General features: G+C 35.5%; 9 protein-coding genes, 1 long non-coding RNA gene and 1 pseudogene across 30 annotated transcripts in view; 8 read left to right on the top strand and 3 right to left on the bottom strand.

Moving 5' to 3' along the window:
• The first annotated feature begins 4043 nt into the window (after positions 1–4043).
• On the top strand, positions 4044–5897 carry LOC7474539 (protein RGF1 INDUCIBLE TRANSCRIPTION FACTOR 1). Its single transcript, XM_002301854.4, has 5 exons — positions 4044–4214; positions 4313–4397; positions 4505–4705; positions 4805–5020; positions 5156–5897. Exons 2-5 carry the CDS (start codon positions 4395–4397, stop codon positions 5450–5452), a joined length of 717 nt encoding a protein of 238 aa, XP_002301890.1. The 5' UTR covers positions 4044–4214; positions 4313–4394; the 3' UTR covers positions 5453–5897.
• Positions 5898–11189: 5292 nt separating this feature from the next.
• LOC7474538 (uncharacterized) lies at positions 11190–12137 on the top strand. Its single transcript, XM_002301853.4, has one exon. The coding sequence runs from the start codon at positions 11387–11389 to the stop codon at positions 12029–12031; it is 645 nt and encodes a 214-aa protein (XP_002301889.1). The 5' UTR covers positions 11190–11386; the 3' UTR covers positions 12032–12137.
• A 10998-nt stretch (positions 12138–23135) lies between these two features.
• On the top strand, positions 23136–24440 carry LOC7474537 (protein MIZU-KUSSEI 1). The gene has a single exon (XM_052450164.1). The coding sequence runs from the start codon at positions 23472–23474 to the stop codon at positions 24189–24191; it is 720 nt and encodes a 239-aa protein (XP_052306124.1). The 5' UTR covers positions 23136–23471; the 3' UTR covers positions 24192–24440.
• Positions 24441–35383: 10943 nt separating this feature from the next.
• LOC7474536 (uncharacterized) lies at positions 35384–40990 on the top strand. Of its 8 annotated transcripts, none has more exons than XM_024595907.2 (11): positions 35384–35462; positions 36600–36681; positions 36768–36837; positions 37227–37343; positions 37639–37941; positions 38074–38462; positions 38737–38836; positions 39299–39352; positions 39446–39532; positions 40186–40314; positions 40438–40990. In XM_024595907.2, exons 2-11 carry the CDS (start codon positions 36614–36616, stop codon positions 40753–40755), a joined length of 1635 nt encoding a protein of 544 aa, XP_024451675.1. In that variant the 5' UTR covers positions 35384–35462; positions 36600–36613; the 3' UTR covers positions 40756–40990. The 8 variants fall into 8 exon arrangements, with proteins under 8 accessions (XP_024451675.1, XP_024451677.1, XP_024451678.1 ...); XM_024595909.2 differs by having other exon boundaries at positions 35406–35462; positions 36605–36681; XM_024595910.2 differs by lacking the exon at positions 35384–35462 and adding an exon at positions 35756–36041.
• Positions 40991–41218: 228 nt separating this feature from the next.
• LOC7471734 (AP-1 complex subunit sigma-1) lies at positions 41219–43146 on the top strand. Of its 4 annotated transcripts, none has more exons than XM_024595913.2 (7): positions 41221–41364; positions 41595–41681; positions 41775–41917; positions 42000–42108; positions 42245–42280; positions 42697–42771; positions 42867–43146. In XM_024595913.2, the coding sequence occupies exons 1-7, from the start codon at positions 41362–41364 to the stop codon at positions 42936–42938; spliced, it is 525 nt and encodes a 174-aa protein (XP_024451681.1). In that variant the 5' UTR covers positions 41221–41361; the 3' UTR covers positions 42939–43146. The 4 variants fall into 4 exon arrangements, with proteins under 4 accessions (XP_052306123.1, XP_024451681.1, XP_024451680.1 ...); XM_024595912.2 differs by having other exon boundaries at positions 41224–41364; positions 42697–42783; XM_002301850.4 differs by having other exon boundaries at positions 41226–41364; positions 41826–41917; positions 42697–42783.
• Positions 43147–44108: 962 nt separating this feature from the next.
• On the top strand, positions 44109–53235 carry LOC7474535 (tetratricopeptide repeat protein SKI3). The gene is made up of 20 exons (XM_002301849.4): positions 44109–44278; positions 44375–44488; positions 44570–44971; positions 45067–45117; positions 45237–45329; positions 45662–45802; positions 45896–45976; positions 46518–46765; positions 46849–47020; positions 47341–47456; positions 47544–47601; positions 47758–47823; positions 47936–48148; positions 48298–48349; positions 48677–49050; positions 49170–49264; positions 50002–50244; positions 50792–51435; positions 51813–52016; positions 52676–53235. Exons 1-20 carry the CDS (start codon positions 44267–44269, stop codon positions 52855–52857), a joined length of 3561 nt encoding a protein of 1186 aa, XP_002301885.2. The 5' UTR covers positions 44109–44266; the 3' UTR covers positions 52858–53235.
• A 69-nt stretch (positions 53236–53304) lies between these two features.
• Positions 53305–56123, bottom strand: LOC7471733 (proline-rich receptor-like protein kinase PERK1; annotated as a pseudogene).
• Positions 56124–57412: 1289 nt separating this feature from the next.
• Positions 57413–59520, top strand: LOC7474534 (uncharacterized). Of its 2 annotated transcripts, none has more exons than XM_006386057.3 (7): positions 57413–57740; positions 57962–58022; positions 58102–58196; positions 58295–58328; positions 58518–58572; positions 58646–58705; positions 59260–59520. In XM_006386057.3, exons 1-7 carry the CDS (start codon positions 57543–57545, stop codon positions 59366–59368), a joined length of 612 nt encoding a protein of 203 aa, XP_006386119.1. In that variant the 5' UTR covers positions 57413–57542; the 3' UTR covers positions 59369–59520. The 2 variants fall into 2 exon arrangements, with proteins under 2 accessions (XP_006386119.1, XP_002301884.2); XM_002301848.4 differs by having other exon boundaries at positions 57416–57740; positions 58663–58705.
• Positions 59521–60199: 679 nt separating this feature from the next.
• Positions 60200–61178, bottom strand: LOC7474533 (calcium-binding protein CML37). Its single transcript, XM_002300573.4, has one exon. The coding sequence runs from the start codon at positions 61003–61005 to the stop codon at positions 60427–60429; it is 579 nt and encodes a 192-aa protein (XP_002300609.1). The 5' UTR covers positions 61006–61178; the 3' UTR covers positions 60200–60426.
• Positions 61179–64861: 3683 nt separating this feature from the next.
• Positions 64862–68690, top strand: LOC18096062 (uncharacterized). 5 transcript variants are annotated; one of them, XR_008058363.1, is made up of 5 exons: positions 64862–64876; positions 64975–65284; positions 65751–66406; positions 67879–68267; positions 68427–68690. It is a non-coding gene; the product is annotated as an uncharacterized LOC18096062 (long non-coding RNA). The 5 variants fall into 5 exon arrangements; XR_002980059.2 differs by lacking the exon at positions 64862–64876 and having other exon boundaries at positions 64967–65284; positions 67879–68341; XR_002980061.2 differs by lacking the exon at positions 64862–64876 and having other exon boundaries at positions 64970–65284.
• An 853-nt stretch (positions 68691–69543) lies between these two features.
• Positions 69544–69717, bottom strand: part of LOC7471730 (uncharacterized protein At1g76660) — a 4106-nt gene continuing 3932 nt past the window's right edge. For all 6 annotated transcript variants that reach the window (XM_024594336.2, XM_024594338.2, XM_052450161.1 and 3 more), the window contains one exon: positions 69544–69717. This exon is cut by the window's right edge. The gene's annotated coding sequence lies outside the window, so the exon portion shown is untranslated.

Raw genomic sequence — 69717 nt, 5'->3', positions numbered from 1 at the left:
GATAACTCCCACACCAATCTCTCAACGGCTTAAGAGTGTTACCGAGAGTATGCCGGCAGGCTGAGATTGTTACAAAAAGAGTTTTTCAATTTGTATTCACTCTCTTGATCTTTTGAGTTTACAATGCTCCTATATATATACACAGAGGAGGTGTTCTTGAAAGCTACGGATTCCTGCCACAGACAGGACTTATACAGCTGTGGAATAAATCAATTACTAAACTTCCTCCTACAAACTCTCAACTAAATCAATGTACAGCTAATGCCAACACTCCCCCTAAGTTGGTGCAAAGATGTCTTCGATGCCCAACTTGTCAAGAGAGCTCTGAAAGTTTTTGCTGGAGACGGCTTTTGTAAGGATATCCGTGAGCTGATTCTCTGATCTGACAAATGGAAAATTAATCACTCTTTCGTCAAGATTTTGTTTAATAAAATGTCTGTCTATCTCAATATGTTTCGTGCGGTCATGTTGAACTGGGTTATGAGATATTGCAATGGCAGCTTTATTATCACAATACAGGTTCATTCTTGATTCGGGACCAAAACCGATTTCTGACAATAATCTTCTGAGCCAAAGCAGTTCACATAGTCCCTTTGCCATCCCTCGAAACTCAGCCTCTGCGCTTGACAAGGCAACTACCTTTTGTTTCTTGCTCCTCCATGTGACCAAGTTGCCACCAATAAACGTGAAGTATCCAGACGTAGATTTTCTATCAGATATGCTTCCTGCTCAGTCAGCATTTGTGTACCCTTCAACCTCTAGATGACCGTTCTTGGAGAATAGAAGCCCTCTTCCAGGAGCTGATTTCAAGTAACGAAGTATTCTTACTACAGCATCCATATGTTCTTCACTTGGACAATGCATGAATTGGCTGACTATACTGACAGCATAGCAAATATCTGGACAAGTATGTGATAGATAAATCAATTTGCCCACCAGTCGTTGATACCTTTCCTTATTGGTTGGAACTTGCTCTGAAAAATCCCCAAGTTTCTGATTCTGAATCATTGTGGTGTCGGCTGGCTTGCAATCAAGCATCCCTACTTCGGTTAGTAGGTCTAGCACATACTTTCTCTGTGAAAGAAATATGCCTCGTTTTGACCTAGCCACTTCAATCCCTAAGAAATACTTCAGTCCTCCTAAACTCTTCATCTCAAACTCAGTAGCCAAATGTTTCTGCAACTTATATATTTTTTCTGTATCGTCTCCAGTAATGATCATGTCATCCACATAAATTATCAAGACAGTTACCTTTTTCTGTCGTTGTTTTAGGAACAAAGTGTGATCAGAGTTGCTTTGTTGAAAACCATATTTTTTCATAGCCATACTAAACCTGCCAAACCAAGCATGTGGTGATTGTTTCAGCCCGTATAAAGCCTTTTGTAATCTGCAAACAATTCCAGCGGTAGGGGATGAGGTATACCCCGGTGGGATGTCCATATACACTTCCTCCTCAAGGTCTCCATGAAGGAAGGCATTCTTGACATCAAATTGGTGTAGTGGCCAATCTAAATTTACTGCCAAAGATAATAACACTCTAACAGTATTTAGTTTTGCTACTGGAGAGAACGTCTCCTGATAGTCCACTCCATACGTTTGTGTGTATCCCTTGGCTACCAATCTTGCTTTGTATCGCTCAATTGTTCCATCTGCTTTGTGCTTAATGGAGAAAATCCATCTACACCCAACTGTCTTCTTCCCTTCTGGCAGCGGAATAAGTTCCCATGTTCTGTTCTTTTCTAGAGATATACATCTCGACGATTTGGGACCATAGAGCGTAGTTCGTTCCATTAAGTTTGATAATAATCGGTGTAGCAGTATCATATGTCACTGCAGAGGTCGGGGTCTGGTTTTGTGTCAAAACCTGAGTCATTCTTGTGGTTAAATCTTCAAGGATAGCAGCGGTTCCTTGTTGATTTTGTTCCACTAAGTCAGTAGGGGTTGCCATCGTCTTTTGTGTTTATTGCTATTGTTACAATAACAGTTTTTAATAATTTAAAAGAAAAAAAAATAGTTTTTACAGCTATGAAATAAATCAATTACTAAACTTTCTCCTACAAATTCTCAACTAAATCAATGTACAGCTAATGCCAACATAGATTGCCTAGAGACTTCATTAGCTTGTTGATACTCGCAACATAGAGCTTCCTCTAGCCATCTCTGACCTACCATGCACCATAACCCACGGCTCACACATATAGATCATCGCCATATTAATCACACCTTCCGGGAAGATAATTAATTGATTCGGGTTCTCCTCCACGGCGGTAGCATCTCCCTTCAATGATCACCCCCCTCTGGCCAAGTTGTCCTTAATTTGTTGGTATGGTACCACGTCCAAGTCTTCATAACAAGTGTTTCACTCTTGGTGATCATGGTTTCAACTTTCAATTTCTATTCCAACATATGCCTCTGTATTCTCAACAATCTCTGCTCGGAATTTCTTACCATAAACTTTATAGTACCCACTTTGAACTGAGTATATTCCAGCTATCCCCCCTCCAAGCAAGCTGGTCCTCCGGTCTTCTACCACTGAGAGGTAGACATAAGATGTTATTCACATCACAAGGCATAAATAAAGAGTTAATCAAAGAAAATTCCTAGTACCAGTTGACTTTGGTCCCCTTTCTCCCTCCATGTTCTTACTGGTTTTAGTTTTTGGAAACTGAGGGGTAGAGGGTGGTCTAGATTTTGAGTATGGATTTGCATGTTCATAATTCTGAGCCTTTATGAGCATTATTTTCAGTACTTTGGTCCCAGGATTTGCTGCTTCTTTTTTTCTTTCCAATTTCATCAACTCTTTCTAAAATTTATTCCATACATTGAGAATCTACTTTTATTACTAAAAAAAAAAGGAAAATAAAAAACACTATCATTGCTTTCATTGTCGATCACAGATCGGTTAATTTCACACTCAGAAAAGAAATAAAAGTTCAATTAGCATGGACAGGGTTTTAATAGCAAAATCTAGGAAGTTTTCCTTTTCTCTTTGTCTGAGGATATCATTAAAAACAACAAGATTATATATCGAGGAAAATCTTGCTAAGATAATTATATATTATTCAACAATATGATATCATATCAACACGATATGGCAACTCGTTTTATTACTTATTAAATGTATTTGCTCTATTTTTTAAACATTTTTGTATGTATGTATATAGTTTTACTTTTTTTTTAAATAGTAATAGCTACTAAACTAAATATTAAAAGATAAAAAAAAACATAGAAATATATATAAAATGTAAAAAAAATAATATTATTGTGAATAATGTTTTATGAGATGATGCATGGTAAAAAAAACCGGTTCTTTTAATTTTTTATTATTTATAAAATTCGATATCATGAGTGAGATGGGTAAATTAAATTAAGTTAATCTATTTCAATTAAAATAAATTGTTTAAAAAATAAAAATTTAATAAAAGAAAATTAATTTTTAACAAGTGGATTGGATAAGGAGCTGAGTCATAAGTATCAAATGAATTTTATTCAAGTCTTAAAACAAGTGAATTGGATGAGAAGCTAAGTCATCAAGTATCGAATGAGTGACCGATTTTTATCAAGGCACCATCCGGGTTTAATTTTATGCTGGCTCCACGTGTCCATGGTTTGACTCGTAAATACATATGCTTATCATCACACGTGAGATCTGGTAAAAGTATTACTTAAAAGGTGCCGTCAACTCGTGTGTTTGTAATCATAATCATGGAAAACACACTTAAATCAGAAGGCTGGGCTTGGAGATCACAGGTTGATCGAGGGGTGCCTTGAATTTAATTAGAAAAGAAAAGGAAAGTGATCGGACGTGTATGAATAAAGCAAATGGGAATCTGGGTGTTGCTGTCCCTCTTCAAGTCCGTCGATATATACCACTGCTAGAAAATGTGGGCACGTTTCCATGCTCCCATTTTCACTTTCCTTTCTTTCTCACTGTTTTTTTTTTTTTTTTTGTTAATGCATATTAGTAAAATAAAAATATGAATAAATAAAAATATGCGCTGTTTTTGTGACGGCCTTATAATATTAATATCATATATGTATTCATTTCCATCACCGAGTATCTTTCTTCTTCCAGTGCTTCTCTCGAAGGCACATGCACCCTCCTATATATATATATATATATAAAAATTATCACTCAGCATCCCTTCTCTTAATCAATAATCCTTGCTTTCTTCGATCGGCGTGGCGGTTTCTTTCTACCCCAACTTGTCGAGGTTTGTGTCCCAGCCAGATGAATCAGTGTCTCTCTTACATAATCTTTTCCATGTAGTATGTGTTGCTGATGACTTTTCTGGTGGTTTTTTTTTGGCAGCTGTTTATTATCTATATAGTCATCAGGAGCAGAGGTTGTAGAAGATTGAATCTTTATCGATACCAGTAGTGATTACAAAGTCATGGTATTTTCATTTTGGCATCTCTCTGTCTCTACTACTCTGTTTCTTCTTCATTCTTGTTACCGTGTTCTTGGGGTTTACTCATTCGAGTCTGTGATAATTGATGGCAGGTGAGTCCATTTGGGCAAATGAGGAACCACGACACGGGTCCACCATGGTTAATACCCATGCTTAGAGCAAGCTATTTCATTCCCTGTGCAGTTCATGGTGAATCCAATAAGAGTGAATGTAATATGTTCTGCTTAGATTGTATGGGAAATGCTTTCTGTTCTTATTGTCTTATTTATCACAGAGATCACCGTGTTGTTCAGGTTTGTCGACTCTGTCTCCATATTATCTTCGAATTTTTCGATTGATTAATTGATTTATTGATTGAATGACAACCTGGTTGAATGCTTGGGTTGCTGCAGATAAGGCGATCTTCATACCATAATGTGGTGAGAGTAAATGAGATACAGAAGTACATAGACATATCATGCGTACAGACTTACATCATCAATAGCGCCAAGATTGTGTTCCTCAATGAGCGCCCTCAGCCAAGGCCTGGAAAGGGGGTCACCAACACTTGTGAAATTTGTTGTCGAAGTCTCCTTGATTCATTCAGATTCTGTTCACTTGGATGCAAGGTAGGTTAATTGTGATGGTTTCCCTTCTCAATTATTAATCGGTTCTCTGCTCTGCTCTCTTCTACTGCTCTGTTTTGATAGTTTAATACAATATTCATTTTTTGTTCGAGTAAAGTGCTGTTTGCGTTTTGTTAGCTGGGAGGCATGAAGCGGGGTGACCCAGACCTTACGTTTGCGCTAAAATTGAAGCAAAATAGGGATCCGTTCTTTGGTGGGTCGGAATCAGATGAGTCCTCAACCCCAAAGAAGATTCGCAGAACACATGCTTTCAATCGTTTGATGGACGGGCTCTCAATCTATTCCTCCAACAATGATGGTGCGGAGAGCTCTGGTGATGATGCAGCTACCAACATTTCTCCGGCTACTCCTCCCCTTTTCAATCATCGTAATGCAAGGAGAAGAAAGGGTATACCTCATCGTGCCCCATTTTAAGACTCCATAACCCTCCCCACCAAAAACATTAAAAGAATTGGCAAAACATTTAGCATTTACCAGCAGTAAAACGAAAAGAAATTCTAAAAATGACGGCAAGGAGGAAGTGGGATGTGGGGGAATTTAGGGACATCTCAAGTTTCTTGTGTAAATACTAATAGGATGGTAGGTGGTGTGTTTTTAGTAGCTAGCTTTGGAGTAAGGGAGTGGTCCCTTCCTATAGACATTTAGCAATTACTGCTGGAATTGAGTTTCTGGGTCAGGAATTTTACCATATCCATGCATGTACATATCATAACATATAAATATATAAATGTGGGGTTTTGGATTTGTTGGAAAGGGAGCAATAAAGGAGTGGGCATTATGATAGCATGGAATGTATACAGAACACCGTGGTTTGTCCTTGTGGATAGTGATATTTAAAGTTATACCTTGTGTTCCGGCATCTCCTCTGTGATCTTTTATTTCATATTTATATATGTGCAATCTGAGACACCTTTCGTCTATGCATACAGGGGAGTGGGGTTATTTGCATGGAAAAATGAGCTGGCAGCTTCTTATTTTGGTCATTAATGGGTCCATTGTGAATTGTAGAGCTGTGTCTGTGTGTGTTTTCTCTTATACATGCATGATTTTGTAATGAATATGATGGAGTAGCTAGGAAAGTACAGCCATCCTGGTCAAGTTTTAGATAAAGATTCTCGAGATGTAAAGCAGACCACATACGTCTTTTTCGTTTTTTTTTTTTTTTTTTGATGGGGGAGAGAGAGAGCAATAAAACACCATTCCTGTTATAAAAAAAAAATAAGATACCATCCCTGAAGATGAAAAAGATGGTCTAATGGTTCTTGATTGATTTTACGCTTAATTTTCTTCCGTTTTCCTCACCCAAAATAGGAGGAGGGTACATAAAGTATAATTCTCTTTTTAACATTTTCAAATTTCTCTGTGCTAAATGTTAGGTTCGCTTTCACGTAGGAATTGGGCTTGATGCGAAGGTGGGTTCTGTTTTATGGGCAGCACAAACCTCAACTATCTCTTTCAATCCCCCTAACAAAATGGGCACATCATCGATTGTATTTTCATTGAGTCGCCGTTTCCAGTTAACACAGTTAGATTTTTTTCTCACTTTGTTGTTAACTAGATGTTTGTCTGCGAGGCTAATCGTGTTTTGAACGGTAATTGATCGTAAAAAGGCATATTTTTCATGCTATTTGCACGGCCAACCTCTTGAAACGCTGTTGCCGCATAAGATTAGCAGGCCCTTAAATCTTTTGGTAGATGATATTCCCAAAGGGAGTGATTATATGCTGTCAAGCCAATTTGCCAGGTAATAGTGTATTGTGAGGTGTACGTTTCGAGCCTGAAAATTAAGAGGGGTTTGAAGGGAGTTAAAGATATTGCAAGTTGCTTAGAACGGTAAAAACAAAAATCAAAAGCGGATGAATTAGTAGTCTAAAATCTTGAGATGGGATGGTGTTCAAATCAGAGAAAAGCTTAGGAGACACGAAATGCTCGGAGGGACAAGGACAGCCATCTCCAGATGCTCCTAAGATCCCAATCTTTCACCATCATCCTTCACTGTTCTCTATTAATTAAATAAAAAAATAAGTGGATGAGAGCCTTGAGGAATCTGAAAGGCTGCGTTGAGCGCACTCTCCTTCGCCCACCTCCCCACTCATCAATTTGTGCCTTTCCCCTTCTTATCCCTCCACTTAATATTTTTAGCTTAACAGGAGTCGTAGGAGTAGCAGTATCCCTTTCGTAATATATAATAATCTTCCATGAAAAATCGAAGTAGAGACTCCCTAAATTGATTGTTTAATGGATTATTGGGGGCCAAAAAGACGGTTGCAACTCGTCTTATTGAGGTTTAGGACGAAGCTAAGTAATGGTGACGTTTCCAAGGTTCAACTTTCCAAGGAAATCAGCTCAAACTTGGTGGCAAAGGCCAGAGTTTACGAGGCTGCTTTGTCTGTTTGTGCGGTGCCTAGTCATTAGACGTCTAAGGGAGTGCCACGTTTTGTTCACTACATGGTTAGGGTGGACACATGCCCCGTCCCTTTGGGCCATGGGGCCATATTCAGCCACTTGTGCGACGAGGAAGAGGAGACGGAGGAGGTAGAAAGGATCGGTACTAATGTCATCGCTTCAGTTTCGGTTCTCCTTGTCTGTCAAGAAACTAAGGTCGTTTATTTGCTAAAAAAAAATAGTTTTTTTTTAAAAGTAAATTTCAGAAAAATAAATTATTTTTTAATGTTTGGTAGTGTAATGAAAAATAAATTGAAAAATATTTTCTAGTATTTGGTTATGTTATGAAAAATAAGCTGGAAAATAACTTATTAATGTTTTATTTTTCTCAAGTTTATTAAAATAATAAGAAAGAAATCTTACAAATTAAAAAGTTGAATGAGAATGAAATTGAAAAAAAATATAATTTCATAAATTATCTCAAATAAAATAAATAATAATCAAAATAATAGAGATCAAATCTAAAAAAAAGATGAAGAAATTAAAATAATAATAATTAACATTTCATAAATTATTTCAAATAAAATAAGTAACAATCAAAAGAATGATGATCAAATTTGATAGATAAAAAATTTCAATAAAAAAATAATAAGGAAAAAATAAATAACAATTATAAAAATAAGGACCAAAATTAATATAAAAATTAAATTTTAAGAGATGAAATTGAAAAATTAATATTCAAAACAAAATATATATATATATATAGCAATCAAAAGTTTGAAAACCAAATTTGATATAATCAGCAAATAATATGATATTTATAAATTTTTCATAATTCTCGGAAAATGTTTTCCGTCCAAATTTTACAGGAAAACATTTTCCTGAAAACCAAGTTAAATTTTTCTTTGACTGAAAAGTATTTTGTGTTGACCAACTTTTCTAATAACAAATAAATATAAAAAAATTTGAAAAATAATTTTTCAAAAACTGTTTTTCAAAAACAAACCTATCCTGACTAAAAAGATAGCATGCATGATGTCCCGCAAGTTGGCGTTCTCCTAATGGGTGCCACTGTGCATAATGCAAATTGGCTTTATTCCTCCTCGACCCTCTCCTATATCTTGCTCTAATTAACCTGCTTTCAGTTTTTGGATTTTTATATCGATACATACACTGAGTGAATGGCCCTTCATCATCGTGATCATCATGATCATGATCCTCATCATCAGATTAAAACAGGAGAGAATAAACTAATGGTCCTCGTGAGATCACATTGTTGATAAGGCTCTTGGGTTGTGGTGTTGCCTTTGGCATCACACGTCGTCATTTCTCATTTCCCATAAAGCACCCTTCGTGAATTTACAATCAACCCCACCCTCCCTCCACAAGTGTTGCTTTCGGTGTTTCTAGTTTATTAGTTGTGTCGTCTTCCACCCTCTGCCTCTTTGGTAAGCTCTCCAACCTCTGCTTTTGTTCTCATTCGGGTTGAATTGAGATTGTTCCATTGACCACAAATATCTATCTATCAAATTAATCACATTTGTTTCCAAGTCGACTACATCTAATAAGCAATCAATTAACTACAGAAAATCTCTATGTTTAGGTATAGCAACTCGCACAGTTCAATGACTTCGATCTGGATTAGCATAAATCAATCACTGTGTTTTTATTCTTTGGAAATAAGATTACGATACAATCATTTCATTATTTTGTACATTAGTTTTTTTACTAGATTTTCATGATTCCTGTATATAGATAGACGTACGTAGTAGACACAGAAACAAGGCTTGGCAGGAGCTGTTCTGACAGGTTTCAGTATATTATATATCTTGCATTACATATATTTATGCTTGATTGACATGAAATAATTGCGACTTTTAGAACATCTTCTTACAAACAACCATCTAGCTTTCAACTGTTGCTATAACCTTTCTGAAAAAGCATACGAGTGTCGCAAATGGGCCTCCACGGCCCGTTATTTATTGGACTGGCCTAACCATCACCACAGTCCGAGGGCAAGGGAGCCCCACGGAGCTAAAAAGCTTCTCCCGACAAACTTTCACTTCGAGATCCAACTAGCTAGGCCTTGTTTGTTAGTATTTGGAGATATAAGATAACAGGAGTGAAAATATCAGAAAGTATTTGGTCAGCCATATTAAATTGGAGACGAATATCGTCCAATCTGTATCATATATAGTTAAAAATTAATCCTAGCTAAACAAGCAGGGAATAATTAATTTTTCTGTTCTATGACATTTATAATTAAAAAAAAATCAGATGTTATAATATCCATACATATGATATATTTTTTATTTAAAGATTGAAAAAACTGGCGCATGATTTTTTTTGAAATGAAGTGTAAATAATGTTAGAGTTAAAAAAAAAATGAAGAACAAGGAAGAGAAAAGGTGAAGTTATTGTACGTTACGTAACCGTTCGGGAGGGCAAAAGAAAGTCTTGGATGGCGGTTCTGTTTGAAACCACGGTGGTGTGCGTGGTGGATAATTTTGACCCCGTTGAGAACGGCTAAATCGTGAATCTTCGTTGGTATGGACTTGGCTTGACACGTTATATACAAAGAAAGCCTTCTTTTTTCATTATTTGGGAAGCCCTGTGTTCCCTTGTTTATATGTATTTAATTTGCAATGTCAAACACAAAACAAGAGGCAGGCAAAGCGAGGTGATCAGGCTTGTAGTGGAATAATTAATATATCTGAACTCGATCAGTGGGTATTAATTATTGCATGGCATGACAGTTGTGTAGCATCATCAGTTAATTGTTTGGGAATTAAGATGCAAGCAAGGCCAGCGCCAACTGACTCGCACAATACTTGTTGATGTATAATTTAGCTGTACGTAGCATATTACTTGAAAATTACGTTGTGGGAATATTTAAATATTATTTCCTCTTTTACATACGCCCATTGAAATTTATGGCAGTTCTCGACGAGTTTTCCTAACTGGGCATTGCCTGCTTGGCTGCTTATTAATATCATTGAGATTCGGTGCGCACTGTGTGTGTGGCATGCACTCTATGATATGTATAAGATAACACACAGTATATGAAGAGAATGCTCGGTGACGAATAAAATAGATTTTTTTTTTTGTCGAACCAAAAAAAGAGCAGGGTTGATAGTGCAAAAAAGAGGAGGTGTTGATGTTTCCTTCCGGAGGAACCTAATAAATGCACGTTTTCTATACATTTTATATATATATATATATATATATATATATATATATATATATATATATATATATATATAAAAGCTAGTTTCAATTGGATTGGTGAGAAAGAGAATAGAGGTGTTATTTTAGGAACAAAAAGTAGGACTGTATTGGGCTGTTATTACTTTTAGACTATACCCGTTGTTGTACATACACCTGGAAAAATCAGACTTCAAAATTCTGTGGGCAAAAGAAAACCAGTAGTCGTAGTAGTATTATTACAGTAATGATTGTCACGGGCTAGCATCCGCGGTGGCATTGGTTGGTCCACTCAGCCCTCCTCTTCCTGTCCTGTCCTGAGACTCAGAGTTGTTGACTTGATGGTGGATGCTTGCTTCCAGCCGCAGACCACGTCATTGCTGAGTGGAGTGCTACAGTTGCTAGCTGTGTGTGTTTGACAAGAAAGATTTGTCATAGCAACGGAAAGGAATTTGTTTAGTTCATGACGGACTTGCTGACGACGTCTCTCTGTTTACATCAAAGAAAGAGCAGAGAAATGCCTCCTCACTTATCTATTTATTTATTTATTTATTAATAGCTTTATAGCTACCACTTGTTCCACAATTTCCCCTCATATTCTCTCTTGTGCACGGACAGCCTGTTTCGCTTCATCTCTCCTTCCTCCTCTTCTCAAATCTTCTAGCAGTTGCGAATTAATAACCATTTCCAGCGTTCCACATCTTTTCTAGAACAGCTACAGCCCGCCCTCAAAATTACTTTGGAAAAGAAGAACGACAGATGGGTGCTTGTGTTTCTTCTTCGTACTTGGGCCATCATGAATCTCATGAGCAGCTTCGTCCCAAGACCGCCAAAGTTATTTCAATTCATGGTGATCTTCGCGAATACTATCTTCCTGCCTTCGTTTCTCAAGTTCTTCGGTCTGAAATTGCGTCCTCATCTTCCTCTTCTTCATCGTCCTCATCTTGGTTCCTCTGCAACTCCGACCATCTTTCATACGATGAATACATTCCTGTCTTGGCTTCGGACGTCCCTCTCCATGCCGATGAGATATATTTTGTGCTTCCTAATTCAAAGCTTCAGCGCAGGCTAGCCTCTTCAGATATGGCAGCTTTGGCTGTCAAAGCTAGCTTGGCCCTTCAAAACTCCTCTAAGAAAGGTGGTTCCCGTCGCGGCAAGAAGGCCCGGATTTCTCCTGTATTGTTGGTCAGTCCTGATCATGACCACCAGCAACATAATGTTATCTATCAGAAACGAAAACATGAGCCACAGGTGCAGCGGGCCGCTGATTCCGTTGCCATTGGGTTTTCCAGATCCGGTTCTGATAGAAGTTTTAAGAAATATACTTCCAGACGAGCCAAATTGGCTGTTCGTTCCTTTAAGCTTAGATTAACCACCATTTATGAAGGGATCGCTCTTAATTAATTAAACTTTCATTTCTTAATTTCTTTCCTTCTTACCTTGATTACGAAGAGGAACGCAATCCAATTTTTGAAGAACAAAGAAAAAAACACCAGTATTTTTTGTTGATTTCTTACATCTCTTATTATAACTTTCAATTCGCAACACATTCCATGTAAAACACATAAACGTACAGGTGCATACATGGCTTTGATTTTTTGATAACTATCAATTTTGCAGAGATTTAACTTAATCATCTTTGATGAGCATATAAACTTAATTCTCTCCATGCTACCCGGTAATTTTTCGTTAAAAAAACATGAAGACCTCCATTTCTTAAACTGGGATTTATATATATATTACATCTTGCATGTATATACTGAGAAGAACAGTTTCTCAATTATAATTAGAATTTTATAATGTGGATTTCCTGCCTTAGATATAAGAAGTTGAGAATTATGTATCTGTATTATATTATTCTGAAGACGTGAAGCAGTAATATAAGTACGTGCTGCTACAAATCTGCTATTCCAGGAAAGTATGTCATACAATAAAAGCTGATTACATTTATATCCTATAATCTCGTTCAATCAATCAAAGAGATTTGTTTTTCTTCTTCATTTACTGTCATGTAACAGATTTGCTTTCCTTTAACACTCCTGCTCAAGTTGGAGCATTCATATTAATAGTGCCCAACTTGCTCAGATGTGTATGGAAAATAGGTGCACGCAGTGGCTTAGTAAATAAGTGCTACTTGCTCTCCTGTTCTGACATGTGAGGTTTTGATCTCTCCCCTTTGAATTCTTTCACGGACAGTGCCATAATTAATCTCAATATGTTTTGTACGTTTATGATACACGGAATTTGTGGCTATGTATACAGCAGCTTGATTATCACATAATAATCTTGCCGGTTGGGGATGTTTAACACATAAATCTTTTTTAAAAAATCGTAGCCAGCTCAACTCACAAGTAGCTACAGCCATAAACCGATATTTTGCTCTGCGGATGACCGGGCAACTATAATCTGCTTCTTGCTTTTCCATGATACCAATGATTTTCCAAGGAAGATACAATAACCAGTTACTGAGCGACGTGTTGTGGGGCACCGCGCCCAATCTGCATCACAATAACTAATCAAATGGAGCTCATTGTGGGAAGCAAACATCAAACCTTGTCCAGGAGCCTCTTTGAGATATCGAAGAAGTCGATATGCCACATCAAGATGGTGTCGTTGTGGATCTTGCATGAACTGGCTTAATGTGTTGACAGTGTATGCGATTTCTAGTCTTGTGATGGTCAAGTAAATTAATTTTCCAACTAGGCGTCTATATCTTACAGGCTCATGTAGTGGGCTGCTACCTGCAGGTGTTAATACCAAATTTGCCTTCATTGGTATCTTTGTAGGTTTAGCACCAAGTAATCCAACCTCCTCCAATATGTCCAGTGTATATTTTCCTTGGCAAATGGTGATTCCAGCTTGTGATCGTGCGACCTCAACTCCAAGAAAATATTTCAGGGTCCGAGATCTTTAATTCAAAATTTGCTACTAAGAAAACCTTTCAAGTTCTTAATTTCTACTTCATTGTTGCCTGTGATCACCATGTCATCAACATATAACAGCACAATAATGAGTGAAGTCCCCTTAGCTTGAGTGAATAAAGATTAGTCTGCCTTGGATTGATAGAAACCGATGGTCTGTATTGCTAAAGAAAATTCTCTAAACCAGCTTCTGGATGCCTGCTTAAGCCCATATAAAGATTTATGGAGTCGACAAACAATGTTCTCCCCCTATCGATGATAACCTGGAGGAGGCAACATGTAAACTTCCTCTTGGAGTTCGCCATAAAGAAAAGCATTTTGAACATCCATTTGGTGTAAAGACCAGTTGCGAACAACAACCACAACTAAGAGGCAACGGGCAGTAATGAGTTTGGCTACTGGGGCGAAGGTCTCTTTGTAGTCAATGCCTTCGTGTTAGGTGAAACTTTTTGCAACAAGGCGAGCTTTGTGGCGTTCAAGAGTCTCATCAGATCAATACTTAAGCTTAAACACCCATTTGTAACCGATAGATTGTTGTCCACGTGGAAGAGGAACAAAACTCTAGGTATTGTTGTCTGAGAGAGCTTTGAGTTCGGCTTGAATGGTAGTGACCTAGTGGGAGGTTCTACCAAGTGGGGATTTTGACAGGCCTGTTCATAAGTAGCATGTTCTACCAAGGGGGAGATATGAGCAAGAAAACATTGGTATTGAGGGGACAAACATGAATAGGAAACATACCGATGGAGTGGATGTCGTGTGTTGAACATGGACCGCAAGGATGTTGCCTTGGACAGTAGTAAAGTTGAGTGATGGGCCACGTAATCTTTAAAATGAGCTGGTGGTTTGGAAGAACGGGTGGATTGGCGTGGCGTAGCTTGGTGGGGGCATCTGTCATTAAGAACAGGTTCTGGTGAGGGTGTGATGATGGTAGAAGGTAAGGTAGTTTTGGGTGTGTTGTCAGTTATGATAGTTTCTGGGTGGTTGTGGTGACTGGAAGGGAAATAGGATCAGAGGGATCGGTGTTATGTGGTGAGGGAAAGTCTGTAAGAAGGGGATCTAAAGTGGGAGTGGGAGATGGATAAACAAGCGGCATGACATGTTGGGTGGCATGTGTGGGAGAGGTATAGGGAAAAATATGCTCATGGAAAATGACATCTCGTGAGGTGAAAAATTTATGTGTGATGAGATCATACAAGTTATAACCCTTTTGGCCAATGGGATAACCAAGAAAAACACAACGACGTGCACGAACATCAAACTTATTGAAGGGTGTGAGGTTGGTAACATAACTAAGATATCCAAAAACACGTAATTGTGTATAGATTGGTTATGTGTTGTGCAAAAGCTCGTATGGTGATTTATGAGAAAGCAATGGTGTGGGAAGGTGATTTATGAGGTAACAGGCAATTTGGATACTTTCCCCTCAAAATTTTAAAGGTAAATTGACCTGAAATTGAAGAGCACGACCAATATTTAAAAGATGTCTATGTTTACATTCCACAACCCCATTTTGTTGTGGTGTGTAAGGACAAGAATGTTGAAAGTCTAAATAAGAAAGCATAGAAAGAAATTCACTATCATTATTTGCATGAAGAATCTTAATGTCTTTTTGAAACTGTGTTTTGACCCAAGAGAAAAAGGATTTCAAAATTGATTGCCTGTCGCATTTGAATTTTATAAATTGCACCCAAGTAAAATGAGTATAATCGTCTACAATAGTAAGAAAGTATTGTGCCCCAAAATGTGTTGGATGTGTGTGAGGTCCCCAAATATCACAATGGATTAAATCAAAAGGTGCAGACGTTTTTATTTCACTGCGACCAAAAGGTAAACGAGTTTGTTTTTCTAAAGGACAAATATCGCAAATATGTGTGGAATCAAATATGATTTCAACATTATTTTTTGCTAATGAAAGTAAAGGTGCAGATGACGGGTGCCCTAAACGTCGATGCCATAACTTATTGGTATGGTGATTGGTATGGTAAATGTGGTTGGCGAGATAAGGGTTTTGTCCTGGTGTAAGGTAGTAGAGGCCATCAAAATGCTTGCCCATGCCAATCATCCTCTTCGGGTCCATGTCCTGCACAATACAAAAATCCGGATAAAATGTTACCATACAATATAAAGCTCTTGTTAATTTACTGACAGACAATAAATTGACACGAAATGTTGGTACATAGAGAACTTTATCGAGAGATAGCTCATGTGATAATTTGATAGAACCAATGTTTTTTATTTTTGTTTATCCCCCATTTGGTAAACCAACAGATGCATGCTGAGCATTAATAATGTTGTGCGTTGGTGATGAATGCGATATATGATCAGTTGCTCCACTGTCAATAATCCAAAAAATAGTTGAATGTGAACATGTTTGTGCTATATTGCATTTTAGCGAGATACCTATTCCATTACCATTACGGAGCATGCATGGCTATGATATGATTATACTCCTCGGTAGTGAACGTAGGACCATCTGGAACTGAAGTGTTGTACTTGGAATTTGTGGCAGTGTGAACAACCCTTGTAGCAGAGTGAACAACCTCAGTATTATTGGCCATTGATCTCTTATTTCTCGGCTTCACATTCTTGCCATGCCATCTGTGTCCTTCTAGAAACCCAATAATATAATAGCAATGGTCTACCAAGTGTCCATCTCCATCGCAGTAGTTGCATTTGAGTAGTTTACGTGAAGATGTGTTGGTGTTATATTTGTTAAATGACTGGAATGTTGGGTTTCGCCTTACCTGCATTGCATGAAAATTCATCCCTATATCTCGACGACTTGCTACATCCATTTTCCATTCATGTTAGAGAATAAGACCACAAACTCGTCGTGTGTCAGGGAGTGGATTCATCATCAGGATCGACCCTCGTATTGTGGAGTAAGATTCATTCAATCCCATTAGGAATTGCATAACTCTTTCTTTCTCTTCACGTTCAGTGAGTCCCTTTAAACCTGCACAAGTGCAAATAAGTGGATCATGGCAGGATGCTAACTCATCCCATAAGGCTTTCATCTTGGTATAATAATAGGAAATCGAGAGTTGCCCTTGATGATTTTCAATAATTTCTTGTCAAATCTGATAGATTCTTTAGTTGTTGTTTTGTGAAAACCTTTTTTCAAGATTGTTCCAAATTGCAGCAACAGATTCTGTGTACGTGATGCTGTTGGAAATGTCTGGGTGGACAGAATTCACGATCCACAGTGTTACCATATCATTGCATCTTTTCCAAGATGTATAGTTTTCATTCAGGGGTGACGGAGCTGTAATGGTTCCATCAATGAACCCCATTTTGTTCTTTGCACTGAGACCCATGCACATGGCACGACTCCATTGCCTATAATTGTTTCCATCAAGCGGCTTGGAAGCAAGAATAATTCCAGTATGGTATGTGCGATGTATCGCATGCGGGTCTGATAACTCCATGGAATGCTTGTCTGTCTTCATACTTGCTTATATCATGGTTTTTATGAGAGATTTGTGATTACTGTGAGAGGGCTGTGTTTGTTATGGTGGCGGAAGCGTGATAGGTTACCAAAGAAGTTGCTCTAGTACCATAAGAAATTGAGAATTATGTATATGTATTATATTAATATACAAGAGTATGTGCTCCTACAGATCTGCTATTCCAGGAAAGTAGGCCATACAAAAAAAGCTGATTACATTTATATCCTATAATCTCGTTCAATCAATCTGAGAGATTTGTTTTCCTTCTTCATTCAACATATTTGCTTTCCTTTAACAAGATCGGTAGACCATCTACTGGGAGAAGGAAAAAAAATGGAGAAGGGGACAGTTTTAGTCAGACCAAATGATAGCTGATCTTCTAGGAAAGAGAGGAGGGAAAATGTGAAAGCGAAATAGCTAGATACTACTGTTATAGCTGGGAAGTGGGAACTCCTCAGGATTGCTCCCAGCTGCCATTTGAAACGCAGTCACACGCACGTTTCAAAAAGAGACGGCCACGAATTAAGCCTAACTTATGCTTGTATAGCAAGTACCAATGCTTGTATAGCAAAGTACCATGTCTAGCCTAACTAATGTCCACGTGTCTTGGATCTTCCTAGATAAAGACAGTCAACTTCTAAACTATATTGGCTAGCCTGCAAGAAACCGGCATTTTCCTTTGTCAAGACTTTTCACATGGGAACTGGATTGTCTGTATTCGGCAAAGTTGTAGTTTTCCCAAAAAATACATTTAAAAAGAATTATTTACAGTTTGATTAAAATTATTATGAGATTAAATTCTGTACATAAAATAAATAAATAAATAAATTATTTTAATTCTGCATACTTCTGAAAAATAAATTTTGTATGAAAAATAAAGTAAGCTTTATAATGTAGTAGTAACAATCATAAATATCTGCACCATTAGTCTGTAGTATCTTCAAGATCTTAATTACAAAATTAAGATTTAAAATTTAAAATGCAAGCATAAGTTAATTATTCAAAAGCTATATTACTATGCCTAGTCGTCCTGGTTTTAGTTTTAAAAATCAAAGTCAAACGTACGAGCAGCAGGCGAGCTAGGCAACAATATATTTTCCATTGAACGCAGCTATTGCTAAACTTTTCTATCTATGCAATGCAGCTGCCCTTTCCAACCTCTTGTCATCCTCCTGGTCACAAAATCGTGTTGCCTTTCTATTGCTTTTAATTCATTTTAATATATGGCAGAACTCACTTCTTTCAGCTAAGTTGAATCCACGCACAACGTCAGTCATTCTTGAATACGACTTGTCTTTTGCATGTTCAACGCTCCGATATTATATGATATCAAACTATATAAACAATTTATTTATTTTTGACTACTGAACTCCGATTATTCATACTTGTACGCCCATACAAGTATAGGAAGCAGGAGGTACGTAGAGGCATCGTTCGACCGACATCGACTCATCTCAATCTTTAAGGAAGAGATCGATCCTTTGAAAACACGTGTAGAAATCTGTTGAATCTTTCTAAATCTCTGGCCACCGTTGGTTTTTTTCATAGTAAATCATCAATCCATTATTAAATTCAATTAATTAACGTTTACGGAATAAGAGACCGTACGTGCTGATATTTTCTTTTGAGCTAAATTATAAATTAAGATATTATTTTTAGCTAAAGAAGGTACTCATAATGTCTCTTGGAACATAGCTACAACATATAGCTTGGAGGGCCATGGCACCTCCAAAGTTTTGATTTTAGCTCTAAAAAGTTGGGTGTTTTTTAAGCATATCCTTGAATTTAAGACTTGTTTCCTTGAAAATATGTATCTTGCCTCTATGCTCTATATATAAAAAAGGATCCAGTGAGTTTGCGGATGAACTTGCATCCATGTCTTCTTCTCATCAAGGGTTTCAGCTTCAGGGGAAAGAAAACACTTGTGAACAACGGGGCGCTTTTTAGATCAAATAAAACAGTGGCTTGAGATTTTTATCATCGTAGCAGGGATTTCTGGGTGAGGAGATGATGGGGGCCGTTTGAAGTAATGAAGTTTGGCGATCCAGATAAGTTAATTGGGAAGAACTGGCCTCGAAAGTACAAGCTGACAGTTAAATCCTTGCTTCGGCCTGTTAATAACTCGAGCCCAAAAGTACTCTCTTACAGCTCCATTTAAAGTCATCGTGGGTTCTTATGTGGCTAAGCCCAAAGTTATTTTTCTCTACACTCGGCGAACAAAGAAAGGAAGGGGTTGACTGATTGATAATCAAGAGGCAAAAAGTTGCAGCCTTCTGCAGGCTACAGCATAAGGTTGCTAAAATGCGAAAGTCATTCATTACAAGGATTAATGTTTGGACTTGATGCAAAGGTCAAATGAATGCGTAAATTCCAATCAACATTATTCACTTTTAAGCGAAGCAGGAAGTAACTGTTAATTTGCCCCCACAAGTTTGCCACTAATCCTTACTTATTACGTGGTATGTTGAGATAGAAACCTCTACTTTAACAGCAAAAACTGTACTTGTCCCCCTCCCACCATGTAAGAGCCTGTACCCAACTGCATCAACATTTGTCACTCTCACGACAAACGTTTTTGGAAGCTACTCATGTCATGTATATAATTTACAGCTGGCGATAATTAAGGAGTACTGTGATGGATTTTTTTGAAGTTTCACATTTCTTTTCCTTGTCTATCTTAAGGGAATCCCACGTAAAAAATCTACTACACTCAACTTTATCACATTCCCAAAACACTTGTTAGTTATATCGATTCACGGCATAAGCAAATCTATCATCAATATTACACTTTTATGGAGCATGCAGAGATAGCTGGTAGGTACCAGCACTCAGTTTCGCTCCTAAACTCTAATAATTTATATGCATATATTCTTCTATACACGAAATTAAAGAAAATAAAGAAAAAGAAAACGAGAGGCACTGAGAAATAAATTTATCATGTTCCGTGGTGGAAATGGAATGCGAGGGTACGTGTTCATCTGAACACTGTAATATAATGATTCCCGATAGGATAAATCAATTAATTGTATTGATAAAACTACTCAATGATTAATGGAGTTGTTGTTGTTTTGTTTTCCTTAAGGAATTAATGGTGATTTGACGAAACCAATGGGCAATAGATCATCAACACGTACGAAGGAGAACGATGATGAGGTAGAGCCACCTAACTGCGCCATCGATGTGGATATAGCCATGCGCTCGATCGGAGCAGGCACACTTGAATGAGGCAGAGAGCATGATTGTCCTTCATTATTAGAAAAAACAAAAGGCTGGCTTTGCTTTGCGTAAAGAAAAGATTGGAATATTATTATATGTTATCATCTCGTGTGGGGAGAGCCAAACAATTTGTTTTCTTCTTGCTGTGAGTAGACAGACACCAAAGCATACTTATCAGATTCAATTGGATTAATTCTGTGGGTGGGTTTAATAACCCATCCATTCAAGCTAGCCTTGATTCTATTTATGTTTGGAGTTAATCTCACTAATAAATATGAGTGATTTGATAGGTTAATTCTTGAGCAGGTAGCTTCAACATATTATATTTTTATTTAAAACAATATTATATTGTTTTATTCGAAACGATGTAAAATAGAATTACTTTGAATAAACCCATATTCCAACTGTTGACTCGACGGAATGAATGATGAGAAATTTGTGTTTTTTGCCCACTAATAGCAGTACCACAATGCTTAATTATATAATTGTTTTTCTCGTGACTGAAAAATATATGATTGTAAATCCCATCACTCGAGAAGAAGATACACCAGTACTTTCCGGTCAGTAACAATTAGTTTAGGACTACAGTTTCGAAAGTAAAGTCCGATACTAACATGTTTTGAAGGCCTAATTCTCTCCCGAGAAAGAGAGAGAAAGAAAAAACAGACAAGGACTAATTGTTTCCCTTCTGTATTATATATATTGTATACGCGTGCTCTCGCATTCTATGTATGATACTGCTGCTGATAATAATAACAACAACAATTTGTACCCTTTTTTTTATCCAAAGTGGAGGGGGGAATGAATAGCGGTGGCGGAAGCCATGAATTATTGAAGAATTAAGCTCCAAAGGTAGCGAGGCGAAGCGTGCAATGGCCCGTGCGGGCCATATTGCTCTGGGCATGATTAACGCTGTGACTTTGTTTCTCTCGTCCCTTTTTTTTATCCTCTTACATTTTGCTAAAAACAACAACATTCATCGATCAATATAAATATGATTGGAGAGTACTAAATTAACATGGAATAACTCAACGAAGATGTAAATCATTGATGCGTTTGTTTTTGTGCTCTCTCGTGAAGAAATACAATACCAGCTACCACACGTGCATTCGTTCAGCTATATATTTAATATTTGTTAATTATTTGCATATATTAATTGTGCTAAATCTTGAATTTTATTGAATTAAAATACTTGACATTTGAGATCTAGATGATTATATGAAGCGTGGTGATTTATAATTATTCTTTAGATTTTAAAACATATAAATTAAATCTTAATTATTCACTTGTGAATAAAAGGAGGAGGGATAGAATTACATTTTAATTCTGCACACTATAATGCAAGCATATATTGCGTCGACCGTCTAGTAGTTTACCATGTTTCTCGAAAGGGTTGATGGCTGTATAATTATATATTTTATATGAGACTTTTTTTCAAAAAAATATCAATTTTATATTGATTCAGACCTTCCAAAATGCATGGGTTCGCAGCTTGATTTAAGTAACCGTGGATTTTTTTGCTTGTGTTGTTTGTTTTTACTGTTCAAATCAAGTTTAGTAACTCTTTTAAATTTTTTTATTTAAAATTAATTTTGTTTTTATATTTTAAAATTATTTTGACATATTGATATTAAAAATAATTTAAAAAAAATACTAGTTTCATGTATTTTAAAATAAAAAATACTTTAAAAAATAATAATTATCTACACTCGCAAACATTACTATCTTAGTTTAATACATGTACAGCACCGCTTCTTGTCATTGCAAAATGGCCATCATGAAAAATCAAGTCCATGAAACTTGTGCATAAAGTTTGAAGAAATTAATCATGCAATGTCCCACTGCGAGGCCATTATTTCCAAAGCTAAAATTAATTAATAAACCTTGATGAAATGTTTAATCCATCCTAGTTTAAATAATTATTATTATTATTATTGCTGTTTTCAATTTTTCAAGAAGATCTTGAGTACAGAACCTCTTAAAAATTAACCAAGAAAAAAAAAACGATTTGCCTACACAGCTAGCTCTGCCTAAACTGTTTATTAAAAAAATAATTTAATGTAAGAGACACGTCATTACCTATTTTATTATAAGAATAATTTGTTACGTATGTGTTGAGATGGTTTTTATATATTTTTCAATATAAAATCTTAAAATGAAATAATATTATTTAGGGATAATTAATTACAAAGTTTTATCTAAATTTCACTTTCCCTAGAAAGTAATTAATTATCCCCGTTATTAATTGTCTGAAATAAAAAATCTGCAAGGCAACACGGGTAATAAAGCTATTGGGGCACAAGTGAATTAATTTCGTGCAGTGGATATGAAAGATAGTAGTTATAAGCAATGGGAGTGGGCCGAGGAGGGGAACGTCAGGTGGGGTCAGTTTCTTTTGAACAGAAGAAGGATGGGAGTTCGGACAGGGCGGCAAGCGTAGCCATCGCCTCGTGCATGCCATCCCAATATGATATCTAGTCCAATACTAACTATTACATTGCTAGTTCGAGACTGTAACCCTTTTTTTTCCTTTTATTTGTCATTTTTAATCAATTTGCATGGAAATTGTGCGGTGAAAGGATGGATATTGACATGTCATTATATATGCAATAGCAAGAGTAAAATCTAATTGGTAATTACTGTTAACCTGGGAACTTAGGAGTAGAATTATTTGATTAAAGAAAAAGAAGGAAGGTGAGAAATGCGTCTTGTTTTTTTCCTCGTTTCACAATCCAAGAAGTCATATCACGCGCACCACCCTCACAAGTGCTTCCAAGAACAGACCCCACCTTCCCTCGTGGGCGGAATTATTGACCCCGATTCCCCGGCCCACACACACAGACTGCCCTTTTTGCCTCTCTCTCTCTCTCGTCAGTGCCGTGCTCCTGCTCTTGCTTATTTATTGGCTTTACGAATCACTCCCCCTCTCCATAGTTTTTCCATTCCCTTCCTTTCTCCAGCTATATACCTCTTCCATCGCCTCCTTTCCCTACTTTATATAAATACTACTACAGTCACTACTAAAATAATATGCTCTGCCAGCAGCAGCCGCAGGGATCATCCAGCCCAGCTAACAGGCCTACCTACTGCAAGACTAATCGTTAGCTAATAATTTTATTATTTCTTGAATTAATTCCATCTCGCGCTACCTCTCTAATATAAATACTATATTCTCCATTTCTAGTCTTGCCACTTCTTGTTTACCTTGTGGCAGCATTACTATACCAGGATCGATAGATAGCTTAGAATCTTTTATATATGAGGATGATGATAGATTTGGGTACCCAGAGAGGTATGGTCCCTATAATGGACACCCCGACCTCCGTAGACTGTGGGAGGGAAGTGAGGTTCCGCAAGTCCTTTAGGTCTCTAGTGGAATGCATGGTCCCTGCCTGTTGTGGCTTTCAAGCATCTGCAGATTCCCTTGCCAGTGATACCGATGATTATTACACATCATCGTCAGCCTCGACAACCACCACCACCACCGTAACAGGCACCTTCTTCGGTTACAGGAAAGGTCGAGTGAGTTTTTGCCTCCAAGACGACACTCGTAGCTCTCCTCTCATACTGCTTGAATTTGCAGTCCCCACAGCCTACCTTGCAAAAGAGATGCAGCACGGCTTGCTCCGCATAGCACTCGAGTGCTGCCACCCAAGGCAAATTAATAGCCAAAAGGAGCGCTGCTCTCTCTTTAACGTGCCAGTGTGGACCATGTACTGCAATGGAAGGAAGGTTGGTTTTGCTACGAGGAGGCAGATGAGTGTGAGTGATGTGGCTGTACTAAAACTCATGCAGTCCGTCTCAGTTGGTGCTGGTGTTTTGCCAGTGGCAGGCACCGGAGAAACAGGGGGCCTCCTCATGTACTTACGAGCCAGTTTCGAGCGAGTTGTTGGCTCGGTGGATTCCGAGTCCTTTCATATGATTAATCCTGTTGGCAGTTCTGGACAGGAACTCTCTATATTTCTCGTGCGATCCTGACAATCTCCGTTGATCAATCAATACCATGCATATATATATATATATATATATATATATATATATATATATATATATATATATATTAGAATTTGTATTCCTATATATATACTATTACAGATCTTAATTGCTAGTTCATATTAGTTTGTGCTAGAGTATCAATTATCCTGTCCTATCTTGTCCTGTAATTCATGTAGAAACATCTCTTAAATTAATCAAGTCAGATCTAGTTAGAGTACTGCTAGAACCAAATTACCTAACCTGCATAATACCCATGACTCATCTTACTGTGAACTCTCTTTTATTTTTTATTTTTTTTGTCAGATTGTGTGATTCTATAGACTTGGTTTCCTAGCAAATGGTTAATTTAAGTTTGTGAAGATAATGACATGAAAATGCTAAGGCAAATCCAAGGCCATGTTAATTAAGGATTGGAAATACAAGATAGGTGCAATGCACAACGTCTTGAATCGAGTAAAAATTTTTCTAACATAAAAAAGATGCCCAAACAATGATAATTTGAGCAAACCCGAGTTAATTTTACTAATTAACCCGGACTCGTAACAACCCAATAAAAAAAACACAAAGTTCATGGCCAATAATTTAATGTCAAATGATAAAATTAAAAAAAAAATCAATTTCATAAAAAAGACATTGAGAGAAAAAAAAATTAGTTAACCTGAATTAACTCAATTAACATGTTACCTAGAATATGAGATCGGGATAATTCTACAAAAGAAAAGGGGAACAAACAATGAAGTTAAGTGATTGATAACTAAATGTCAAATGATGAATTTGTAAAAATAATAATTAATAAACAGCCTCAAAAAAGGTCGAACTTAACTTAGGCCCGGGTCATGAGACGGTAATTACCTTGGAAGGTAATTATAAAAAAAAATAACAAAGTAAAACTTTTCAGCTGTAAAACAATTTAGGGGTTAATTTGGAAAGTGAGATAAATTAGGAAAATGATAAAAAAAATCATTGGGAGAATGAGGATCAAAATTGAATTAAAAAACTAAATAAAATAAAATGTTGAGGGACAAAATAAATAAATAAAAAAGATAAATCAAGAACATAATAAGAAAATAGTAATCAAAAGAACTAAGACCAATATTATATTAAAGAAATAAACGCAATAAAATGATAAGGAATGAAATTGAAGAAAAAAATAATCAAGAAAAGTATAAAACATAAAAAAAAAAGAGCAATCAAAAGTAGAAAGGACAAAAAATGATATAAAAATCAAATAATATAAAATGCTCATGGACGAAACTGAAAAAAGTTAAACTTCAAAAAACATCAAAATAAATAATAATCAAAAGAATAACAACCAAAATCGTTAAAATTATAAACTGGAGGACACAATTGTTCGTTGGAAGGGACGACATAAATTTCAAGAGCATGAGAGAAAAAGAGAGGGGAAAGAAAAAAAAATTTCATCGCAGCCCAACAGGATCTCTGTCGTGAGCAAGCACCATATTGCTGGAAAAAGAATGACTCATCACTCTCAACATCATCATGGATGGAGGATTTTGGTAAAATTTATGGCCCTGCATTCATTGCTAAGAAGGCTTGGAGGGTGTCACGCGTCAACAATTTTTTTTATAGTTTTGAATTATTAAAAATTACCAAACAAGTCCTAATTAAATCCATAAAAAAAAATGGAAATACTAAAATTTTCTTGAAACCATCCTTAATTTTTTTTAATTTCAAGGGTAATTCTATAAATTAACTGTTAAAAAAAATAAAAAAGATAAAGAATCATTTTTATGCGTGTTTACTTTTTTTTTTCTTAGGGGTATGATCATAACTTTACTATGTATTTTTTTTAAAAAAAAACAAAAGAACCCTAACCAAAAGCTTAATATTTTGTTTTTTGTTTTTGAGAGTAAAATATTTATTTTATTGCAGTTAAAAAAGGTTTCCTGATCAATTTATTCTTATTAATTGATTTTGCAGTGACTAATGGATCATCTTGGAAAGACGGTTCTACCTTTAATTACAAGTTTTTAGAGGTTTTTGGTTAAGGCTAAAAGTGTTATTTTATTGGTAGCTTGGCTGTAGATGGATTTTAGTTTTTGTTTTTTAATAGGAATCCAAGGTATGGGATTAGCATAATTTAGGTTCAACAACCTTGTCCAAGGTGAATTTATATATATATATATATATATATATATATATATATATATATATATATATATATATACCAGCACGAATGGCAGCTGAGTTGTCCCATGAAAAGCGTAAATTCATGGACGTCTTCTTCTTCCCATCGATATACCAGGGAAGGAATCAGGTGCGTACATGTCTGGGACTGCATTTATCACAACTTACATCAACGTTGCAATGTGATTGACCGTTTGACTGACTGACTGCCACTTTAATTATTAATTGGCTCTTTGGATTTGGGTGGGATATTGCTGGCTGTTGGCTAGTGGTGGTTACGTGATGGTGAGTTTTGGCATGGCTGTGAGATAAATTGTTTTTTAAAATATTTTTTATTTTTTAAAAAATTATTTTTGATATATCAAAATATTAAAAAATATAGTAATATTTTTTTAAAACACTTTCAAAATAAAAAACATACTATTCATAGAAAACAAGACATGAAAACGGAATGGGGTTGGAAAAGGATTGAAAGATTCATATGGACATGCACACGAGTGGTAAGGATACCGACACAATGGCTCCACAGCCTCACATCTGCTGTCACGCGGCTCTCTGGAGGTAGACTTTCTGTGATAGAAAGAACTCGAACCCTTGCTCCAGAGGTATCCAGTACACTACTGATTTGATCTTTCCTTTATTTATAAATGGGCTCACAGTTGAAGCCCAAGCTCAAGATGAAGCCTATGATTAATTCTACATGAACAAACCATTATTAAAAAACATAATATTACAAAACAACTAACAAAAAAAAAGGGCAAAAACATTGTAGCGTGTTTTTCTATTCACCACTGCAAACATTTTCTTATTCATCACTGCAGTGTGACAACTTTTTTTTCTTTCTAAAAAAATTGATTGTTTTTTGACTAAAAATATTTTGACTTTTCATATATGGTACATTAATTATTTTTTAGGATATTTTTGTTTATTCAATATATTTATAAATAGTAAAATAATTAAAATACTATTGATCATAGTTATTAAACCCAACCCGGCTCGGCAGGGTGACCCGATGATTGGACCAATCCGGGTTTGTTAAAAGACCGACCGATGCAAGAACCCGGCAAAACCCGGTCGACACATGACCCGGGCGAACCCAGACGAGACATGGTGTTTTTTTTTCTTTTCTTTTCAAATATGGTTTTTCTCCTATATCCCTCTTTTTTATATTTTTTTAGTTGATTATTAACACTTTTTAAAGTTCACTATATAAATATTAAAAAAATATTTTATTTTTCGATGTAGGATTTGAAACTCTTTAGTATATATATATTCTATATTCTCAAGAAAGAAGTTATTTTTTCAATGTGTGATTTAAAACTCTTTTGTATATATACTCTATGTTTGCAAGAAAAAAGTTATGTTTTTTCAATGTGGGAATTGAAGCCCTTTCATATATATACTCTATGTACACAAGAAAAAAATTATGTTTTTTCAATGTGGAATAAAAAACTTTTTGGTTTAAATACTTCAACTTAAAAGGATAACATAGTATCTTTTCAATGTGGGATTTGAAGCACTTTCGAATATATACTTCATGTTCACAAAGAAAAAGATTATGTTTTTTTAATGTGGGATTTGAAACCCATTAGTATATATACTCTATGTTCCCAAGAAAAAAATTATTCTTTCAATGTGAGATTTGAAGTCCTTTTGTATATATACTCTATGTTCACAAGAAAAAAGTTATGTTTTTTCAATCTGGGATAAAAAAACCTTTTGATTTGAATACTTCAACTTAAAAGGATAACATAATATCTTTTCAATGTGAGATTTGAAGCCGTTTAGTGTATATATATATTCTATGTTCACAAGAAAAAAGTTATGTTTTTTCAATGCGAGATAAAAAAAATTTTAAAATATTCTTTCAAATTTCATTATTTACAACATGTATAGTCTATATTCACATGCTTTTTTTTATTTTTTCATATGAAATATTAAAACTTTAAATATATATTTTTAATTTTTCCGGGTTAATCCAGGTTGATTCATGAAACTCGGGACCCCGTTTCTTGGCCGGGTCAACTCCTAAGCCGGGTTTGATAACTATGCTATCGATTTTTATTATTGTTGGTGTTTTGTATTTAGTCAATTTAGTTTTGATTTTTGTCCTTTTCTTTTTTGTTCAAGTTTTATTTGTTTTCAATTTAATCTTTCAATTCTAATTTGTAATTGTAAGTTTTTTAATTTAGTCCTTCTACTTCTGATTTTTTTTTTCATTTGCTCTTTTGTCAAAGTTTTTATTATAACATTCCCATTTCTATTTATTTGTTTATTATAATTCTAATATAGCTAATCATATGAACAGGAATTAAATAATGCAGTTACTTAATTAGCAAAAAGATTCTTAAGCATGACATTCACATGTTAATTAAAAATTAATTAATTATATATAAAAATTATGTTCTACAACCACAAAGGATTCATCCAACATCCTTTACATCATCCAATCCAAAATACATATATTTTATTTTTATTCAACATAAATATATAAAACATGTTTAGTAGTCAAACATGATTTACAATGCACCATCTCACTACACCGATATAAAAATATTTCTTCCATGTATTTTTATGATGATTCCTTAATATTTTACATATCTATTTTAATCCAATTAATTTCATTTTTAGCCTTTTTACCCGGGCACTAGTCCCTCAACATGGACGCTAATTTATCCGTCTAATTACCGAGCATCAGTCTCTCAATAAAGACACTAATCCATTCATCCAATTATTAGGTACTAGTCCCTTAACAGGGATATCAATCCATCTATTAATATCAAAATATAAAAATACAAAATTTCTAATTAAAGTTAACGCATGCATTCAATTAAATTTCTCTACAAAGATTTAAGGTGCCGAATACCGACCCACTAGCGGTGCTCAGCTAGTAGCTCCCTGCTACTGTCTAGAGCCTCCAGCTTCTTCGGTTTCATTTAAAAAATATCATGATTTCAATACCTCATTATCCAACAATTTACTTAAAACCTCTTCATGTAGTATAATTTCCCATCAAAACAATTTTAACACCTAAATTTAATTTTTTTAACATCCATATCAAATGGAAAGAAATCCATTGATCAATTTATTCGTTCCACATTACTAACATAGTTTTATATGTTTTAATAATCCCACCAAATATTTCACACAATTTTACATCCACTTAAACTTTTAATTTACCATTACAAGAGAATATTTTATTACTATAATAAATAATTTCCAACAACCAAAGGAAATTTAATTTCTTCACACCTAATTCAACACATTATTTTCTTCACTATTTAAATACAATTCATTAAATTTTTCAAGCTTAAAGTTTTATTTCTTCCATGAATTCACCTTCATAAGAGGAGGATAAATCCCCCTTCACTATAAGTTTTAATTCATCATCTAAACTTAATTCTTCTAATTACATCAATTCAACCGCCCCCTCCCAAATTCTTTACCATTGCTTAAAGTTTAAGTAAGAGAAATGGCATTATAATTCTTAACTTTTCACTTAATTAAATCTTAACCCATTTATTTTTTACATCAACCGTTTTATTAATGTAAGAGTTTCATAATCACACATAACAACAACTAAGCTTTCATACATGGAATTTATATAATCAATACAATGAAATCATACTTACTTATAAAATAATAAGGAATTAATAGTAAAACGAAGGTGAAACCATTCTCTATCTCCCTCCTCGTTCTTCTTTTTTCTACCATTTTGTTCTTTCTCCTTGAGCTTTAAAAACTCTTAAATCTCTCTAATAACTAGTGTAATTTACTCTAGAATGATTTTAATCACCCTAGCTTACCCTTACACCTAGGATTTTTTTCAATAACAATTCCCTAGCCCCCTGCACCCCCCCTGTTTTTTTATTTTCCAATCCCGCCAGCAACCTGTGAAAAGTGGGGTGCAAAATTTCATTAATTGCACTTTAATCCTTACATACCATGTATTGATTTATCTAGTCCCCAAGCTTTCCTTCTTTCTTTTAATTTGGTACTATAATACTTCAATTTCTTTCAATCTCATCGTTTTCTAATTAGATTGATTTCCTCCAATTTAAATCTAATTCATCATATTTTCCAAACGAAATTAATTTAATTAATCAATTTTTTTAAAACCGGGTTTAGATTTGTGATTTATGATTTTATTTTTCATATCAAATTTTTGATTTTATTTTTCAATAAGAACAACACTACTTTTAATTTGATTATTTTTCTTTTGATTTGTTGATTTTTTTTCTTTGTTTTTTTGTCAAAGTTTTTATGGTCTTTAATTTTGTTATTCAAATCAAATTTATGTTTTTTGTTATTTTAATAATAATAGTAGTAGTAAATCATTCTAAATTCATATTTAGAATAATAGATTCTAGGAAATTCTAAATTATATTTTTTAATAAATTCTAAATGAATATAAATTTGAATTCTATTAAAATAAACTATAATAAGAAATCAAATGTATAAAAATATTATATAAATCAAATGTGTTATATAAATCTAAATGTATTAAATGTAGTCTATTAATTAAATACAACAGGTAAGTAGATATAATAGGAATATATTAGACATGTAATATGAATATAATAGGAATGATCATGAAAAGAATACCTGGCGTAGCTATTTACAGGTAGGATCCAGGTAGTGTGTGTCAATGACAAGAAAAAAATGCGAATATAGTTCAAAAGTAAAATTTCTCTTTGCCAATAAGAAGATGCGGTAATAATGGTAGTGGTGGTGATTATAATAATAATAGCATTTGAAAGTTTATATTTTTTTATTATTTCAACAATAATAATAATATTAGTAGTGGTGGTGATGGTGGTGGTAGCAGCAACAGTGATAATAATAATGTTAATGAAAATAATAATAATAGCCTTCAAAAGATTATATTTCTTGTTATTTCAACAACAACAACAACAACAATAAAATAATAGTAATGGTGGTGATTGATGATTATAATAATAATAACATTTGAAAGTTTATATTTTTTATTATTTCAACAACAATAATAAAATTAGTAGGGGTGATAGTGGTGGTGGTAGCAGCAGTGATAATAACAATGTCAATGAAAATAATAATAATAGCCTTCAAAAGATTATATTTTTTGTTATTTCAACAACAACAACAACAACAATAATAGTGGCGGCGGCGATGATAATAGTAATAATAGTGATAATAATGACAACAACAACAACAATAATAGCTATGATTATGGTGACAATAATAGTAGTAGTAGTAATAATAATAATAATAGTGATAATAAAAAACAAACTGATAAAAAAAAACTAAAAAGAAAGGAGGTTTATTAAAATAAAATGGAATAAGAAATAAGAAATATAAAAATATTATATAAATTAAATATGTTATATAAATCTAAATGTATTGGATGTAGTCTATTAATTAAATATAATTGGTAATTAAATATAATAAGAATATATTAGATAGGTAATATAAATATAATAGGAATGATCCTGAAAAAAATATATGGCATAGCTATTTACATGTAGGATCCAAATTATATGTGTCAATATAAAAACAAAAAAATATGTGAGAATAGTCAAAAGGTAAAATTTCTCTTTGTAAAGAAGAAGACACGGTAATAATGGTGGTGATGATGGTTATAATAATAATAATAATAATAATAATTACCTTTAAATGTTTATATTTTTTGTTATTTCAATGATGATAATGGTGGTGGTGGTGATGACAGTGGTGGTAGTAGTGATGATAATAATAATAATAATAATAATAATAATAATAAGAGTTATGATTGTGGTGGTGGTGATGGTAATAATAGTAGTAATAATAATAATAATAATATCGTAATGATACTAATAGTAAGAGTGATAATAATAATGAAACTGATAAAAAAACAACTAAAAAGAAAGGAGGTTTCTATGTGGGCATATGGATAATCTACTATTCACTACAATAGTCAAGTGATGTCTATGTCCTTAAAAAAAAAACACTTGCCTTGGAGCTAGAAATATATTTGTATTTTCAAACGGTTTATCAGCTTTTGTAGATTTAACCGAGGGTATTTACATCTATTTAATATTTTTATTTTTTATAAAATAACAAAAATACCCTTAAGGATAAAAGAATAAACTTAGCGAGGGTAAGGGTATTTCAATATTTTCATTTTTTATAAACATTCAAATTACACTTGCATTCCTGAATCCAAGAAATGTAAGTAATTTGGGTCAAAGGTATTAGGGTCTTTTAGCTTCTTTTTTTTTAATGTAATTGCTGGTTTGATTGAGGGTGATAACGTAATTTAATATTTAAATAATATTTCAAAATTATAAAAACTTCCAGCATGTTTGGGCCACAATGCGCTCTAGGCGGCGTGTGTTGTGGCTCTTGATGGTAAAAAAATAGGCTTTCATCGTATAATTTTATTTTACATTGTCTATTCTTTCATTATGAATAGCATGTGCTCAAAAAATGAGTAATGTTGTCATGGGTTTAATTAATGTTACTACACATTTATCATGACTGGTTTTTTTATGTTATTTTTTAACCTCATTTCAATAACATTATTTTTTATACAAAAAATAATGTCCGGCATCGCGGAAAAACACGACCAACGAGGTTAATAGTAATTATAGTTGAATGTGGATGTAGGATATTATATATATATATATATATATATATATATATATATATATATATATTTTCACTTGGTTTGATTTTAGATTTTAGAGTGATTTTGAATTTAAGAATTGAGTTATTGATATTTCTAAAATGTTTTTAGGTGAAAATTATTTTTTTACCTAAAGAAATTAATTTGAATAACTATAATTTAAAATGTATTTTGAATAAAAGTTATTTTGTTAGAGTAAAAAAAACTCATACCATGCTTTTAAAAAATCATCTAATCATACCATAACTTTTAAATAAAATTATAGCTTTTTAATATTAACATTTATTTTATGATTGAATGTAACATGTAAATTTTTTTTTTAAAAAATTACTCATGAATATTCAATGAAAATAAAATATTTTTTTGTAAATATTTTATATAGTCTTCTCAAGCTAATTATTCATTTATTTTCTTATAAAGTAATGTAAAAATTATAAATATATATATATTTTTAATTAAAACTTGCGTTTTACCCTTGACGACATGTCGATTAGTGAGAATGATACCGCGATTCTTATCAACAACAAACCCGGTGGCGGTCCCGTATGAGGAAGTTCGATGTCGAAGGACCGACATGCAGAACCATCACTGCGGCGATCACCTTGTTGATGGCGTCTCTCCAGCCCTCAGTGACGGCTTCCTTCTCTGGTGGCGACTCCATAACTAACGCAGCCTGATCACTCGTTTCCCGGCTTTGTATGCCCACGGAATCCATCTTCAACAACTTCAGCAGCGAGGTTGAACAAGAAGAGCCCAAGAAAAACCTGAAACGTAGCAGATATTCTATGACAAGAGTAAACAATTTCTTTATTAAAATTACCATGCTATAAAGTTTAAGTAAAAAATAAAACAAACAACCCTATTTAAAATTAGTTTTTTGAACTTGAATTTTTAAAGAGGAAAAAAATTCTAACATTAAATTTCCCAAACTCAATAGGAAAAAATAAAATTCCTAAAACAATAAAATTCCTAAATTGAATAAAAAACAATATTTATTTCTCCTGAAAATCTCATGCATTACCATCTCCTGTTCTAATCTCTCAAGTGAATTTGAGTCTTCCATTCTTGATTGGAATTAGAACTGGAAAATAAGTCTTTTAATTTTATCACCCTGGTGTTAGTGGTTTTGCTGAGAGAAAAAGGATGTATATATATGATCCTTGGGAGCTAGAGTAGCAGTACAGGTGGCACGTGGAAAAAGATGTAAACTAGGCAAGGAAAATCGGGGTATGTTTTGACCACCTTCTCTATCTAGATATCCAATTAGTTAGTTTGTGAGATTTTTTTTTTTAAAAAAGACAAAATATAATCTATGATAAGAAATAAAAACAAAAACATATTCACTTCCCCTTCTAATATTTATTTATTTAAAATGAGTTAAAAAAATAACCACCAACTACTTCCTAAACATTATATAATTTGTTATTTGTGAGGCAGGCATCCCAGAGTTACTGCTTATTGAAGTGGCTGGGGAATACAATACAGCACCTGCCTGTAAATGACGGGTTGGGTGACTTTTTCAAGGCTCAGGCTGTTCTAGAGTCTTGACGCCGTATATGCTAATTTTTTTTTTTATTAACCCATCCCATCATCTGTTTTTAATTAACTGTTTTTAGAATAATATTCTTTAAAATAGAATTATTAAGACAATATCTAAAGATTTACCCTGTTATTTTAAGTACGATTATATAATATTAGCAATTATTTCATTAATAATTATATATAAACCTAACTTACATAATATCTTAAAAAATTTACTCATGGATATTTAGTGAGAATAAAATATCTATTTTAATATTTTCTTATTGTAATTTTCTAAATTAATTATTCTTTATTTGTACATGTATTTGTGTAAAAATCATCGAGACATGTTTTTTGTTTTTGTTGTAACATGTTTTTGAAATTATAACAATTTTTTTTTTAAAAACCTCACTTTTGAAAAAAAAAAAAACATATTCTCACAAGAAAAAAGAAGCACAAGAATAAAAAAATTATCTTAAAAACACGTTTTTACTCAAAAATTCAAATCATTGAGATTTTTTAAAATATTTATTTTAATTATTATAAAATTAAATAAAAATTTATTTTAAATATCGCCTCTCACCGTCAGCGTGCAAAAAGCTCGTTTACATTTTTTATAAAGAGAGAAGAGAGAGTAGCAAGCATTAAATTAAAGTAAATAAAATATAAGATGGTCAACTCTCCAAGCCATTTAACTAACCTCCTCCTTCTTCTTCTAGTTCCGAGTCCTGACTGCCCCGAGAAAATAAAACAAAAAAGTATTACACCCGTACGAAACTGATAGTGATGGCGAAACGAAAAGTAATCAGTGCCCACTGCCCCACTCCCAAAGCAACTGTTGTTCTATATTAAAATATCAGTCATGTGCTACAGGTTAATCATTCATTCAGACTCATAATCTCTCAAGACTTTAGAGTGTTGATTGTTTTCCCTTGCGCCAGGTGAGTTAGTGGAGCGTTGACCGATTTCTGTACGTTTGTTAACTACTCCAAATTCATGGGTTACTGTATGTATACATGTTTAGTGTTTTCTTCCTTCTGATAGTATGGTTGAGTGTCACACATGAAACATCAACCTGTCATTCTTCTGCTCTGGGCTTGGTGAAGTAGCTGGGGAATACATTCCAGCACTTACCTTGATCATGGGGGGTTGGGTGACCAGAACATAAAAGAGAAAAAAGAGAAGGCCAACTGCTCCTCTTCTGGGCCTGCAAAGTTGCAGTCATCTTGCTCTACTTTCCACTTTCTTCCTAATGATATCATCTCTTGTGATAGATATCTTTTTTAATTAATTAATTAATTAATTTATTTGCAGTAGTAGAACTAATTATTAATGAGCTTTATGTAAATAGGCAGCATGATTAACCTCCTCCTCCTCCTGCTGCTGCTTCTCGCTCCCACTGTGAGGTGTCATCATTCACCAGCTGTTAATGAGTCACAATAATAATTGCTGTTTTTAATGCTCCATTCTACCCCTTTCTTGGTGGTTCCTGTCCCCACTCCCATCTACAGGACATTTCAGTATGTTATGCTGTTCCTTTCATTTCCCTTCCCTTCCCCCTCCTAACAAATAATATTCACCTACTCCATGACTCACCGTGGGCCGTCCATTTCTTTCTCTCCTTCCGTTGTTTTCTTTAATGCATCGATAGTTGATACTCAAGATCGTTTTTAGGTTACCACATGCGAATTTGTTGTCTTGTCTTGCCGTTAGGGTAGAGGATTTTCTTTTCTCTTTTGTGTAGGACTAGGAGAGAGGTCTTTTGCTTGATTGTTTGTGCTCTAGCTCTTCCTACCAAAATTTATGATGATGGTGATGTATTATATGCGCTACTTAACTCCCTCCATGCTTTAACTAAAGTTGGAGGCTTCGAATTTATACATCTAAAAAGTTTTTACTGAAAAGGTAATCCTAAGACGACTGCTGCTACTAGTATCACTTCCTTTTACAAAATTCTTCTAGTTTTGTTCAACATATGATCTCATCTTGCACTTTTCATGTATGTCTCTGTTCGTTGCTCTGCTTGCTTCTTTGTTTGCGATTTTCTATAGGCCGGCTAAACTAACGTCTTGCAACAGAGCAGAAACAGTAAATGTCCGGTCCTGATAGGCGCTCTTTCTCTTCTTCTTGTCCCTCTATTTCACATCCGAGCTCCTCAAGGTTAGTAATCTCTTTAATTCCTGCTATGCCATGCCACCACATTTTGGCCCAAACTCAAAAGACCTTTTAATTTGCTTTATTCGCAGTGTCCCAGACAGTGATATGCTTAACGGAGTGCTGAACATGTCACCCAAACTGTCCTCTCTTTCGAATTCTGTAAGTATCCATCACATGGTGTTTTAATGTTCATTAATCTCACCACTTTGCAATCAATATAGAATCTGTGAATTAGTCATCCTCCTTGCTATTATATCCATGCAAATGTCATTTCACTCCGTGAAGAAGGCTTACAAAATGTTTTTGATTCTAGTTTCACCTCACTTTCCAACACCATCAGAGTGCAATCTTAGGCTCTCTTTATGGAATTGTCTGTGTTAGGAAATTAGGGATCTCATTTTACTCTCAAGACAGAAGTTCTGTCGACTCAATTACCTTCTAATGTGATTGATGGGCCGACTACCTTGTTTACCGATGTCTACAAGATCAAAAGCAGTGCTCATTTCGAAAGTATTACTCATCCATGTATCTTCTTTATATTTTGACAGATTGCAAAGTTGGAGATCACAGTGTCTCGCGAGGCTTCACTGAATTGGGATTCTGAGAACACAGTGGGTTGTAGTTCCATCATATCTATTCCTAGCGATCACACTCCAACGCCAAAGGTTCAGTATTATATAATCATGTAATGCCAATTTTTAACTGGAATTATGCATATGTGATAATATTAGCAATCCAAACTATATGGTGGAGCGTTATATGCAGGATCGGATATCATAAGAACTAGCCAACGGTGTTTAATTAAAGGGAACAAAAACGAAAAAAAACGAAGAAGTGCTAGAAATGGTTTAATTCTGTTTTGAAATATCTGGTTAGAATCAGCTAATATCTCAAAATGGATGCTGTCTTTTCTTTTTTGCATATTTTCTTGGATATAATTTTGACCTCGTTTTTCTTCAGTCTTCTGCTGTACTGAGGAAGGAGATTGCCACACTTGAGGCTGAAATATTGCATCTGGAGCGTTATCTTCTTTCACTGTATCGTACAGCTTTCAATGAGCAGCTACCTGCTTTATCAAATGTGACTAAAAACCATTTGCAATACAAGACAGGATCGCCATTACAAGTTCAATCGCCACACAACTTAAAAGTACATCAACAGACGGGTGATATTATCCACCATGATCAAAGTTCCCCTGCACATGGTTGGTCAGGACCGTATAGTCAGAGTTGCACTGCTAGCTTACAGTCAACATCTACAAGGGTAACTAGCCTGATCACCAGGATCTCTTTAAAACAGCTACGCTGTTCACATCACTTTGCACAACTGCATGTGATTTTGCCATAAGATGCAATTTGTGACAATCAAATCGAAATTTCTATTGAGCATTTTCAGGAGCAGAAGAATGTTGATTCTGGTCGTCACAGCCTTGCAGATCACCTCCGTGCTTCTTGCTTGGTTAACGATCTTGGCATTCCTGATAGACTCTCTGAAGACATTGTGAGATGCATATCTTCCATTTACTGCAGACTTTGCAACCCCCTTCATAGCCAATTAGGCTTGGCAGCTTCTCCTACTTCATCCCTGTCATCCTCTAGTATATTTTCCTCTCGCAACCCTTCTGATAACTGGAGTCCGCATTGCAATGGAGATGCTATGTTTCAGCGTCAACTTCAAGGGTTGAAAGGAGAGAGCGGACCATATGATACAATGCTTGAAGTTCTGAACATTTATCTAGATGATGCTAGTTTCAATTATGCTGCCACCATGCTAAAAAATTTCAGGTGGTCAGAATATGCCTTTTCTATCACATTGGTTATATAAAATGATTGATCATATTAATTGCGTTCTTGGTAGCTTCAAGTTTTTATCTGTTCTATAGGAATTAGCCTGGGGCAACTTGCAATCAGGGGTAGTGGGTTGTTTGGTTAAATCCTTACTGTTGGCTTACAAGGTGGCAGAATGGGTTGAATCATCTGATATTTCACTTCTTTGTAAAGATCAACTTCAGAGGAGTTATTTTCCAAAATTTCTCGCTTACTTTGTATTGCTGTACAGGTCACTGGTTCAAAGGCTTGAGAAGGTGGATCCAAGGAAGTTGAAGCGTGAAGAGAAGCTTGCGTTTTGGATTAACATTCACAATGCCTTGGTCATGCATGTGCGTGGACTAGCAGTTTGAATATTCTTGAACTCTCACTTACAATAAGTAACCTGTAGTATGAAATAGAATAATTTTGTAGATAGAACGAAAGAACGAAAGTGAGTTGCTCATGTGATAGTAAACCATTATTCTTTATAATTTCTTGTAAATAATCCACATCAAATGCCAAAGCTTCCACATGATATGAGCTTGTCTTTTAAACAATCTGAAAGTACAGAAACAACCAGTGGATGATCCATACTTTGCTTTTCGACCCAGATGATAGTGATTCTCATGTCTCATTTAATTGGCTTTATAATTCTCAAGGAACAACCTGTGATAACATGCGTGTTGAATCATCTATACATGTGCAATGACATATCTACCTTTATTCACCCAGCTAGTGTTTTGCACATTGATACCATTATTGCTGTTGTTCACAATGCATATTAGATGTGTGCTTATGAGGTTTCTTGGCAGGCATATTTAGCATATGGGACACATAATCGGGTGAAAAGTGCATCCATTTTGAAGGTAAAGAATGTTGACATCAGTATACCTATCCTATCTGTTTTTGTCATGAATCTTATTCTGTACTTGTGTCATCATTGTATTCACTTCTTTCAGGCAGCATACAATGTGGGTGGACAATGCATCAATGCGTGCGTTATACAAAGCTCCATCTTGGGTATTCGGTCACACTACTCAGAACCAGTATGTCTTTCACTTTAAAACCTAATAGCACTTATAGACTAATCATATCCGTGGATGTTCTTGCATATATACTGAGAAGGGGTGTGTGATTGTGTTGTGAACGAATAAACAGAGAAATTGTTGGGGAAAAAAATGCATACATAATGGAAAACATCTGGTTACATGGTGTATGTTCCTCTGCGTTCTTTCAGCTTTTGGCTCCATGGCGTGAATGATCAAAATGCCTTGGTTTAGAGGGTATTAAGGCAACTTTAGGATGGAGGAGGGTGTTACATAAACTGATGAGATGCAGAGTTTTGAAAAGAGATCAAGTTAATAGCATTATATATCTTATGGTACGCTTGGCTAGTATCTATGGTAGGCCGACAATGTTTTCTTGAAATTTAAATTCAAGACTGTAAAGGAGGTGTCTTGAGCATTTGAACAGTCTGCACTGTGAATTCAAACCAAACAATCCTGATTAAGCATTAGTTTTAGCTGCCTAATGAATGAGCCTAGTCATTTTATTTAAGAAAATAGAGTTTGCAAAGTAAACAGAAAATCTATTCATAGTTATTCTTATTTAAATAAGCAAGATATGTTCTTTGAAATTTTCAATTGTCTTATTTGCGTTTCTTAACCCTCATGAATGCTCTTAACCCTCATGAATGCAGTGGCTACAAGCATTGTTTTCTCCAGGAAGGAAATCCAAGACAGGGAATATCAGACATGTCTATGCCTTGGAATACCCAGAGCCACTCGTTCATTTTGCGCTTTGTTCAGGGGCATATTCTGATCCAGCAGTATGAATAATTCATTTCAAACACATCACAATTTCGTAACTCCATTAATTAGAACAGTGGTATACGTCCAGTCATGGCTGAAGTGAACTGATCAATACAACTTCTTTTGTTTGATCAATTTAGGTTCGAGTTTACACAGCAAAGAGTATCTTTCAGGAACTCAAGGTTGCTAAAGAAGAGTTCATTCAATCCAAAGTTTACGTGCACAAGGAGTCAAAGATTTTCCTACCAAAAATACTCTGGTACTTTGGGAAGGACATGTCAATAGACGCGGATGGGGTGATTGAGGTGATAAGTGAGTGCCTGACAGAAGGGCAACTGAAGGCTATGAGGAAATGCACGAGGGGGAAGGCTAACAAGAGCATCCATTGGTTGTCGCAAAGCTCATCTTTTCGGTATGTGATCCATGGAGAATTAGCAAAAGGGAGAACAATGGTCTGATCAAAGAACACACTGCCCCTGCCTGTATAATACATATCTGCAAATGATCATTTTTTTCCCCTGAACAAAATAACGAGCGAATGTTGTATAGAAACTAGAAAGTGGTAGCTGGAATTGTAGAGGTGGTTTTGCGAATCTACAATGGAACCACCCGGTAAATTAACGTAAGTGTAATTATTAAGGAAAATTCTATTTTTTTTATAAAGAATCATGGTCTGTGTGTGTTTGATTGCAATTAATTAATTAAGAGTGAGCACTAGCAGTATTGACTTTTAAATATATCGGTCTGTTGGGAAATTGGTTGGCTGGCACAAGGCTGTGTTTGGAATGGAATAATTATTGCCTTGACCGGGCTCTCCTCCCATGTTCCTAGTTAACTCGGAGAGGGACCGATATTCATTCATTTACAAGATGAGTGGAGTGGGAGCCACCTGTTTGGTTGGACCGCCTTTTAACTCCTTTTCTTGAGGAAAGACCCGTTAAAAATGGGCTACGTTCTTGCACACCGTTATTATTATTATTGATCTCAGTTGCTCTACCTATAATCGACAGGGATTGAAATTTAACAGATTCTCTTTGGGTGTTCTGTTCTCTACAAGTTTCACAATGGTAAGGACGACGTTGCTATTATTTTAGAAGAAGAATAACGCAATCTGTTTCTGTTTCTTGTTCAATTCTGAATATGCAATTGACCGTTAGATCGTGTCTATCTTACCTGGAGTGCCATTAATGGAAAGAAAAAACACGAAAAATCAAAGGGTTCAAATGGTATTGAGAGTTTACACAGAGTGCATCTACTACTTGTCTAGGCATTAATTAATTAGCCTGTTGGTTTCCAGATTCACTTCGTGCTTCTTGTCAGTCGCCAGGGAAAGGTGAGGTTGGCCAAATGGTATTCCCCTTATACTCTGAGTGAAAGATCTAAGGTAACCAGCTATTATATACAATAACTTCTCCTTCGATCGGTAGTGTTATGATAGACACATTGTTTTTTATACATACACGTTAATTTGAATTAGGTAGTACCGATCATCATGGATGCAAAACTCAATTTGTTAAGGACTGGACAGGTAATCCGAGAGCTGAGTGGCATCATTCTAAATCGGGGTCCCAAGCTTTGCAACTTCGTGGAGTGGAGAGGATTTAGGGTTGTGTATAGAAGGTTATATGTTTCGCAGAATGTTATTATGATCTTAAGACTGTACTGGTAATTGTGATTTATGAAATTAAGCCGATGCGTGCAGGTATGCTGGCCTCTATTTCTGCATGTGTGTTGATGAGAAAGACAACGAACTGGAGGTTCTTGATATCATTCATCATTATGTGGAGATACTGGATCGTTATTTTGGCAGTGTAAGCAAGCCTGCTGGCTGGCTGGCTAGCTCCTAGCTACCTGAACCCAGTGAATATTTATAAATATACGCATGCATACTCTATACGTACTAGAAACATTTACTCCTATCCCCTTGTATAATTTCTTAATTATCAGGTTTGTGAATTGGACTTGATCTTCAATTTCCACAAGGTAACATTCTCTTCATCTTCGTTTTTCCTTTTCGTCATAGTTAGAGGTTTGAAATCGATATCTTTTGTTAAGAAAAACAAATCTTTTTAAATAGAATGATGGGTCTGGCATCGTTATAGTTAGAGTTGATTTACAGCTCGTTTGACACTTTATTGTTTGTTTTAACTAGCACATTATAGAAGATTCATCATCTCATCTCATCTCATCGATTAAGTGTGTGTTTAGAGATGCGGGCAGGCATGGTTTTTGGTTTGAAAACATGATCACATCATGACAAGTGGTGGTAAATCTTCTGTAATGTGCCAATTAAAACAAAGAAAAGTGTGTGGAGGGAGTTGTGCATTGATCTTAAACATTCCAAAGCTGGGAGAATAATTATGGAAATAACACGGCAGAGCGTGCGTGCGTGCATGCAGGCGTATTATATTCTGGACGAAATCTTGATAGCCGGTGAGCTTCAAGAGTCAAGCAAGAGATCAGTGATACGGCTGGTGTGCACACATGTACATATGTCCTCCTTGCTTCGATCTCTCACACCATAATAACCCTACATGTTTTGTTCTTGATTAATGAATCTTGAACGCAGGATTCGTTGGTGGAGACGGCCAAGGAGCAGGCCAACTCGTTAAGCAGTGTGATTGCACAAGTTACCAAATAACAGGACAGGACCAACCCTCCCTTTATCAGTAGTACCGTGTTACCATAATATCAGCACAAACCTTTTATTTTATCTTCATTGATATTTGTTTGATTCAGTACTGTAGTTAATTGATATTTGTTTCGGAAGAAGTTGATCGGTGAGACTATGTGAAGTGCCTTTAGATGCCATCAATTACATTAATTACAGATCTCTTCCACTTCGGATACCTCTACCTAGTACCTGCCTTATCATTGCTTTTAGCTACAGTACTTATTGGTTCAAGACAGCAAATATATATGAAAATAATCATGATGATAAGTTCACGTGTTTTTTCTGTTTTAAAATGATAAAAAAATTCCACCAATAAATTCTTTATCTTTATTAGCCAAACACGTAATTTATTTCTTTTTTACACCTTGATTATACTTATTCTATCCTTTAGCATTAATCAAATATTAATCAAACCAGTGAAGTGGTAGGCTAGGGTGCACGTATTTGATTTTTAAAAAAATATTAATTTAAATTCTAAATAAAATAAGATTTATATATAAAAAATATATAAAACTAAATCAAAAGGAGATCCTCTTATTTGCCACAATTATCTCTCTTAAAATTAAAATTAAAATTATTAATAAGAAAATATACACATGTTAGCATGATGAACTTTATTTTTTTTCTTCTCTTCCAATAACTCTTGGCAACATAACTTCTCTTTTCCCCTCTACTTGACACCAATCCTTGTCACAGTGCTTTTATTTCTTACATGGTATGTTATTAATCTTTCATTTCATTTCGTTTGTTTTTTGTTTTTTGTTTTTTACCTGAATCTTTCTTTCTTTTTTATTTTTGGTTTTGCTAACCTAATTATTTTATTCTCTTTAAAATACATATATTTTATGTCATTTTAAATACACATAAGAATCATTGTAACAAAGAGTAATAATTTATATAAAAAATTATTTCTAAATTAAGAGTAAAATAGTTAACATTGTCAGGTATTTCAAACCATAAAAACCATGATAAATTATAATTAAATTTAATTCAGCATATATTCCAAGGTATGAATTAAGAAGAGTTTGTTCGTAACACGCTCAAAAATTCGCTTTTTTTATTTTATTTTTTATCATAACAAACGAAAAAGAAAAGAAAAATCATTTTTCATTAAAAATCGGGCGGGTCTGGATGTTGACGTGGCATAACTATAAAACCTCCTTTCTTTTGTTCCCTCTGGAATATTTTTTTTTTCCCGTATAGGTTAAGGTACAGGCACAGCGAGTGAAAAGCAAAGAGAGTGAAGAAAGAAGACGAACGTAGCGTAAAGAGGGGTTTAGGGTTTTCCTCCCAAAATGCTGAAATCGGTCTGTATTTGATTAGTCTCTCTCGTGCTCCAAGCAGGATACGAGAGATAATAGCAATTGTAATTAGAACTTGACGGTTGCTTTAATTCGTTTCAGGGAGAAGAACAAGAAGAAGATTTAGAAAAGCAAAGAGCTGCAGTTGTGGAGTTGAGAGAGTTAGAGAAGTCAGTAGAAGCCAATCCTGATGACCCCTCTCTTCGATTCAACCTCGTAATTATCAGTTTTTTCATTTAATTTTTCTACTTGGTCAGAAGCTTTTCAAGAAAATAATGATGCATCGATTGATTGCAGGCAGTGTATTTGTGGGAAAGATGCGAATGCAAGGAGAAGGCAGCAGAACATTTTGTTGTAGCAGTGAAACTGAACCCTCAGAATGCAACTGCTTTCAAATATTTGGGTCATTATTACTACGAGAAGGAGAAGGTCAGGGCTCTCAAATGCTACCAGAGGGCTGTCTCCCTCAACCCAGACGATTCTCAAAGCGGAGATGCACTTTGTGATATTTTGGACCAGACTGGAAAGGAGACCCTGGAGCTCTCTCTCTGCACTGAAGCCTCTCAAAAATCACCAAGAGCCTTTTGGGCTTTCAGGAGACTGGGTTACATTCACCTCCACCATAATAGATGCTCTGAAGCTGTTCATACTCTTCAGCATGCCATTCGAGGTTTTCCCACCTCTCCTGATTTGTGGGAAGTATGTTCCTCTTCCACACCCAGTCTTTTTCTTCCTTTTCAGTTTACCTGCTTTTCCTTACCATTATATTTAATCTCGTTTTTCTATCTATAAAGGCTTTGGGTCTTGCCTACCAGAAACTTGGCATGTATACTGCTGCTACTAAGGTACGCTTCCTCTTTGTACCCTTCTCCTACTGTTTGACTCTACACTCTTGTGATTTCGTTTTCAAATTAATAATGCCCGTAATCACTGACTGTCCTACTCGCCACAACAATTTAACCAGTCTTATGGACGAGCCATTGAGTTGGAGGATAGGAGAGTTTTTGCTCTCATTCAAAGTGGAAATATCTTCTTGACGCTCGGAAATTTCCGAAAGGTACTCTTCCTTTGTTTAATTTTCAATACCTGAACTACTGAGGTTTCACAGTGCTCGGTTTCTTATGTTCATATAAGTACGTTTCCACAGCTGGAGAATGAACACGCATAGACCTTTGAACTTGATGGCTTATTACATCTTTTATTAGAATAGAATGCGCTGAGGCATTATTTTTGCATGCATTTATTTCTTAATAAAACATATCATTAATTATATCTAATCATGCTTGTGAGAAAAGACGTGTCTCATTTATGTGTCTCCTTCAATACAAAATTCCTTTATTTATTCGGAGGTGATTGATGATATGTGATAATGCGGTCTTCTGCAAAAAGGGAGTTGAGCAGTTTCAGCGAGCTTTGGAGATCTCACCTCAAAATGTGTCTGCAAACTATGGGTTAGCTTCTGGACTCCTTGCTTGGTCAAAGGAATGTATGAATATGGGTGCATTTAGGTGGGGAGCTTCATTGTTAGAGGTTGGTCAGCATGACTTCAAATAATCGCATCTCGGACATTTTTGTGATGTCAATATGAAAATATCTAACTTTTGGTTCCTAAAACGACCACAGGATGCGTGCAAGGTTGCCGATAAAATTGCTCAGCTGGCTGGAAATTTTTCATGTATCTGGAAATTGCATGGTGACATTCAGGTGAGCCTCTCTAAACTTCACCGGTCTCCGCCTCTTTAATGCCTCAACTGTTCAATAATACTTACTTCGTTCATATTTACTGATTTCAAATTTAAATACCACTAATTTCTGGCCTCTGACCAAGTAAAAATGAAAGATGGACTTTTTTCATCAGAGTAATTTAAAGTTTGAATTTACTAGTTTGAGATGTGTGCAAACTGTTTGGCTTTAAATTCTGAATTCACCAACATCTTTCATTGTTATATATTTTTGTTTGGTAGTGGTATCGTTGTTGTGAATGTATTTCTGCCCACCTCTGCTACTGCATTGCTTGTTGTTGAGTAAGAGAATGATGATACCTTTTATGGAATTTCCTGGGAAGTAGAGCGTGGGAGAGGAGGATAGGCTATTTGAATTAGTCTCTTGTCATTTGTTTTGTTAAAGAACTTTTGCACATGCTGTTTTTTGGTAAAATACGTTTGCAATGTGTTTTGCACCCTAATTCAATATCCAGGTTTGTTTACCAAATTTAATAATTCAGGCATGTCTCTTTCCTTGCTAGCTTAACTACGCAAAGTGTTTTCCATGGATGGAAGATGACCAGAGTGTAGAATTTGATGTTGAGACTTTCCATGCTTCCATCCTTACCTGGAAGCAAACTTGCTATTTAGCCTCCACATTTGCCAAAAGGTCGTACCAACGTGCTCTGCACTTGGCTCCATGGCAAGCCAACCTTTATATTGACATTGGAATTGCTTCAGATCTCATTTCTTCTATGAATGAGAATTATGGGCACGACCAGCATCCTTGGTATGATTTGGGTTTATATTGTTTTGTTTATCTTCTATTCTTACCATAAATTTTCTCTCTGAACTTACTATTGTTTTCACCAGGCAGCTATCGGAAAAGATGGTTCTGGGGGCCTTGTTACTCGAGGGTGACAATTATGAGTTCTGGGTGGCACTGGGATGTTTATCTGGTCATAATGCCTTGAGACAGCATGCCTTGATCAGGGGATTGCAATTGGATGTCTCCTTAGCTGTTGCTTGGGCATATCTTGGGAAGGTACTTGCATAAATCTCATAATTAGATCCCCCCTCTCCGCTCTCTTTCTCATGTGGTTCCATTATCATGTTTGGACTTTACTTCTTTTCTAATAAAACATACTGTTACGCTCATGAAACCATTTTGTTGCCTTGTACATGCTACATTAGCCTGACTCTGGAGTTACAAACATTCCCATAGTTTTGCACTTGCCTGAATGCCATGTGAATTCCCCAGCTTGGGGCCTTTGGCACAATTGGCATTATAAATACAGAAAAATCTGGATATATATGATACTGGTGGCGATGTCAAAAAAATTCCTAAATTTCTGGTCTATACAGCTTTACAGAGAAGAAGGAGAGAAGAACTTGGCAAGGTTGGCATTTGATTGCAGCAGAAGTATAGATCCTTCACTTTCATTGCCATGGGCAGGCATGTCAGCTGATAGTCAAATTAGGTAGGTTCCTAAATTGTATAGTATTAAATGCATGGTTTTATGGTGATATAAATCCCTACGTAACACAAATGGTGCATTGTAATTCAGGGAGTTGACACCAGAGGAGGCTTTCGAGAGCTGTTCACGAGCTGTGCAGATACTTCCTGTAAACATCTAATAATTTTATGCTCTTTGAATATGCTTTAAGAGAAAGGAATTTTGCATTTAATGTATGAGTTGCACATCCTTTAATGCTACTTGGTTATGGTGGTTATCTCATTGCAGTGGCATGATCTGTTCAAATCATTGCTTTGATTGACAGGTCGCAGAGTTCCAAATTGGTCTTGCTAAACTTGCTTTGATTTCAGGGAGCCTTGCGTCTTCACAGGTACTATAATTTCTAATTACACATGAGATATTTGCCTCTTTTGAAGAAATATGTTTTCATCTGTATTTCAAATCAACTGGGCAACTTGCTTAGGAAGCTGTCGCTTCTACAGGTTTTTGGAGCCATCCGGCAGGCAGTCCAGAAAGCCCCTCACTATCCCGAAACTCATAACTTGCATGGTCTAGTTTGTGAGGCACGATCTGAGTATCAGGCTGCTATTACTTCGTTTCGTCTAGCACGCTGTGCAATCAACATTTCTTCAGGTGACACATCAAAATCTCGTTTCCAAGAGATAGCAGTTAATTTGGCACGATCTCTGAGTAAGGTAATTTATATTTCTGCTTGTATTGCGTTTGTCGACCTGGAAAAATATTTACATCTTATTCAAAGGTTTCTTGCTTTGTGCACGATGTGAGTAAATTTTGTGATTATATTTTTTTCCCTTTCTTTAGCAAAAGCCTTTATTTGGTGCAGGCTGGGTATGCTGCTGATGCTGTACAAGAATGTGAAAGTTTGAGAAAAAAAGGTTCGGTTCTTAACATTTATGTACTTGTATTTATTTTCTTTTATTTTGCTTAATTTAGTATCTTATGCAAGAAAGGAGTGAAGTGATGTATGGCTTCTTCAATATCGTTAATGCTTTTAATAACATATATATTAATTCTCCAAACTTTTATAATTTATGGCCAAGTTAAAAGTGTGAAACAATAGCAGTTTCAGTAAACAATAAGCGTAATGAGAAGCCTCTTTTTATGAGATCCCTGTTAGCAATCTTAGATTGTTTATTTAATGTGATCATACTGTTGAATTAAACCCTGGACCTTTTTATGTGATCAGTTTTTATTTGTTTAAGGTATGCTTGATTCAGAAGGTATGCAGATATATGCTTTCTGTTTATGGCAACTTGGTGAGAATGACCATGCGCTCTCTGTGGTAAGAAATCTGGCTTCCAGTGTTTCAGCAATGGAACAGGCACTTGCAGCAGCTTCTGTTAGTTTTATCTGCAGAATGCTGTATTACATTTCTGGACTGGATTTGGCAGTTTCCAGCATTCTGAAAATGCCAAAAGAATTTCTCCAGAGTACAAAAGTCTGGATTGTAGCATCTGCCATTCATGCTCTTGATCACAGTAATCGGCTTGCACAGGCTGTTTCAAACAGTCACTACTCTCTTTTATCCCACGATGAGATCATTGAAAAACACTATTTAACAGCTCTTGCTAAGCTGGTAAATTTTTTATTTTCTTTGCTGCTACTTGAACATCTGATGTTATATTTGAACAGGGAGTTTGCTTATTTTGGGCTATGCCATTTACCGGTGCATACTTATGTCGGTGGGCTGTGCAGGTTAAACATGGATCAGATTATTGCCTTGGATTTCAGAGTGGAATTAGCCACATTAAAAAAGCTCTTCACAGTTACCCCAATAGTAATTTGCTTAGGTAGATATTGAAACTACTACTGTGCATTATCTTTTAAGATATTTCAAGAACTCTAGTTTATGCTGTTGTTGTCTGTTCTCCTGTGCAACCTACATTTAGATTTAAGTTATTTGGCTGAAACCTAATGATCAAATATCCATCTGTGATACATATATTGAGTTTATTACTACTTTTCATGATGGAATATTTGGTTATCTAAAGAAAATTTTGAATTTATAATATTTTCTAATAATATTGAGTTTATTAAAGTCTATAATAAATTTTGTCAGTATCCACATTCTAGCATGTACAATGGTCCGTATGCATGAATTTGGTAATAAAAGCAACAATTTCTTTTATTCCGATTATGTGTCATAGATTCTACATTATGATTTCCTTGTTGTTTCATATGTGAACTCACAGTCTCACAAGTTAGAGCATATTCCACACGTAATTGGTTTCCCCATCATTCAGTTTGTGTAAAATATTTTTTATATTTTTGGAAATTTTGGAAACTGACAAAATTTTGCAATTTTCCTTGATTGCATAGAATTTTTGGAAATTCATTATATTGTGTTCGGTTTGATTTCACATTGTCAAATTAGCTATATACTTTTATGCATCATGGACATCTTTCCTAATTTTATCCACCTAAACATTTTGAAGGTTGATGAATGTTATGATTGCTTATCCAAGCTTCAGCAAGCAGTATCATTAGTTATAATTTTTTTGTATCCTTGCTGTACCTCTCTCAACAGGAATCTACTCGGTCATCTTTTGCTATCATGTGAAGAATGGAAAGAAACTCATGTAGCTAGTAGGTGCTGCGTCACAGAAGCTCCTAACTGTGCAAGCAAGCAAGGTTTAAAGTCAGGATGTGAAATTCTTGGTGCTGGGGCAGTTGCTTGCTATGCAATTGGCAATAAAGATCCAAAATTTTCTTACCCGGCATGTGGTTATCAATGCCTTAATGGACCTGGAGCTGTCCAAGAACTTCAGAAGTATAGTAACTGTTCTGTGTCATTCTTATAATACGATTCTCTGTTTTCAATAATCGATCTTTGTACTTGATGAAGGTTGAAAACAAAATCATTAACTTTTTCAACTTTTCATATTGCTGTGGCTTTTTGGAAAATATACAGTGCTGTTTCCTACATGCACAGACTGGAGGAGTTTTTCCCCTCCTAAAAGAAATACACATGTAGTTTTTATTCATCAAATAAGCATTCTCCTGTGTTCAAGAAATGAATTTAGATCAGTGAATTGATAGAACATGTCTAAAGAAAAATATAAATAGAAAGGAATAAGGACAGATAATATATCAACCAAGTTACATTTCAAGAAGTGGATGCAATTCAAAGTCGCCTGCCTTCAAAATTTAATGTCCGGTTCCACCACCATGCATGCATGTGTATTGTTTTGTGCTTGTGTTGGTGGTGACTTGCATAAATTGTGGGATTTGATAGATTCCTTTATAAAAATATGCTTTAACCCATTTATTTTGTATTGGAATGAGTAAACACTCCTGTTTTTGTTTTCAATGTGCAGATACATGCGCCAAGAACCTTGGAACCATAGGGCTCAATACTTGCTTATACTTAATCTTCTACAGAAGGCTCGGGAAGAGAGATTCCCTAGCAAAATTTGTGCCATACTTGAGCGTTTAATTTTGGTGGCACTTTCCAATGAGTTCTATTCAAGAGAAAGCATGTCTTATCAATATCAAAAGTTTCAGCTTTTGCTTTGTGCTTCTGAGATCAGTTTGCAAGGTGGAAATATAGCAGGCTGTATCAAACATGCTAAAAATGCTTCATCACTTTTGCTTCCTAATAACTACCTGTTTTTTGGACACTTGCTGCTATGTCGTGCCTATGCTGCAGTGGATGATTATACAAACCTCCAGCAACAGTTTATAAGATGCCTAGAACTGAAGACAGATTATAATATAGGGTGGATGTGTCTTAAAATTATTGAATCTCTGTATAACGTGGAAAGTGATTCAAAAATCTCAGTGTTGAGCCTCAAGGAATGCTCAAAAGAGTGGAAGAATTCATGGAATATGTGGATAGCTGTATTTAATTTGGTTCTGGGATTAATATCTTTATGGAAGGAGGAGTACTTTTCAGCTGAAGAATCCCTTGTGCAAGCTTGTTCGCTGGCCAGTTCTGAGAGCTGCCTTTTTCTCTGCCATGGTATTCATCAATTAGATTGAGTTTTTGGCGGTCTATTACATTAATGCATCATGTTGAAAATTCCCTTAAGACAGAAAATGCTGTGAACTTTTATTTAGTAAACTTGTCTTTTGCTTATTAGATATTTGGGTGAGTTGGTTATTTATTGACTTATATGGATCACACTTAGCTGAAATTATCCTGATTACTTCTGCATTTTTGTCGGCTTATTATGAAATAACCCCACAATGTTAAAAGTTCTTGGGTGTCTTGATAGGGATGGCTGGTGCATTTATAACAAATTTTCAAAATTGTCAAAGAAATTAACCATAATGATTAAATATTTTTGGTTTGTTTCCTTTGATTTTTCCTTGTAATTGAATCATTAATGCTTTCAGGTGTCGCATGTATAAAGCTTGCCAGACAGTTTTGTAGCTCTGATTACTTATCTCTTGCTGTAAGTAGCCTCACCAGTGCTCATGCAACTTCTACCATCCCCTTGCCTATTGTATCGTTACTGTTAGCACAAGCAGAAGGGAGCCTTGGCTTAAAGCAAAATTGGGAGAAGAACCTCCGCTTTGAATGGTATTCTTGGCCACCAGGTATGAACTGTTTAAGATACTGAATATCTTTTTGTTATTTACATAATTCTGAAATGCCAATTTTCTTGCTAGTTCATTTTGCAACAAATGGCACTGCTATTAGTAGTGTACTGGTGCTAGAATTCCACCATGTCCAAACTTTTTCAAATGCATTACAGAAGGCTATAAAGTGCAATCGAAATGGAAATGTATCTGATATATAGTGGGTGATGGTTTGGTTTTCATCTCTCCTCAAATAAATATGCATACCAATGCACCATGTGACGACTTCTAATGGTTGCCTTTTGATATAAATTTGAACGCATTTTAGCATTGGTTTTACAGTTATACAAAGTCACGATCAGCATTTGTGTACGTTTGGAAACTTTACCCGGCATTTCAATCTGGTTCAACCATTCCAGATAAGAAGATTGTTTAGTTGTTTAACAACATGCATACCTATTCAAGATTTTGAATTGCCAAAAACTACATTCGTTCCCATCAAAAGATTATGGATCAGAAGGCCCAGTTAGATTGATATGGTCACTTGCTGTGTATCTGGTGGTAGTTGCATATTATTTCCGATTGCTGATTAATCAACTGTTAGTGGGTGTTTAACACACACACACACACACACCTGCATATACATGGTTATTCTGATATGCTTCATGTTTTTACAGAAATGAGACCTGCAGAACTCTTCTTTCAAATGCATTTGCTTTCAATACAATCAGAAGCTGGGTTTAAAACTCCATCCACGGTGGAATTATGTCAAAGCCCACTTAAATGGGTTCTTCGGGCAATCCATACAAATCCGTCTTCTTTGAGATATTGGAACATCCTGCGTAAGCTTATGGAATGAGATGCACGCTCCTCCAAGATGCACGATTGGAAAAGATGGCAGTGTGGCAAAATCCTTCTCTCATATCATATGGCGTCACCAACTTTTGACAATTATATGAATTACCATCACTGATTGAATTGTCTGTAAATTATGATATCTTGCTGTTTCCTTCCGGTTTAAAAACCCAATGATTGTAATGTACTTTACATGTTGGAACCTCAAAGTTGGATTCTAGTCACCGGAGAAGCTCAAGAGGGGCCATTATAAATCGTACTGTTGGTAATGGGGATCCATTTTTCGGAAATGTTTTTGGAACAACATTGTATACACAGCTTGTAAGACGACAGTGACAATGACGTTCATGGTGTGTTAAGAAAGCAGTGTTTCACTTGTGCAGTTGCATGTCTGATAAAACATATTAGTTAATACGTTGGCATGAAATGTGCTGTTGTTGATCTAGCTTCCCTAGCCTAAAGGCGTAGAGCGATCAAGCTCATCGGATGGATCCCAGTCGAATGAAGACGAGAGGAACTTGGACAATATCATGAAAACTTGAGTTATTGAAGCTCTTGTATTGAGATCATGATAGACACAGCTTTTAGCCTGCTGGGCCATTGGGAAGGCTAGATCCAAGGGGTATAGGAAGCCAGAGAGTCTCTCTCTCACGTTGTCTACCTCAAGCACACGCACTATCGTTACAGAGAGCAACTCATCACCTGAACTCTTTTCAATAGCGGCTGCAGCTGCTTCCTTCCCGCTTCCTTCCCAGATAAGAGCTCCAACATAACAACCCCAGATGCAAGAACATCTAATTTCGGGGCGGACTCCATTTTTGATGTATTCAAGGTGCCATATAACTTTGAGTACCCACTATCGTGCCTTGTCGATTGAAATCCACCGTCTTGGTCATTTTCCAGAGTTATTGCCAGCCCGAAATCAGCAAGCTTGGCTCTCAAATTGGCATCCAAAAGAATATTGCTGGTCTTCAAGTTTTTCTGGATATAGGGAGGGTTGGTGTAGTTGAGAAGGTAATTGAGGGCATCAGCCACGTCGTAGGCAATCTGAATTATCTGCTTCCATGCAAGGCTTCGGTATTTGTTGTTAGATAGAAGCCAATCAGCGAGAGAGCCATTCTCTGTGAACTGATAAACAAGGTGAGTGTTGACCTCATGTACGCAGAAACCAGAGAGCCTAATGACGTTGGAGTTATTGATCATCTTCAAAATGTCAATCTCGTTAGAGACATCCCCTTTCATGACCTTGACAGCAGCTGTATCGCCCTTAAAAGATTGGCAGTGTGTTGGGTTTTGAAGTGGAGACGGGCTTGTACTGAGAGATTTGCGGTACCAAAACAGAAATCCAAAGATCGCAAATACAAGAACGAGCAAATCAGCACCTATCCCAACACCCGCATGCACCCGATTGTGATCGGAAGAGCTGGGGGAGGGGGGCAATGGGAGTCTGCGAGGTAGGGCAAGCGGAGGGACTGCCGATATGTTCAATTTTGGTGGTCTCAGCGGTCAAAGGAACCAGAAGTGAAGGGGAAAATGACACTGGAGGACGACAGCATGTTTGCGTCAAACAGCCTCTGATGGTCGACACCGAACAACCGGGGATTGTAACTTGTAAGAGATGGAATTGCCCAGTTGACCATGTAGGTGAGTAAGTATTTAACCCCTAAAGCATTCTGGTTGGAAGTTGGGCAAGCACACCTCAGGGGTTTCTGGAGAATGAGTCCCGCGGTCAGATTCAGAAAAACATAGGGGTTCTGAGATATCGAGGACTGGCAAGTGGTGAGGCCTTGGTAGGTGTTGTTGGCCACAGTGGCGGAGCTAAAAAAATTTGTAATTAGAAAGTAAATTATTAACAAATATTTAATATTATATATTATATAGACATTTGTTATATATAGAGAAATTAATTTAAAATGCATATTCTAACTCATCTCAAGCAAAATTAATTTAAGAATATTTTTAAAATAAAAAAACTTACATTATAATTATTTTTTTCGAGTTTTTTTATTTTAAAACTGCTTCATAATGACTTCATTTTTAATTTTATTAAAGATATTCTTTCTCAATATATACAATTAAACTTTCATTTATCTATTTCTAAATCTTCCAGGGATTAGTGAAATTATTCACAACAATTCTTTGTTGACTTGTTGTTTTATACAGGTGAGTTAAATATAAATATTAATATATATTTTTTTAATTTTTTTATTGTGTTCCTAATTTTTTGAGTTGTTCAGTACTTCATTTTTAATCACTAGTAAGTTGATCACCATCATTTTTCATATGAAATTCATAACAAAATACATATTAATTCATCAAAACTCATTTTAATTCATATTTATATGCATATAATATTATCCATACACATATTAATTTAACAAATCCATAAATTATCATAAACTCTAACATTTTTAATAACTAATTATTAAGGAATAAAACTAAAATTAAACAATGAAATAAATAGAAAAAACAAAGGAAACTCACCTAAAATATAAAGCATAAAGAAGTTACTTAATTAATTAATAGTTTAGGACTTGAAGAGAAGTTTTACAGAAGAAAGAGAGGCAGGAACAATAATTTTTTTTTTAAAAAAACTTGTTTTAGTAGTTAATAAAATAAATTAAACTTATTAAGTTATTATATTAAAATTCTAATATAAAAAATATTTAAAAAAAAAAAAATTAAGGGGGAATTGCCCCCTTAATCTCCATTGTGGCTCCGCCACTGGTTGGCCACCGTGAAGTTTCGTATCCGTGCTTGAGTGTGTAGTTGACGTTGTGCTGGTAATATTGACGGGCATAACAGGAGCAGTTGACGGGAACCACGACCTGGGAGGTGGTGGGAATGGAGGCATTTTCGGAGGAGATGTGATTGATGGAGGCGATAAGAGTGGCTGCTTGTGGGACGCCTGAAAGTTTGGCAGTAAGGGAAAGAGAGTCATAGGGAGTCATAGATCGGAAGGTGATGTAAGATTGGCACGAAGATTTTACTCCGTTGCACACAAATCATTTGGTCGTGTTTTCGAAATTGTCGTAGTTCAGTTTTCCTACTGCTCGTAAAAGCAGCCGCAGCCGCTTTAAAAACAAAAATTAGTGTAGTTAGCTGATATTATTCCATATTAGGAATTTAGTTTTAATTAACATATAAATTGATTCGAGAATTCTTTTTATTATATATATTGAATAAGGCTTTTGCTGTAGTATAGTTAGCTGATATTAATTATTCCATATTTAGACACGAATATATTTCCTGACAAACAAAACTTTCCATGTTCTGGAGCTTAAAGAATTTTCAGTTCCTGGAAGTCGACCCTTGGGGATAAGGAAATTCTTCAAGGGGGAGGGAATGACGAGGACCAAGGTAGTGGGATGCCATGATAGAGCGAGCAAGAAGGGTGAGAGTGAAGCGAGGGAAAGCTAATAAAAAAAGAAAAACACAAAAATAGAACTGCTCTGAAAAAAAAAAAAATATTACTACGTACAGATATAATACTATTATTCTATACAACTAATAAAAAAATAAGTAAATTTTATTGCAATAAAATAGCATCATATCATGTCAAAGAAAAGATAATCGAAAAAGAATCATTCGGTCCTTTTTATGATATTTGTTTGCACGTCGATTTTTTTTCATTCAAAGTTATTGCTTCTGTAGTCCTCATTTATTGTATTTAATTATTTTTAACATTTCCATATCTAACATTATTTTTTATTGATGATGGGTGCCATGGCATCCCGAACACAAGCTGAATAATAATAATAAAAAAAATGAAGGTAGAAGGGTAAAATTATAGATCTTGAAGGGTCAATTCCAGAATTTTCTTTAGTGAGACAGTGACTAAAGTTTTAGAGTTTTGAGATTTTTAAAGGATGATAATGAATAGTGAAGAGGAAAGAGAGAGAAGTCTTTTTTTTTTTTTTTTTTCCCGTTTTGTTTGTGTTTTGGAAAGGTACGAGCGGGCGGGCGCTGCTGGAAAATGAGAGGGGGAGAATGAGAAGTTATGTATATTTTTTGTATTTTTTGTATTTTTAAAAAATATATTGTAAAATATGAATCATCAAATGGAGTGTTAACAAAATTTAGTGAAAAACTAGATGATATGCTTGTGAGATGTCGCGGGCCATGCTTGTGTGTTATTGTAGGTTTGTAGAAAAAATAAAAAAAATTATATGAAGAAATCGGTTGCATTCCACAATGTTTTAAAAGAAAAAACTATAAAGATAAATTTTTAACCAGTTTAATATTAAAAAAATAAAATCAATAAATTTTTTTGTGGAAATAATCATAAAAAAAAATAAAAAAATATGCAGAGAAATACTCTATAGCAATATATAATGTTTCATAAAAAAAAATATAATTATAATTCTTTATCAACTCAATATTAAAAATAATATAATTAATAAAAACAATATTTTTAAATAAAAACAACCACAGAAACAGGCTCCCAATTTTGGGCTCTTCTTCTGGCATCAGAAACCAACCTACTGTCTTGAGGAGGACTGAAGTGGGCTTTCTCCGACCAAGAAATATTTATATTGTATTAACACCATTTTTAAATAAAGTGAAGTGAAGGACAACAGCCACAGAAACAGGCTCCCAACTTGGGCTCTTCTTCTGGCATCAGAAACCAACTCTGTGGCTTTCCAGTCTGTCTTGAGGGGGACTGAAGTGGGCTTTCTTCAACCAACCATGTCCTCCATCTCTTCTTCAATGCTTTTCTCCTCCTCGCCTCGTCCTCCTCCTCCGCCTCAGGTGCTTCGTGTCAGCTCGCTCTACACAGCAAAGCCTTCCTTCTCCGATTCCATGGCTACCTCTGCTCCCAAGTGGGCCCAGAAGACTATTACTCTGCCCCCACACCGCCGTGGCTGTCATCTTATTACCCCAAAGGTTTCTTCTTCTCTTCGCATCGAGATTTTTTAGTTGGATTCAAGAGAGATTTCTTTTTTGATGAGGATACTAGCTAGTATATTCAATTAATGAAAAAAATTAAAATTTGTTTAGTGTTGTTTCTTTACCTACTACTACTAACAAGAACAACAACAATAATATAGCCATGCTTATACTTTCCAATTAACTAATTGATTTTCCCTTATTATTATAAAACATAGATACTGAACGAAATTGGGAGTGACTTGTCAGAATTCAAGTGCGGCCTTGCTCATCTCTTCTGTAAGTGAAAAAAGCCTCATTTTTTGTTTTATTATTCATTGTTTCGATGATGTATGTCTAATGAATATTTCTATTTCAGTGCATCACACAAGCGCCTCTCTTACTATCAATGAGAATTACGACTCTGATGTCCGAGATGACACCGAGACTTTCCTCAACAAAATTGTTCCTGAGGTAAACACCCCCCCTCCTTTTCCTTTCTCTTTCATTTACCAACAAGATTCAGTCTTTGGACTCTCCTTCTTACTTTCCTTTATTTCCTATGTTTTCAGGGAAGATCTGCTCCTTGGAAGCATACCCTCGAAGGTCAGTGTTTCTGTTTTTGTCCTCAATTTTTAAATGCAATGAATTTTCTTTTTATTAATTCCCTCGTCCAGCAACTAAATAGATATAGAAGAGGGGTTGTGAAAGTACTACTATTTATGTTTCTGATCTCGTCTAATTTGAAATTTATCCACCTATACTAATCAATCTCTGCATTTAACACTTTTGCAGGTCCAGATGACATGCCGGCACACATTAAATCATCAATGTTCGGATGTTCCCTAACGTGCGAATACTTGCTACTCATACTTTATTTACTCCTGTTTTTTTTTTTAATATATATTCTTTCATTTACGTAGTTTCTATTCCTGTGCAGGATTCCAATCACTGATGGAAAGCTTAATATGGGCACTTGGCAGGTTTGTGAACATCCTTTCTTTTGGATTCCTTGGAATTGTGTCATGATCACGAGCTGATGCTCAGTCATGTACATGCATTATTAACAGATGTTTTCCATTTTAATTATAAATAATAGGTGGTCTGAATGCTTCAATTGCACAAGTAGTTGTTGATGCTCGGCTTCCTCTTCTTGTTTTGTTTGATAAGAAATGCTTAGCTTTTTGTTGCCACGCTGGTATTCGTTGGTTTATACTTCATATGGTTATAGAACGACCATTATTGAGAATAATATGTTGTGCTGAACCAGTACATCAAATTAATGTTTTGAAATGTTTTGAAAGCATGTAGAATGGAACATCTTTTTTTCGGAATTGAGATATCTTTTCCTTTTCTTTCAATTAAGAAAGAAATTGCTTGGAATTGAGATATCTTATTAACTAGGCTTTCCAATGTTAACGAATACTAGGTAATTTGAGGCTGTAATAGTGTGCATTGACCTCCACACATTTTATCTCTAACATTGCAGTACAGTATTGATAACAATTCCCTTCTTATATTTACTGTTCTGGTTCAGGGAATATGGCTGTGTGAGCACCGGGACCACCCTACTGCGCGTAAAGTTGTGGTTACCCTTAATGGAATATGAGGAGCTAGTATTTGGCTTTTGTGTGTTTGTAACTTAAGATGATGTTGTGGCAGATTATCGTGCCTGTTTCACATTTTAACGGGACATACTTGCCTTGTTATGTTCCTGGACTTGGCGTTCTGATGACTTTGAGCATATTAAAAACTAGATTCATAGAATAAATTATATTGTTACAGCTACAAGATAAAATCCCAATAGCTTGTGCGTCCCATGTATTTGGATTTTTAAGATGCAACTGCTGATGAATGAAATGCATACCAAAAAAAGGTTTGCTTCCCATCAACACGATAGCAGCAGAATGTCATCATTCTATGTTAAGTCAGTGCTGGAGTATCATTTTTAGGGTGATACGAGCCATCTTTTCCAAGCCAACAGCTACAATCGAGCAGAGTTGAACGCAGCCACAATAGAAAAACAAAGGATCCTCTTGATCCCCAAGCCGCTGGAAAATCCCAGCAACGCTGCTCCAGAGGAGTCTGAACAAACCCAAAGGAGACCCAATCTGAATGAAACCCAGCTCGCCCAGACCCCATAAGAAACTGAGAGAGAGGCGTAAATGACCCCTCTCAATCAGCAGGAACATAAGAAGCATCACCAACCGAAGCCCACAGAAAAGAAAGCGAATTCCAGCCGAAACCTGCCAAAATCAAACCACGTTGCATCCAGGAGAGATTCAGCTCACGTCATGGGAAAAGAAGAGGCGTGAACAGTCACTCTGGTATCCACGCAGTAAATTTCCCACGGGGTTTTAGTATTTCTGTTAATATTTTTAAGTTTAGCTTGGCAGGCAATTGATTAAGATTGGGAAGAAATAAATTCGTGTGAGTTAACAGTTATTGATATCCCAACGAACTTACAGTTAATCAAATGCACAGAAAAATAATGAATATTTAACAATTCAAGGAGAACAAATGAATCAAGGAGAGATGGATTCGAACACTCAAATAGTTCACAAAGAATGGTATCAGTTTTGGAGAGCGGAGCCATTCACCACTCGGCCAATTTCTATTCTACTATTTTATTTTTATTTCAACTGATAGAACACGGATGTACATATATGAAGTGGGAGAAGGGCAGGGCATGGATGGGAATGAACTAGCGCATCATGACAGCAAACTCGTGGAAGCTAAGAACACCGTCTCCATTGAGGTCGAAGGTACGGATGATAGCCTTGCAGTCGTTGATGGAATTGGACTCCCCCAATCGACTCAACATCCGCTTCAAGCTGGAATGAGTGATGCAGCCAGAGCCAGGCTCAGTCTCGTACAATCCAAAAGCCTGTCTGAGATCCTCGGTCTTCTCTTCCTCTGAAAGATTGCCTGTCATCAAGCATAGGAAGTCCTGGAACCCCAAAAGCCCGTCTCCATCCATATCAGAGAACCTGATGGCAGCCTCAGCTTCCTCGATGGAAAGCTTACCTCCAACAGAGGTAATACAGGACTGTAACTCAGCAGGAGATATCTTTCCATCTCCATTTTCGTCAAAGTAATTGAAGACCCCTCGGAGCTCGTTGTTGTGATCTACCACATTAAGAGCACTAGTTGAGTTGTTGACGCTTGTGGGATGTGGTTTGTCGTGGGATTTCCTTGGAGATAGTTTACGACGTAATCTTGCAAGAGGAGATGAATTGGCGGGAGTTGAATAAGGTGGAGATGAAACCGAGTGTGATTTCATGATATATAGCTAGCTAGCTAGATAGCTGGGTTGAGGTTTGAGATAGCCTAGCTGGTACTTTTTTGAGTTTTGATCGTAGAAGAAGATGAGATAGCTTAACTGGGGATGGGAGCAGATAGAAAGAGAAGTAGAGGTGAGTTGTGTTTGCAGGGAGTATGGTTAAAGGAAATGAGGGTGTGGTCATGGCAATATATAAAGGTTTGGTTTTGGGGGCTGATTTTTGATAATTGATGCCGTCATGCTCAGGGGTGTAAAAGACGTGGCTGAAGGAATGGATAAGTGAGTGAAAGAACACGGTTTTGCTGGGCATGACCGGCCAGTTGTTTCTTTTTTAAAAGATCTAGAATCCAGACGCGGAAAGGAAGCGCGTGGAGGAAGCTTCCCTCCTTCTTGACTATTATTTCCTCCTCTTCCGAGTCCTTCTCGGCATTTCCGGAATTTTCTTTTTAGCAACCTGAAAACAGTTATCTGGACGAGAGAATGGATGTAATTATTTTTTTAAAATTTTTTTATTTAAAAATATATTAAAATAATATTTTTTATTTTTAAAAATTATTTTTAATATCAGTGTATCAAAATGATCTAAAAACACTAGAAAATATTAATTTAAAATAAAAAATATATTTTTAAAACATAAAAACAAACAAAACTTAGACAAGAAAGGGAACAAAATGTAAGCTTCATCGAAGCATATTCATTTTGTCTTCGTCATGAGCCAATTAGCCATACTAAGTTCCTTTTGAAATTGAGGTTTAATCTATTTTTTTAAAAAATTAATTTTTTAATTTAAATTTATTATTTGGAATCGTGATGATGTTAAAAATAAATTTTAAAAATAAAAAATATTATTTTATACACATTTTTAAAAAACACACTTTAAAAAAAATATCTATCATTTCTAAATTACTCATCCTTCAGGTGACTTTAATTACTAATTAATTTCCTTATGCTCCACTTTATCTCAAACTCCCTCCTACATCTCAAAACAAATGAACAGTAAATTATGACTTAGTTTTTATATATATATATATATATATATAAACAAAATTAAAGCACGAAAACAAGAAAATTAGATGAATTACATCCTTGGGAAACAAAATTAAATCCCACTCTCGTTATGCATGGAAATGTTTCTTTCCATATATATTGTCTCTTCACCTCTTTACAAACAAAACAAAGTTAAAAGAGAAATCCCGAACCATCTCCTCCGTCAAACAAGAAAGTGGCGTCGCTTCAACCCTCTTTGGTCAATCCTAATTCTCTCGTTTTCTCACCCTTTTTTCCATCGATGGTGAAAAATTTATAACTTGGAATATTTGTGATTGCATTTTGGACTTTGATGATAAGTACGCTGAGTTTGTGAAAGAGACATGGTGGTTGGGCTGATCAGTTGCATGCATGCGTTGTTCATTTAACGTTTACAAACAAGACAAGGAGAAAGCACTTGATAAACGTTGGTCATGACTGCTGCTTCTTCTTCTCTAAACACATGAGGTCATCATCATGCATGGCTTGGTTTAGCAAGAACAAGTTTCAAGTTTACAAAAGATAACCTATGATTTAAAAAAAAAAGAAAAAAGAAGCAATACTCTCTAACACTTGTTATCACCATGACTAGAAGTGTATCAATGTTGCAAGAGGAGAAATAGCTAAATTTATGGAGGCTGAGATTTTTCACGAACTCAAATAAGATTGTTAATAAGATTGGTCATTCTCATGGATGTATCATAGGAGAATGGTTATTTTCTGAACTTAATTAACTATCAAGTCCAAATACTTTAGGTCTGATATATTTATGAGACTTATGTTGTCTTGGACTTTACGAACTGTTAAATCTAAGTGTCTTGGATCTGACATGTTTGTCATTCGTATTACCTCATTTTATTGGGCGTGTCGAAAGAGAATGGTCATTCTCTTGTGTGCATCCAAGAGATGATGGTCATTACTTTGGACTTGATTAATTGTCAAAGTTCAAATGCATTGGGTCTAACATGTTTGGCATGTCCACATTACCTCACTTACTTGGGCATGCTAAGAAAGAATGGTCATTCTCTTAGACGTTTCAAGGGAGGATGCGCATTTTCATGGATGTGTCAAGGGCTTCGCATACTGTCAAGTCTAGCATGCTCCGGCTTAGCACATTGTCAAGCCCAATAGCATCTGGGTGTGGTTGACGTCTGACCCAACATGTCGAGGCTTGTCACACTGTCAAGCCCAACCACGAATGGATCTGGCTCATGCCAAACCGAATGTGTTTGGTATTATGGTAGCTGTTGTTGTTTAAAAAAAGTTGTTTTATAAAAAGTACTTTTAGTTGAGGTTGGTTTGAAAAAATATATGTTTTGTTAAAATTGTTGTTGAAATTGAGGTTGAACAAAAAGTAATTTAATGTGTTTGATTAAGAATGCTTTTTAAATTGAGGTTATAAAATAACTAAAAAAGATATATATTAATATTGATGGTCTTTAATTTAAATATTGTAGATTTAACTACTACTATTATATCATGAAATAAATAATACTTTATATAAAATATTTTTTATTGTTTCATTAAACTATCTACAATTCCATCACGTACGAAATTCATAGGATAAAGACTACAGTTCTCATGGTTTTTTGAGCGTGCAACAAAATCATGTAAAATATCATCAGAAACAATATTAGAATTATGATTAAATTCTGCAAATATCACGTCATCATGTGATTTCTTTTTAATTTATGTAGTCTTATTAAATAATATTAAACACTAATTTTTGAATAAAATACAATTAAAAATTAATTTTTTTTACTGTTCATTTTTTTTTTGTAAATTCACTCTCCACGCAGACAAGAGAGCACATAAATAAAGATTAGGAAGAACAAAGGGAAAACAGAAGAGAAGAAAATGATTTCAGTAGGTCAGCCCTCCATCACCGTCATCATCATCTTTAAGTGTAGCAATAAGGGAAAAACAAAAGGAAAACTGTTAAGAATAGCCCTCGTGGTTGAACAAAAAGAAAATGGTTTCAGTAGGCCAACCTTCCATCACCGTCATCATCATCTTCAAGTGCACCAATAGAAGAAGAACAAAAGGAAAACTATTAAGAACAACCCTCATGGTTTTCTCATCTGGAAAACAAGAGAGAGCCATGTTGATGGGAACTAGCTTTGACACTTGATACCCGAAGCGCTGGTCAAGGAAGGAAGAGGAGAATTACTGTGTTTAAACATAGTTGCAATAAACAAGAAATGAAATGCATGCAATTTTTGCTTCAGCGAAATTGAGTTTTGAACGCAGATAAAAGTGGGGTCCATGCATGAAAATTGCGGCTCGTTTTATAACCAAACGGTATAATGCCACTGTTAAATAAAAAAGCAGCCACAAACGTTTAGCTAAATATCTAGTGTTCCCGATACTTGATACAGTCATGAGTCCCCACTTGAGTCATGCTAATTCTTTTGGATATGTTTAAAAAAAAATAAAAATCATAATAATTTTTTAAACCCGTTGAAAATAAGTTTATGAGCTGTTAGATTTAAATGATGTATATAAATAAAATAAGACTACGATGATGTGCGTTATGTGATCATCATGACTCGGACTGTATCAGCGAATATAATTAATTAAGACTGATAGCAAATTGCTTAATTTGGTTTTAGATTGTGAATTGAAGAAGATCATAGAGAGCGTCGGATGAGGAGGAGGAGGAGTAGCCATAAATTGGGAATCGCTATTATTGTGGGCGGGGTGACCCCACGATGCCCCACAGCCCACAGGATTCGACAAGACTCGTACTGTACCCGTACTGTCCTCTCCCATCATTCCAGCAAAACACAAGCATCTTTTGATTAGTTTGCCGCGTGTTTTATGCGTGGACTGGACATGGCGATAGGTATTTCCTCTCTTCATTTCCGATTAACATATTTTAATATTTAGATAATTCAAGGACTAAAATAATTAATATTTAGATATTTTATTTATAATATACAGAAAAAACTAAAACGTGGGGCAAAAATACTGTGGACTTGTTGTAGCCAGATTTTAGTCACTGCATTCTTTCCATCTTTCTCTTTCGTTTTCTCTTTTCTACTTCCAGCCATTACCTCCCCTTAATTCAGCCTTCAACAACACCCAGAACAAAACCCCCCTGGTTTTTTGTGAGAAAAAAAAGAGGAGTTTTTTGGGAGAGAAACGAAGAGAGAAGACAACACAACAACCGGTAGCTGCCATTGATGTGAAGGAGTCGACGGTGGATCCTTTCTTGGTTGAGGCTTTACAGAACCACATCTTCCTCACACCAGTTAGTGTTTGCTTCCTTTTACTTTCGATTTCTTGATGTGGTTTTTAAGTTCTTTGCTGGTTTTGTTCAAATTTTTTGGTTATTAGCTTATTTAGATATGTTAGGCTATTTGGGTTTCTAGGAATTTTGTTGTTTATGGATTTTTTTTGGATATGTGTTCGGTTAAATTTGTATTTTTAAGGATTTTTTAGGGTTTGTGATTTAATTTGGGAATTGGGGTTTGATTGATTTGGAGATTGGTTTATCTAGGAGCTTTGACTAAACTGGTATGTTTATGGAACTTATAACTGGGTTTATTTATGGAAGACTTGGAGTGGGTTTTTTAAAGGGACAGACCAAGTGTGCGAATGTGAGTAGAGATCTTTATTATTTTTTGTTGATTTCACGGTTTCACCTAAACATTTGGCTTCTGAATTTTGGGTTTTAATTATAATTCATTTATTTTCTTTTAAACTTATATATGTAGGAGCAGCTTTGACTATTCCGAATCTTCATCGATTACAGTTCTCCCACTCTCAACTTCCAGCTCATCCATTCCGAAGGCTTTTGTTGTAGACAAGCCCACGTTCAGCCAGATAAGTTGCTTTTAAAACCTGGTTTGCTTTGTGCTGGTTTGGTTTGCCTTTTTAATCATTATGGGTCTGCAGATTATGATTTTATCTGGATTTGCATGTTAGTTGTTGTTTTTTGTTTCCATTTGTATGTTTTCTCTCTTTTTTTGGTTCTTTTTACTGTTTAATGGTTTGTTCGGCTTTTTTTGTTGTTTGGATTAGTTGCAGTTCTGATTCTAATGGTTCTGTTTTTCCTTCTCAGTCTCTTCCTTGACAATAGAGGTGTCTGTCTTGCTACCAAGGTTCTTAGTTGCTTCCGAGGTCTATTTTGCGACTTTGTTCCTGTTCATGTTGGTTTTTAAGTGTTCTCTGTCCTGTGGATATCAACTTCTTTTTTTTCTATTTGTTTTCCAGCTCTTTTTTTGGGTTGTTTCATGTTTCGCTCCTATTGGTTGGTTGGGCAGGTGGTTGGTTGTTCTGATTCTCATCTTTTTTTCTACTTCCTTCTCAGCCTCGAGCTTTTGCAGGGAGGAGGCTGTGTTGTTATAAGGATCATTGGTGCATTTTGGAGGTCTGTTTTCCTCTTACTTTTAAGCTATGCTTCCTCGCTTATGCTGGTAGCTCTGTCTGTGCTTTGGTTATGCTTTTTTCTTGGCTCATGGGTTTTGAGTTACATGCTGCTTTGATGTTGTTTTTCTGTCCCATTATCCTGCATGATTAGTTTACATTGGGTTTGTTTTGGTTGTGTTGATGGTTGGGTCAGATTTGACCTGCTATGCATTTTTGTTCTTTGTTTTTTTTTTTCTGGTTTTGTTTCGTTTTCGTTTGCATCTTGGTTATAGCATTTATGTGGGTACGACATTGTGTTGGATTGATCTTTGTTCTGGGGTTATTGACTTCATTCATGTTTTTTTTCCTGGTTTTTCTTTGCTTGCTGAGTTTAACCTTGCCACTGTTGCTGAATTTTTTACCAGGTTTCAGGTTGTTTACTTCAAGTTTCTTTCACCAGTTAGTTGTTGTTTCATCTTTTGATGTTTGGTTGTTATTTCTTCTTTGCTTTTTCCTCTCATTTGCAACACTTCTATTCTGCGCTTTTTCATTATGTTGTTTCACTTTTTTTTTTGGTTGTCCAGTCTTTTTAGAGCTTTAGTTCAGATAGAGCTTTCCGTAGTTCTTTTTCTGATGGTTTTTTACCCTTATTTAGGTCCTAACCTCCCACTAGGAGAGGCTTAGCATTTTAAAGGGTTTCGATTCGATTGTTGTTGGTTGGCTTTGGAGTGTCTCTTATTGCTATTTTTTTTTCCTTTTTTTCCTTATTATAGTAGGGGTTTGTGTCTTGGGGTTGATAGTCCAGGTCAAAAACATTTTCTGGTTTGTTACCAGCTTTGTTTTAATCTTTACGATATCTGTGCTGCTGGTAGTGTATCTTGCTTTCTTCCTCAAACAGGCTCATTTTTTTCCTTGCTTGGTCTGGTTTTATGGTTCATGATTTGAATCCCTTATTTAGTGCATTTTCTTTGTCTTCAGTTTTCTTGGATGGTTGCTTTCCCTTCGCCTGTCTTTGTTTGGTTCCCAGGCTTTTCTTACTCAGATACAAACAAAGGAATAGCTTCTCACAATGGAAACGACACGTGCTGATTGTTTGGTGGATAGTGTATTGATTTGCCTGGAGATTTACTTCTGTCAGACTAGTATTTTTTTCATCCCATAGTGGTTGTAGGATTGCCTTTTGCTCTTTATAATCTTCTTGCAATCCTTTCCAGTCTTTTGTATTAATGTGGTCCTCTAAGACATGCTCCTTTTTGTTTGTCTTCTCATTCTCTGCCTTTGTACTGCGTTTTGATGTTGCATCTTCTCTTCTTTTTTTCCTGCTTTTTGATCACTTGAGTTCTTCACTGTTTACTTCCAATCCATATGCCTGTTTTATACTGTTCCTTTGTTTTTTATGCCAGTTTTTCTTTATTTATGCTGGGTGTTTTTTACTTCTAGTACACTTTTTTTCCTTTTTCTCTTCTCTAACATTTCTGCCTTTTGATGATGCAGTTACAATTGATTTTAGAACGTTCTTCTTTGGTGCTCTCAATTGAGGCAGACTGCAGACTTGGAACAGCTTTTGGTGGGGGGGGGGGGGGGGGGATTCAGATTCTTCTTGTTGCTTTAAGTTGGTCAGCTATAGAGGGATGGATACAAAGTGGGGCGGGTCGAACGATAGATTAGCCATCGGTACACGCACATGGTGCCCTTCTGTTTTAGGGGAAGGAAAAAATGTCATAAAGCATGAAACCGTTTTATAATGATTAATTTAAAGCAGTTCCTAGTTTTCGTTCAAGCCAAAGATAACGCTATTGCAGATACTTATTTTGGAGAGATCCATTTAAGGCGTAAATGGTGCTTTGTTTGTCATAGTTTCAGATTGCGTGAAATGCAGCCCGGTAAAGCAGCGTGACCTATTTCTCTTTCTAGCTTTGTGTTCCAATTTTTTGTGTGGTTGGATTTGCAATTTCAGGTTGGCCATGATGTTGCTTGCCTTTTCTTCCTTAGATCACTTTCTTTCCATTATCATGAGAACTCTGTTTTACGTTTGGATGCAGGAACAATTAGCGTTAAGCCACACGGCTTTGCAGTCTAGAGACTTTTATCAGTTTATGAAGGGCTATGAGTGTTTTTTTTAACCCTGCCCTTCGAGAAGCCTTTTTCAAGACGTCTGCTGCTGCTTCGTCTCAAGCCTGCACACACCATCATCTTGGCAATCTTTTTCCCTTTTCCCTTTGTGCTAATAAGACTATCTATGTATGTATGCGACCTAAGAACATGCCATGTTATTTAAGAGCCATTGTTGCTGTCGTTTGAAGTTAGATCTTCCTGGAACCTTGCTAAGTCCCTGCATTTGTTGCTGTTTTGGGTTTCCCCATGTTAATGCATGCCTTTTCGGCTTCTTAACTTGCAATCCTAGGCATTGTCGATTAGGCATCCTTTTTGGTAGTCCGATCAACGTTTATTCATGATTCATTCCATGGGTAAGGCGCGACTAAATAATCTAATAAATCTTAATTCAATTAAAAAACTAAAATTCTAATTTTACAATTAAATAATATTTCTAAATAATAAATACTAAGAATAATCGTTTCCCTCTGTCCTTTCTTCATCGTACTTTCTCCGTTTTCCTCCCCTGATGCAAGTTTTCAGCGCTAGTGCATTAGTTTTACAACGCAGATCCAAAGGTCGGCAATTCATGCAGTGTTTTTCAACCTTTCCACCGCTACTACTGGGCGGAGCAGACATTCTGCTCGTTGTCTTTTTGAGATCTTCACATCTTATTAGCCAAGGTCATTCTATGCAAGCACACATGGACATGACTGCATCGGATCTGCATAATTATATTGACATGCTATTATATATCATGATCCCTTTCGATATTCTATTTTCTTCTCCTTTCAATTTGCGAGACGAACCTCCTCAAATTTAAATATTCGATCACCTGGTTGTTGACTTGAAATTGAAGCTCAACCTCAACCGCCGCCGCCTTGGCATTATCAATTGATCCGTCATTTAGCCAAATTATCAAAGAAAAAGTTCATAACATGCATAGATCTCTTTCTACACATAAATGATGAACATCCACAACATGGCTGCTATTGCTGAACTGATTTTCCAAAAGGAACATATCACAACTTATTGGGGACAAAAGTTGCTTTTTACCACACATAATTAGACATCAAATATTATGACTAATAGTGAAGTGGAAAATTAGGAACAACGGCAATACACTCATCAATCAGAGATATCAGGCCACACCTGAAAGAGCAGCAGGGAAGACAGATTAGGTTAGATCACAGGTTAGACCATGCCACCTATCACATAAACACAAAGAAGAGCGTGACA

The sequence above is a fragment of the Populus trichocarpa genome, chromosome 2 (assembly GCF_000002775.5).
Source record: "Populus trichocarpa isolate Nisqually-1 chromosome 2, P.trichocarpa_v4.1, whole genome shotgun sequence".
Classification (NCBI taxonomy): Eukaryota; Viridiplantae; Streptophyta; class Magnoliopsida; order Malpighiales; family Salicaceae; genus Populus; species Populus trichocarpa.
The sequence above is the reverse complement of the archived record's forward strand: the minus strand, read 5'-3'. Positions and strand labels throughout refer to the sequence as shown.

Bases quoted from the DNA above. Each gene is read 5' to 3' on its own strand.
- LOC7474535 (XM_002301849.4), top strand. The intron at 44,489-44,569 runs GTAATTATCAGT...GATTGATTGCAG, and splicing joins CCTCTCTTCGATTCAACCTC to GCAGTGTATTTGTGGGAAAG. The intron at 45,803-45,895 runs GTTGGTCAGCAT...AAACGACCACAG, and splicing joins GGGGAGCTTCATTGTTAGAG to GATGCGTGCAAGGTTGCCGA.
- LOC7474534 (XM_006386057.3), top strand. From the start codon at position 57,543: ATGTCCTCCATCTCTTCTTCAATGCTTTTCTCCTCCTCGCCTCGTCCT. The intron at 58,573-58,645 runs GTGCGAATACTT...TCATTTACGTAG, and splicing joins ATGTTCGGATGTTCCCTAAC to TTTCTATTCCTGTGCAGGAT. The intron at 58,706-59,259 runs GTTTGTGAACAT...GTTCTGGTTCAG, and splicing joins TTAATATGGGCACTTGGCAG to GGAATATGGCTGTGTGAGCA.
- LOC7474538 (XM_002301853.4), top strand. From the start codon at position 11,387: ATGGGTGCTTGTGTTTCTTCTTCGTACTTGGGCCATCATGAATCTCAT.
- LOC7474539 (XM_002301854.4), top strand. The intron at 4,706-4,804 runs GTTTGTCGACTC...GGGTTGCTGCAG, and splicing joins GAGATCACCGTGTTGTTCAG to ATAAGGCGATCTTCATACCA. The intron at 5,021-5,155 runs GTAGGTTAATTG...GCGTTTTGTTAG, and splicing joins TCTGTTCACTTGGATGCAAG to CTGGGAGGCATGAAGCGGGG.
- LOC7474537 (XM_052450164.1), top strand. From the start codon at position 23,472: ATGAGGATGATGATAGATTTGGGTACCCAGAGAGGTATGGTCCCTATA.
- LOC7474533 (XM_002300573.4), bottom strand. From the start codon at position 61,005: ATGAAATCACACTCGGTTTCATCTCCACCTTATTCAACTCCCGCCAAT.
- LOC7474536 (XM_024595907.2), top strand. From the start codon at position 36,614: ATGTCCGGTCCTGATAGGCGCTCTTTCTCTTCTTCTTGTCCCTCTATT. The intron at 36,682-36,767 runs GTTAGTAATCTC...CTTTATTCGCAG, and splicing joins TCACATCCGAGCTCCTCAAG to TGTCCCAGACAGTGATATGC. The intron at 38,463-38,736 runs GTGGTCAGAATA...ATTGCTGTACAG, and splicing joins ACCATGCTAAAAAATTTCAG to GTCACTGGTTCAAAGGCTTG.
- LOC7471734 (XM_024595912.2), top strand. The intron at 41,918-41,999 runs GTTATATGTTTC...CGATGCGTGCAG, and splicing joins TTTAGGGTTGTGTATAGAAG to GTATGCTGGCCTCTATTTCT. The intron at 42,281-42,696 runs GTAACATTCTCT...GCGTGCATGCAG, and splicing joins TGATCTTCAATTTCCACAAG to GCGTATTATATTCTGGACGA.